This window comes from Cornus florida, unplaced genomic scaffold, assembly GCF_030987335.1.
Source record: "Cornus florida cultivar Cherokee Brave unplaced genomic scaffold, ASM3098733v1 CherokeeBrave_3.0.0_Hap2_Chr08, whole genome shotgun sequence".
NCBI lineage: Eukaryota > Viridiplantae > Streptophyta > Magnoliopsida > Cornales > Cornaceae > Cornus > Cornus florida.
This window is the reverse complement of record NW_026775578.1, coordinates 12,102,881-12,163,828: the sequence shown is the minus strand read 5'-3', so window position 1 is coordinate 12,163,828 and position 60,948 is coordinate 12,102,881. Positions and strand designations below refer to the sequence as shown.

General features: G+C 36.7%; 2 protein-coding genes, 1 long non-coding RNA gene and 1 pseudogene across 4 annotated transcripts; 3 read left to right on the top strand and 1 right to left on the bottom strand.

Annotated features, from left to right (window-relative positions):
* The first annotated feature begins 10,287 nt into the window (after positions 1-10,287).
* On the top strand, positions 10,288-12,114 carry LOC132268403 (probable protein phosphatase 2C 24; annotated as a pseudogene).
* Positions 12,115-18,482: 6,368 nt separating this feature from the next.
* LOC132269397 (methylsterol monooxygenase 2-2-like) lies at positions 18,483-40,402 on the bottom strand. 2 transcript variants are annotated; one of them, XM_059770578.1, is made up of 7 exons: positions 40,154-40,402; positions 38,327-38,464; positions 21,161-21,306; positions 20,846-20,965; positions 20,531-20,743; positions 20,349-20,429; positions 18,483-18,901 (listed from the first exon to the last, which is right to left on the bottom strand). In XM_059770578.1, exons 1-7 carry the CDS (start codon positions 40,181-40,183, stop codon positions 18,820-18,822), a joined length of 810 nt encoding a protein of 269 aa, XP_059626561.1. In that variant the 5' UTR covers positions 40,184-40,402; the 3' UTR covers positions 18,483-18,819. The 2 variants fall into 2 exon arrangements, with proteins under 2 accessions (XP_059626561.1, XP_059626562.1); XM_059770579.1 differs by having other exon boundaries at positions 38,327-38,382; positions 40,154-40,397.
* Positions 40,403-53,656: 13,254 nt separating this feature from the next.
* On the top strand, positions 53,657-55,919 carry LOC132269728 (protein ALP1-like). Its single transcript, XM_059770983.1, has 4 exons — positions 53,657-53,955; positions 54,269-55,002; positions 55,076-55,522; positions 55,888-55,919. Exons 1-4 carry the CDS (start codon positions 53,657-53,659, stop codon positions 55,917-55,919), a joined length of 1,512 nt encoding a protein of 503 aa, XP_059626966.1.
* Positions 55,920-56,851: 932 nt separating this feature from the next.
* On the top strand, positions 56,852-57,751 carry LOC132268402 (uncharacterized). The gene is made up of 2 exons (XR_009469293.1): positions 56,852-57,026; positions 57,421-57,751. It is a non-coding gene; the product is annotated as an uncharacterized LOC132268402 (long non-coding RNA).
* Positions 57,752-60,948: the final 3,197 nt, after the last annotated feature.

Genomic DNA, 60,948 nt, shown 5'->3' with positions numbered 1-60,948 from the left:
ATCACGCACTCTCAAATTGCATCACATGTTTCCCCTGATTAATTATACATTGAATGTCTAGAATGGTGATGGTCAAAATCGGAAGCACTAAATTAGTGTTTACATTGCGATGAACAACCCTTAGAAAATAAATAAATAATAATTAAAAGACACACTAACTAACCTAACTCTTAAAATGACCTTTTTAACTAGTAATTTTATTTTTCAAACTTGTAATATTTTTTTATCAAACATATTTTTTTGTTTTTACTTTCAAATATCTTGCAACAAATATAACTTTACCAAATATGCTTTTAATTATTATTGAACTCATTTTAATGTTACTTCTGTTTCGAATCAAAATAAAAACATGAAACAAAAACAGTTGTCAAATAGAGCTTTACTAAAATTATGTTTGATTTTGGTTCCTCTTTGCCTTGTTCTCCTATCCAAATTGTGAAAACCTTGCACTCTTTGCAACAACTATCACTATGAAATAGAATTGGGGAACACATGTTTTATACACAAGTGACAATTTGTGCTCGCGGCTCATTTTTGTATTATGTCAGAATATGAGTATCATTATATAAATTTTGTAACACGATTATTACACAACTAACACAACATGTAATAAATGAGTTAAAATTTGATACAATTAATAGGAACATGATATGCTTATCTTTGAGCAGATTACAAAATATTATACATTAGTATTTCTTGTTAATTAAATATAAACCTGTGACTCCACCCTAACAAATTGTATATTTTAGGGTTAAGTGCACTAAACCCTGTACTATGTCCCAATTACCGTTTAGCCCTTACCCTTGTTGAATGATTTTCCACCGGTTCGCGCGCCCGCCGCTCGCGCGCGCGGGGGGTGGGCGCGGGGGCGGAGGAGGCAGTTCTTCGTTCAACTATTCTTCCAACTCTTCAATCACAAACCCTAATTTCATTAATTAACAACACCATCCCATACGCTAATCTCTCGGATGTATCACAACTCTCGCACCATTCATTTTAATTCCATTGGGGTTTCCATCAGTTTGCAGTTCAACTATTCTTCCAACTCTTCAATCACAAACCCTAATTTCATTAATTAACAACACCATCCCAGCCGCAAAGCTCTCGGATGTATCACAACTCTTACACCATTCATCTTAATTCCATCAAGTGTATTTGGGTTTGCACCAAGCATAAATTTGATTGTTACTTCGAGTCTTCAACTTTGTCTCTATTCGATCAAATTTGAAGGAATTACAGAGGAGGTTTCGTGGATCAGGTAAAAAATATGGAAGTTATAGGGGTGGGACAACTGCGGTTGAGGGCGGCAACGGAACTGAGTTTGGCGGTGGACATTCGGGAGAAGGTGGGGGGATTGGGTGTGGCGGTCTGGTCTTTTGTTGCTGGTGCCTGCAATTTCGTCACACACCGCACGTTCAATTCGCCTTTCGTTAAGAGCGACAGCCATGACCATCAAAATACCAAAATGGGTTCCAATTTGAACAGGTTGTATATTGGGGTTGATTGGATTTGGTACGTAATGGGTCTCTCTCCATTGACTGTGATAATGGGAATCAACATCATCTCTCTCCATTGATGGCATCATATGCTGATAACAGATCCAAATATTGCAAGCCAGAATTGGTCTTTAAGTTTGGCAAAGAAAGTAATGTTGGGGTTGATTGGAATCAAGATGTGGTTTTGTTGTTAAAGAAGATGATGATGGAAGGAACGGAATTGCAGGCAGGTATGGTGGATTTTATTTTTATTTTTATTTTTTTCTATTCATTTACATGAATTGGGTGAAGTTATTTTTACATGGTATGGTTTTAAAACCCTAGGCGTTGCCACACTTTCACAATGGATTGGAGGTCGACGGATTTCATCAACAATAGAAAATCTCAGGATTTTCTCTTTTTTCAAAGTTCTTATCGTCGCCGGAGTTGGAGGCCAAAGAAAAGAAGAGAGAGGAGGAGGTGGATTGGAGAGAGAGGGTGGGTGGCGGCGGCCATGGATGGTGATGGTGGAGGTGGTTGTGACGGAAGAATTTTCTTTGTGGCGGTGGCGTGGCGGTGGCGGTGTCGTGGCGGCCATAGATAGGCGGTGGAGGTGTTGGCCATGGATGGATGGTAAAGGTGGTTGGAGAGAGAGAAAAGAGGGATGTGTGTGTGTGTGTATATATATATATATATATTTGTCATAAGGTTATTTTTATCATTTTATGTTTTTTCCTAGTAACGTGTGTGATGTGCTCTCCTTGGCAGTTTAAACTAACATTAACAAATAGTAGAGTTCAGGGGGTTTCTTGGGGGAGGGGAAAAAATTCAGGGGGTTTAGCGCATTTAATCCTATATTTTATGAGCCGACGCGTGCTTTTGTAATTGTGAGAATTCGAGCGTGTTTGTATTTTGTTGGAAATTGTGCATTTGGAATTTGATCAGTGTCTGCGGATTGTCGAACTTCTGTTGCGCTATGATTTGGTTGTAATTTGTGTTTCTTTTCATCAGTTGTGTACTAGTTTCACGGGATTTCATTTTCGCTCACATAGGCAGTGGTTTCATTATTATTGGTACGTTTGCCGTGAGCACGCATTGGTTTCATTATTATTGTCGTGTCTAATTAGTGTAGATTGGGCACACATGTTAAGAAAAAGGGTATTGGGCACGTAGTTTAAGGCAATTGATGAAAACATTGATATAAGATTGAATTTAGTTCATTACTTTGATCCATCAAATTGGTTCAGAATAATTTATCTACTAATTTATTTTGATTAATGTACGTAATCCAATTTGCTTGGATGATTTAAGCTCACTAAAATGGTTGGATGGTTCAAGGGTTGATACAAAATTGTAGTTTAAGATGACCAAGAACAGTGTGATTTAATGGGAGGATTTGTGGTTAGGAAAGAGCTTATTTATAGGCATTATTAAAAAAATTTAAAAAAATTATAGAAATTAGTGGAATAAATATATAAAAATCCTTAGCAATAATTTTCTATAGAACTCTTGATTCATGATTCACAACTATGCAATTCATCAAAAGTGCATTTTGGACAAATAAACACCTAAGCAAAATAATTATATCTAGGCACATCTCAAGAACCTGTTTGGATACAGCTCTTATGATCTTATCAGTGGATTGTTAGAGTGTGTGTGTGTGTATATAGAAGAATTTGCCTCCTAATAAAAAATAAAAAAAACCTTCAAAACTTACTAAGAAAATGAGTTAAAATTTGATACGATATCTTTGAGCAGATGACAAAACGATCTTACCAAGATGTATATTTTAATGTGTGCTTTTGTAATTGTGAGAGCCGAGTGACATTGCATTTTGTTGTGAATTGTGCATCTGTTGAAACACGAGCGTTTGCGGATTGTTGCAATTCTGTTCTACATATTTTCAGAGATTACGTTGTGTTGTAACTTGTGTTTCTGTTAGGACCTTTATCAGATGTATACTAGTTCCACCTGATTTCATTATCGCTGGTGGAGAGATAGATGTGGATAGGCAGTGTTTCATTATTATTGGTGCGTCTGGCGATTGAGATAGGGCACACTTTTTTAGAAAAGGTGTATTGTGCACGTAGTTTAAGGATTGCCGAAAGAAACGGTATAGGATTGAATTTAGTTCATCACTTTGATCTATCAAATTGGTTCAGAATAATTTATCTACTAATTTCTTTTGATTAATGCGCGTCATCAAATTTGCTTGGATGATTTAAGGTCACTAAAATGGTTGGATGGTTTAAGGTTGATACAAAATTGTAGTTTAAGATGACGAAGAACAGTGTGATTTAATGGGAGGGTTTTTGGTTAGGAATGAGTTTATTTAAAAATTTTAAGAAAATTATAGAAACTAGTAGAATAAATATATAAAAATCCCTAGCAATAGTATATTATAGAACTCTTGATTGATTCACAACTATGCAACTCATGGAAAGTACATTTTGGACAAATAAACACCTAAGCAAAATAATTAATATTTAGGCACATCTCCAGAACCTGTTTTCAAATAATTTATATTTCTATCTAATAAAATAAGTGTACTTTTCATCAAAGTCAATATAAAATAAAAGCTAAAATGTTCCTAAATAGTTAGAAATTTGGTAATGCTGAAGAATATTTTTGAAATTTCAATCCCTTGAAACTTTTAATTTGAAATAAAAGTAGAATCATCATCTTAATTGGAAAAGAAAATTTAAAATACCTGCGTGCGAAATGGGCGTGAATTTGTGAAAGGGAAGTCACATGAACTCCATGGAGGGAGACAAATATAATTGAAGGCAAGTTTGATAAAAATGTCTTGAGCTTTGGTGATTTCATTGGGACCATATAAAGATAATTTTGCAGTTAACAAAATATGCTGCAATTAGAATGTCAAGTTTTGATCAGTAATTTGGAGTCCCACAGCGATTATGTGTATATAACAGGGTCCAATTACCATTTACATTGTGGATTACACTATATCAAGTCCTTTTAAAATCAAGAAAATAGTGATAGTATTAGGGATGGTAACAGGGTGGGTTTGACTAAACCCTATTTCGCTCCTTTAAAAAATTTGTCATATTAATTTCACTCTTACTTCGGGATGGATTTGTAATTGGTATATTATTTGTAATTGGTATATTATTTCCGCTTCTACGTAATTGGTATTCTATTTCCGTTCTTACTCAGACAAAGTACCGACTTCATCCCGCTGTTTAATTACGAAACGGGTTATGCTACTTTTATTACTTAATAAAATAAAACTAGTCTAATGTACTCAAATTGAGTTAATAAATAAGTTAGCCCAACTTTTAAATTACTAAGTAGTGGATATTTAATCTATTAACGGATACTTTCAGCAAAGTAACAAAATCTTAAAAATATTAAATATATATTTTATATATTTATAAAAAATTTAAAGGTACATATATAATCGGGATGTATCCGCCCCCGCCTCAAACCTGCTTTGAATTTTCAATTATTTTATCATATCTGTCCCAAACCCATTTAAGAGTTACCAAATTCTCCCCATTAAAGATAGAACGGAACGAAAACTTGACGAGTTGAAAGAAATTATCCCTAATAGTGATTCGTGGGTCTTGCAAAGGAGTGAGAGATCAACTTTCTCTTTAGATATTGCAATAGCCTATTTTTATCAATTTGTCACTATTTTCATAATAATTTTAGATCATGCTTAACAAAATTAATCTAAGTAGATAATTAAAGAATAAAGATGTCTTTTTATTGTATTTTTTCAATAGTTATTGCTATTGGTAGTTTTAAAAATAAGAGCACATACTTTATTAATGGGTGTGTTTTAATTAGGTGACTATTTAGGCACTTGGTTTACCTTGTGCACCTGTCTATTTAGGGAGAGCAATACTCAATGGATTCAGTGTATCGTGTACTGAGTTATTAAAATCACCTAATTTTTATTTTATATTATTACACTATGTAATTGTGCAAAGACTGTTGAAATGTGTCCGGTACATACCGAATACTTTCTCTTACTTAGAGGTGCCCGTGATTGGAAGGGCAGCTTACCACTACCGGAACCGCCATCACTGTTCTATAAATGGGTCCTTCGCGCGGATCAATCCCTTTCATGTCTACCCCCCTCATTTTTCCACTTCCAAGTTTCAGCACTAAAATTTTGTATCTTGTCAAAAACAACTAGCCTTTCAGAGTGTTTAAAAAATAATTTGAGACCTTAAGTTTTTCTTTTTTTTTGGGAGAACCTAGAAAGAATAGTGGAACAAACGGTTTGGTTTTGGTTGTAGAGATTTGTGATGGAACATATCAAATACGGTATTCTGAACCAATTTGATTGGTGCAAAAAAAAAAAAAAAAAAAAAAAAGCACCAATTTGATTGATATGTTTATCTGAGTATTTATTGTTAATTAAATATAAACTTGTGACGCCACCACGCAATCCTACCAAACTGTGTATTATATGAGTTGACGTGTGCTTTTATAATTGTGAGAATTCAAGTGACACTGCATTTTATTGTGAATTGTCCATTTTTTTTGGAATTTCATCCGCGTCTACAAATTGTCGGAGTTCTATTTTATTAGAGATTGTGCTATAATTTTGTTGTAGCGACCTTCATCAACTGTTGTGTACTAATTTCATGTGATTTTATTTTCACTATAGAAGAGATAGACGTGAATAGACAGTGTTTCATTATTATTGCTGCGTCTAACTACTGATAATGGGCATGCATTTTAAAGAAAGTTGTACTGTGCACGTAGTTTAAGGATTGACGAAAGCACTTGTACATGATTGAATTTAGTTCGTCACTTTGATCTATCAAATTGGATATGTTTATCTGAGTATTTATTGTTAATTAAATATAAACTTGTGACGCCACCACGCAATCCTACCAAACTGTGTATTATATGAGTTGACGTGTGCTTTTATAATTGTGAGAATTCAAGTGACACTGCATTTTATTGTGAATTGTCCATTTTTTTTGGAATTTCATCAGCGTCTACAAATTGTCGGAGTTCTATTTTATTAGAGATTGTGCTATAATTTTGTTGTAGCGACCTTCATCAACTGTTGTGTACTAATTTCATGTGATTTTATTTTCACTATAGAAGAGATAGACGTGAATAGACAGTGTTTCATTATTATTGCTGCGTTTAACTACTGATAATGGACATGCATTTTAAAGAAAGTTGTACTGTGCACGTAGTTTAAGGATTGACGAAAGCACTTGTACATGATTGAATTTAGTTCGTCACTTTGATCTATCAAATTGGTTCATAATAATTTATCTACTAATTTCTTTTGATTAATGCACGTAATCCAATTTGCTTGGATGATTTAAGCTCACTAAAATGGTTGGATGATTCAGGTTGATACAAAATTGTAGTTTAAGATGACTGAAGAACAGTGTGATTTAATAGTGGTTCGTGGGTCTTGCAAAGGAGTGAGATATCAACTTTCTGTTTAGATATTGCAATAGCCTATTTTTATCATTTTTTCAATATTTTCATAATAATTTTAATTTTTAGATCATGCTTAACAAAATAATCTAAAGTAGATAATTAAAGAAGGGTAATTTACACAGACCTCCCCTGTGATTTGCCATAATTACAGGCGGCACCCTTCCTGTTCCGAAAATTACGCGGATCTCCCTTACTTTTTAAAATATCCTACACGGACCTCCCTTATCTGTGATGGATCGTTAAATCCACTAACGGAGCTGTTGAAATTACTGAAATACCCTTACATTGTTACCTTAAATTACTAAAATATTCTGTTCCAGTTAGAAATCATCTTCTTCTTTCAAGATCTTCACCTGTCCGATGACCATATTTTTGGCCGGAAAATTGTTCGTCTGATCATGGCCGTTCTCTTGAAACCTCACAGGACGACTTCGTTTTCGCCAGCGGATACGCATCGAGCTAGGGTTGGAGTTACAGTTAGGGTAAGGTTTGAGGCTCGGCTGTCTAATAAGACCAATTGTGATTATAATCGCCACCGTTGATGGTGTACTGGACTTTCACTCTACAAATCCACCCTTCAATTTGCAACCTCTGTAAATCCTGGATCTGATTCAGAGCATCCACAAACAGGAAGTCCATATGGTTCGGTGGCGCCACCGTGGACTGCAACGTTGACGATTGTACTGGAACGGAATTTATAGCATCCACAAACTGTTCCCTATCTGAATTCCCCTAATTCGATGATTTCAGGCGATGAGATGATAGAGAGGTGAGGTTGTGCTTTTTTATGAAGCTATTAGCTATGCTGGTGGATTCGGAAGGGTTCTGAGTCAACTCACGAATAAAAGAAAGGAAGCTGCGTTGGTGTTGTTTAATCGGTGATCGGAGGGGATTTTTCAGTCAGTTGTTCCGACAAAGGAATGGTTTTTGTTTGAGATTTAGAGCGAGGAAGTTGTCTTCTTGATGCTGTAGAGAGAGAAAGTAGAAGTTGGAAGGAGATTGGTTGGTACAACCACCATGTATGGTAATGGAACGACATATATATATATATATATATATATATATATATATATATATATATATATATATTTACCGTTCAATTTTTACAATATATATATATATGTACGCATATTTTTGGCCGAAAAATTCAAAGACGTTGTTTGATCAAGGCGTTACACATAGGTGGCGTACATATATATATCAATTGGTTGGGCTAAGGGTATTTTCGGCATTTTATGAAAAATAGTAACTGACGTTATCATTTTCCGTTGTTGACTGCTGTTGACAGTAACGGAAGGGAGGTCTGTGTAGGATATTTTCAAAAGTAGGGGAGGTCCGCGTAATTTCCGGAACAGGAGGGGTGCCGCCTATAATTATGGTAAACCATAGGGGAGGTTTGTGTAAATTACCAATTAAAGAATAAAGATGTCATTTTATTATATTCTTTCAATAGTTATTGCTATTGTTAGTTTTAAAAATAAGATCACATAGCTTTTTTGATAGGTGTATTTTAATTAGGTGACCATTTAGTAGAGGTGGCAAATTAGGATGCGATCTGCTAACACGACTCGAATACGACACGATATAAACGAGTTTGGGTCATAAATAGTTTGACACGATTAATTCGTTTACTTAATCATTCAGATTATGATTGAGGGTTCAACCCGTGCAACCTGTTGAACTCAACATGTTATCATAATAAATATGACTTATGTAATATGTTACATATTTAAACCCAATTACCATGGACAGTTAAGTCATTTTAACATAAATCTCGACTACTCCATATAATTTTTCTTCTTATTTTTAATACTTAGGTTAATTATTAAACGGATTAACACATTAACCCGTTTAATAAATAGGTCGGGTTAATATCGAAAGTTCTTAACACGATTATTAAAGGGATCAAATTTAAATTTACCTATTTAATATAATACCTTTATATCGGCACGATACGATTATGATTTACGTATACGAATTGACACCCAACAATTTTTAGGGACTTGGTTTACCTTGTGCACCCCTATCTATTTAGGGAGGGTAAGGCCCTATTTGGTGGTTGTTCTGTGCTGTGCTGTTTTGTTCCCAATAGTGCTACAGTAGCACTATTGAGTACTATTGAGGCCCAAAACATGTTTGGCATAGGCTGTGCTGTTCTGAACAGTATCAGAACACTTTGTACTATTTAGGCCAAATGTTGGAACAAAAAAAACTTGTTCCAAGTGTTCCACAAATCATTTCAGCCTCCCAATCGCCTCCATCTCTATTCTCATTCTCAACTCTGAACTTGCCCTAGTCTCTCTCTCTCTCTTTTCTCTCTCTCTGCAACTGCAAAGTACAAAATCTACAAGGATCAGAAGTCCCACCTCCATCTCTATTCTCATTCTCAACTCTGAACGGCCCTAGTCTCTCTCTCTCTCTGTAACCGCAAAGTACAAAATCTACAAGGATCAGAAGTCCCACCTCCATTTCTATTCTCGTTCTCAACTCTGAACTTGCCCTAGTCTCTCTCTCTACAACTGCAAAACTGTATGGGTTTTGTTTTTTATTTTTATTTTATTTATTTTAGGGCAAATCATTTCAACCTCCCAAACGCCTCCATCTCTATTCTCGATCTCTGTCTCTGCAACTGCAAACTTGTGGGCTTTGTTTTAATTGTTTTTTTAGGGCAAATCATTTCAGCCTCCTAAACGCCTCCATCTCTATTCTCGATCTCTGTCTCTGCAACTGCAAACTTGTGACTTGTGGGTCTTGTTTTAATTGTTTTTTTAGGGCAAATCATTTTAGCCTCCCAAACGCCTCCCTCTCTATTCTCGATCTTTCTTTGAATGGACCCATTTGAGAATAATTGGATGATGACAAAATTATCAAAGATTGACATTCTTTATTTCTATTCAACAACGTATGGATAGTTCATTGATTTCAGTTAAGGGATTGTTGAATCTTTGCCTTGGAATAAATGGAAGAAAACGGATTGATATTGTCTCTCTAACTATAAACTTGTGGGTTTTGTTTTAATTTTTTTTAATTTAAAATAATTATAAAAAAATAATAATAATAATTTCTATTCCAAAATGTTCAGAACAAAATTTTCAACCCAAACATGTTTTGTTCTCTTTTTAAAACACGACATCACAAAACATTTATTTTGTTCTAAATTAGAACAATACATTACATCACACTAATACTCGGTGGACTCGGTGCATTGGAGCATTGCGCAGCGAGTCATCAAAACCGTCTATTTTTATTTATATTATACACGCGTGCTTAATTGTGCAAAGACCGCGTGCTTAATTGTGCAAAGACAGTTTTGATATGTCCGTTGAACACCGAATACCTTCTCTTACTTAGAGGTGCCCGTGATTGGAAGGGCAGCTGACCGCTACCCAAACCGCCATCATTGTTCTATAAATGGGTCCTTCGCGGCGATCAATCCCTTTCATGTCTATCCCTTTCATTTTTCCACTTCAAGTTTCAGCACTAAAATTTTGTATCTTGTCAAAAATAACTAGCCTTTCAGAGTGTTTAAAAGAGAATTTGAGACCTTGAATTTTTTTTTTTTTGGACAAACTAGAAAGAATAGTTGAACTAACGGTTTGGTTTTGGTGGTAAAGATTTGTGATGGAACATATCAAATACGGTATGGCCAGTGAGAGCACGAAGTCGTCACCGTGCGAAGCGAGGCAGCGAGCGGCGAGGCGTCGTCGGAGACTGGAAATTCACCGTTTCAAGAACGTCGCCGGTGTAGCCACGCCCGAGAACAAAAACGAACAGAAGCTAGAACGCTCTCCGTCTCGGGCGTCCCTGTCACGTGACTCCGGGAACTCCTTTCAGAACTGTGCTTCGGACCGGGAACAAAGTCGTTTGGAAACGGGAAACTCGAAGACAAATGTGATTTATCCAAAGTTCGGTTTTACCTCGGTGTGCGGGAAGAGGAGGGAAATGGAGGACGCGGTGGCGGTTCATCCCTCTCTTAGCCAGAGAGAAGATGGATTACACTATTTCGGTGTTTACGACAGCCATGGATGTTCTCACGTAAGTATATAGTTCAAAATCATTCTGTGGTGTATATTAACAGTCTAAATTTGAAATTAAAAAAAAATTACATTAAAATTTTGTAATTTTTATACTAAGAGATATTTATGTGTGTGTTTTATTTTTTTTAATCTTTGTAGGTGGCGATGAAGTGTATGGATCGATTACACGAGCTGGTGAAGGAAGAGTTGGAAAGCCGCAAAGGATTAACAGACTAGGGGAGCGCGATGGAGCGAAGCTTCTTTCGCATGGATAGAGAGGTGGCTGTGCGGGACGGCGATGGAAACTGCCGGTGCGTGCTTCAAATGCAGGAGTACGAATCCGCTGGATCTACGGCTGTGGTTTCAATGGTGACGCCTGATAAGATCGTCGTCGCAAACTGCGGCGACTCCAGAGCTGTCCTCTGCCGCAATGGCAAAGCTGTCCCTCTCTCCGTGGATCATAAGGTTTGCTCTTCATATATATATATATATATATATATATATATATATATTTTAGTATTTTGAAATTGAAATTGGTAAAAATTTAATTAAAATTATTGATTTTAATTTGGGAGTAGGGAATAATAATTTCTCAATTGTTATGCAATACAGCCGGAACGTCCGGATCAGCTGAGCCGGATCCTTGTGCGGGCGGACAAGTTATCACCTTTTATTGTCCGCGTGTTTTAGGAATGCTCAACATGTCCAGAGCTATAGGTAAGAATGAAATATTGCCATCATATACTGATATTATATATATATGTGTGTGTGCAGGCGATGACTATCTGAAGCCGTATGTTATCTGTGAACCGGAAGTCATGGTAATAGATCGGACGACGGATGACGACTTTTTGATACTGGCGAGCGATGGCCTCTCGACGTGACATGAGCGTGAAAGGGGTTCAAGAATCAGTTGTAACAAACCAGATGGCCTGCCACGTTGCTCTTAAGTGCCTCCATGGAAGGACAGCAGCAACTAGGGTGGCTAACAATATTTTATGGCCGGAGATTGCCGGCAGGGAAAGTTCCGACGAAGCGTGTGCAAAAGCATCGTCGCGGCTTACCGAGCCCGCATTGTCCAACCATAGTTCAGATAATGTCAGCGTGGTAGTAATAAATTTAAGGAGGGACACCTAGAGAGCGCCTTTTCTGTTTTCGAGTATCATTTTATTAGTCCTTTCTTTTTCTTTTTATCTGATAAAAGAGTTGAGTTTCTTGTTTTCAATGGGAAATTTAATCAAAGAACGGTTTTTGTTTTTGTGATTATAGTTTGAAACTATGATCCCGAACTCCTTTTTGGATACAGCTCTTGCGATCTTATCAGTGAATTGGATGAAGTTATAATATATGATATAGTATCAAAAAAATGAATTATCCATCAAAACAGAGAGAGTGGAAAGATTTTTCTTTTTTAATTTATTTTGGTAGGCCAAGAAAGAAATCTATCAATGAAAGCAAAGAAAGAAAAATTGAAGAAGTATTTTCAATGGAAAATGTTGTTTTTGACGACAAGTATTTACCGATAAAAAACGGACTTGCACTTGACAACAGATTATCTGCGTACATCACTCTATCTCTCACTCTTCTGCAAAACCCTCCCCTCTTTTTTCACGTGTTTTTTGACGATGGGCGAACGGCCGTTCTACGACAAAGTAGACTCTGGTAGTGGACTGAAACGACACTAATGAACTATGACGACGGACTGAACTTTGAGGAAGGAGTCAGTAGCGGCAAGGAAGAATTGCACCTGCGACGTAATGATTCCGTCAATCTCTTCTGTTTCCGGCGATCACCAATTGCTTTGGTGGAAAATAATATAAACCGGTGGAAAAATAAAATAAAATAATTCCATTCTAGTCCTATTTTTTTCCCGTGAAGCAAAATATAAGTTTGCAAACAAAATCAAAAGCAAAGCAGAGCACGAAATTCTTCTGAGAGGATGCACAAAACAAAGGAATTGTTTCAAATCTCTCACACTAATTTTACATCATCATATACATACATGCTATTCCTCTTAAATTAATGCTCAGATCCATAGTACCTCTTTCATTCCTTTCAATCACCGATCATCCTTCTTCTTCGCCGGCGACCATGACGTCCGTTGATTCCCGCGGCGATCTACCATGTGTTTGTGGAGGAACGAATCGACTGCGTAGGCAGGGTAGGAGGATTGGGTTTGGAAACAATTGCAGATCGATCATCTTCATGGGCGAATCAATCTGCAGTAACGGTAATGACCGGCGGCAGTTAGAGTTGTGTAGGAGTTTTCAGCGGTGGCATTTGTCGTGGCACTCTATAATTTTGTGCTGTAGTTTCCGGCAGCCGAATTGGTCTTGGCACAATGCAATTTGTCGGGTGTTTATTAGTCGCGCGCGCCCCGGGGGGTGGGGGATTTATCTAAAATAAGTACTTGTCAAAATTACAAGACAAGTTGTTTGATCAGATTCTTATACAATCAAACTTGAGTATACAAACAGTATACAGCTTTGACTTCACTAATCAAATAATCAATCACTTGTTAAGAAAATGCTCTTTGTTTTAGGACAGCCATTTTCTTGAAAGCAAGTCCTTTTTTCTGGTGTTCTCAAATCCAAATTGTGAAAACCTTGCACTTTGACAACTATTGGCTAGTGAAGAGATACACGTAGATAGGCTGTGATTTCACTGTTATTGGTGCTTCTGCCTTTAAAAAGTGTATTGGGCACGTAGTTTTAGGTGATTGACGAAAGCAGTGATATAGGATTGAATTTAGTTCACCACTTTGATCTATCAAATTGGTTCAGAATAATTTATCTACTAATTTCTTTTGATTAATGCACGGATGATTTAAGCTCGCTAAAATGGTTGGATGGTTTAAGGTGGATACAAAATTGTAGTTTAAGATGACGAAAAACAGTGTGATTTAATGGCAGGGTTTGTGGTTAGGAAAGAGCTTATATTTATAGGCATTATTTAAAATTTTTAAGAAAATTATCATCGTTATTTTAATGAATATCGAGTGTGTTTTAACAAAGTAATTTTGTGAATAATTGAAGAGTTAAAGTGATATTTCATATTTATAAAGTATAATTTTCTCCCTTCTTTTAACCAAACCAAATGAAGAATAAAACATTTTAAATTTATTTAACATAATAATATAAATGATATTATTAACTCCACACCAGATCCATCCCACTTGGTATAAACCGTTCTGATTGAGACACTATTTAATATATATATATATATATATATATATATATATATATATATATATATTTTGGAAGAATTTGCCTCCTAATTAAGTTTGATTTTGGTTCCTCTTTGCCTTGTTCTGTTCTCATATCCAAATTGTGAAAACCTTGCATTCTTTGTGACAGCAACCGTCACATGAAATAAAATTGGGGAACACATATTTTATATACAAGTGACAATTTGTGTTGGCCACTCATATTTGTATCGTGTCAGAATATCTATTATATAAAGTTTGTAACACAATTATTATACAAGTAACATGGTATGCAATAAATGAGTTAAAATTTGATCCGATTGACACGAACATATCTTTGAACAGATGATAAAAAATCATACATTAGTATATTTTGTTAATTAAATATAAACTTCATGCGATCCTACCAAAATGTATATTTTATGAGCTAACGTATGCTTTCGTAGTTGTGAGAATCCGAGTGACACTGCATTTTGTTGTGAATGGTGCATTAATTAGCGTTGCGCATTGTCGGACTTTTGTTGTAGATTTTATCAGAGATTGCGTTATAATTTTGTTGTAGCTTGTGCATCTTCATCACCTATCAGCTGTTGTATACTGGTTTAACTTGATTTCATTATAGCGGGTGGAGAGATAGATGTGGATAGGAGGTGGTTACGCTCTTATTGATGCATCTGGTGATTATATATTGGGCACGCATTTTAAGGAAAGGTGTATTGGGCACATAGTTTAAGGTGATTGACGAAATCACTGATATAAAATTGAATTTAGTTCATCACTCTGATCTATCAAATTGGTTCACAATAATTTATCTACTAATTTCTTTTGATTAATGGGCGTCATCCAATTTGCTTGGATGATTTAAGCTCACTAAAATGGTTGGATGGTTTATGGTTGATTAAAAATTGTAGTTTAAGATGAGGAAGAATAGTGTGATTTAATGGAAGGGTTTGAGATGAGGAAGAACAGTGTGATTTAATGGGAGGGTTTGTGATTAGGAAAGAGCTTATTTATAGGCATTATTTAAATTTTTTTTTAAATATATCATCATTATTTTAATTAATATCGAGTGTGTTTTAACAAGGTAATTTTGTGAATAATTGAAGAGTAAAAATGATATTTCGTATTTATAAAGTAAAATTTTCTCCCTTCTTTTAACCAAATCAAACGAAATATGAAACATTTTAAATTTATTTAACATAATAATATAAATGATATTATTAACTCCACACCAGATCTATCCCACTTGGTTTAAACCGTTCTGATTGAGACACTATTTGGTGTTTTATATACAAGTGACAATTTGTGTTGGCTAATTTATATAACATAATTATTATACAAATAACATGATATGCAATAAATGAGTTAAAATTTGATACAATTGCTGCGGACATGTTTATCTTTCAGCAGATGATAAAATATTATACATTAATATTTCTTTTTAATTAAATATAAACTTGTGACCCCACTATACGATCTCACCAAGCTGTATATTTTATCAGCTGTGCTTTGGTAATTGTGAGAATCCAAGTGACACTGCGTTTTGTTGTGAAATGTGCATCTATTGAAATTTCAATAGTGGCTGCGAATTATCGAAGTTCTGTTGTAGATTTTTATCAGAGATTGCGCTATAATTTTATCACAGCTTGTGTTGTTTCTCTGTTAGGACCTCATCAACTATTGTGTCATTATCACTGGCGGAGAGATATCCGTGGATACGCAGTGTTTCATGCGTCTGGCAACTAGCATTGGGCATGCATTTTAAAGAAAGGTATATTGGGCACGTAGTTTAAGGTTTGACGAAAGCACTGATATAGGATTGAATTATCAGCACGGTGTTTAATTATTATTGGTGCGTTTGACAACTAAGATTGGGCACGCATTTAAAAAAAAAGGTGTATTGGGCACGCAGTTTAAGATTTGATGAAAGAACTGGTATAGGATTGAATTTAGTTTATCACTTTGATCTATCAAATTGGTTCAAAATAATTTATCTACTAATTTCTTTTGATTAATGGACATCTTTAAACTCAGTAAAATGGTTTGATGGTTTAAGGTTGATTGAAAATTGTAGTTTAAGATGTCGGAGAACAGTGTGATTTAATGGGAGGGTTTGTGGTTAGGAAACAGCTTCTTTATAGGTATTATTTAAAAATTTTAAGAAAATTATAGAAACTAGTAGAATAAATATATAAAAATCCCTAGCAATAATATTCTACAGAACTCTTGATTCATGATTCCCAACTATGCAATTCATCAAAAGTGCATTTTGGACAAATAAACACCTAAGCAAAATAATTTATATCTAGGCACATCTCAAGAACCTGTTTGGATACAGCTCTTATGATCTTATCAGTGGATTGTTAGAGAGTGTGTGTGTGTGTGTATATATAGAAGAATTTGCCTCCTAATTGTTGTTTAAATTTAACTTGTATTAAAAATAAAAAAAAATAAAAAAAAAACCTTCAAAACTTATTAAGAAAATGAGTTAAAATTTGATAATATTATACATTAATATATCTTGTTAATTAAATATAAACTTGTGACCCCACCATGCGATCCTACCAAGATGTATATTTTATGAGCTGACCTTTCGTGAATGTAGAATTCGACTGACACTGCATTTTGTTGTGAATTGTGCATCTGTTGGAATTTTATCAGCGTCTGCGGATTGTTGGAGCTCTGTTGTAGATGTTGTAGATTTTATCAGAGACTGTGCTTGTATACTAGTTTCACGTGATTTTATTATCGTTGGTGGAGAAATAGACGTGGATAGGCGGTGTTTCATTATTATTGGTGCTTCTTTGTAGCAGATGTTGTAGATTTTATCAGAGATTGCGCTATAATTGTGTTGTAACTTGTGCTTCTGTTAGGACTTTCATTAGTTGTTGTATACTGGTTTCACGTGATTTTATTATCGTTGGTGGAGAGATAGATGTGGATAGGCTGTGTTTCATTATTATTGGTGCTGGTCTGTTGCAGATGTTGTAGATTTTATCGGAGATTGCGCTATAATTGTGTTGTAACTTGTGCTTCCGTTAGGACTTTCATCAGTTGTTGTATACTAGTTTCACGTTATTTTACTATTGTTGGTGGAGAAATAGACGTGGATAGGCGGTGTTTCATTATTATTGGTGCGTCTGGCGACTGAGATTGGGTATGCATTTTAAAGAAAGGTGTATCGTGCACGTAGTTTAAAGATTGATGAAAGCACTGGTATATGATTGAATTTAGTTCATCACTTCGATCTATCCAATTTGCTTGGATGATTTAAGCTCACTAAAATGGTTGGATAGTTTAAGGTTGATACAAAATTGTAGTTTAAGATGACGAAGAACAGTGTGATTTAATGGGAGGGTTTGCGGTTAGGAAAGAGCTTATTTATAGGTATTATCTAAATTTTTTAAGAAAATTAAAAAAAATTAGTAGAATAAATTTATAAAAATCCCTAGCAATAATATTCTATAGAACTCTTGATTCATGATTTCCAGCTATGCAATTTATCAAAAGCGCATTTTGGACAAATAAATACCTAAGCAAAATAATTTATATCTAGGCACATCTCAAGAAGCTGTTTGGATACAGCTCTTATGATCTTATCAGTGAATTGTTAGTGTTTATGTGTGTGTGTGTGTATAGAAGAATTTGCCTCCTAATTGTTGTTTAAATTTAACTTGTATTAAGAAAAAAAAAAAAACCTTCAAAACTTATTAAGAAAATGATATTCATTGGAAGATCAATTGCGTTACATTGATTAATTTTAGAATGTATTTTACGCTATCAGTTTTTGACTGAAATGAAAAATATTTAACGTAAGTACTGGTTCGTACCGTTTCGTTGCGTGTTAAGAGGCGGTGCCATCTGATTTTGGTCTGAAAATTTTTATTGGGGGCAATAGAAGTTGGGAGCTATACCTAGTTCTTCTGTTTGGGAGTCTTCTATGATTTGGGCAGTAAAAGTTTGTGTTTGGTTCATTGTCAAGTGAGATTTAGGCCTTTTTTTTTTTTTTTTCATTGATTAACCTAATGTCGGAGCATTTTACCCATAATTTTATAAATGTAGAAAATGTACTTGATAAATTATGTGTATAAATTTTACTTCATAAATTTTTCCTTGGTTACCTATGGTCACTTTTGTCACTTGAAATAGACATCACTTACCTCTTTTGTTTTGTTAATCCAAGGAAAGAAAGAGAAACGAGTCCTCATTTTGTTTGGTTGAATGGAAGGAAACCGGTATAGGTAGGCACTTCCGCCCTTTTTTTGGTAGCCTTGGCATATTTTTACATTTGATACTATTTCAAATTATTTCAACACTATGACCGTAATAATTTTAGATTTAGGCTTAACAAAGTAATCTAAGTAGATAATCAAACGGTAAAATGTTATTTTATATAATATGGAATGGGCTATTGCTTCTTTCCCTCCCCTCTTTCACCTATTTTTGAAAGGATGAAAGGAGGTGGGCCCAGAGGGTTGCTGGAATCCCCCTTCTTCCTCTCCCATCCCTTCTTCCAACCAAACAACGGAATCACTTCCTTTCTCTCATCCTCCATTCAATCCAAACAAACCGCATTTCCATATTAGAGAGACAAGATCAACAAATAAACACACACTACATGATGATAAGGGCCTGTGATGTTAAAGAAATCAAAAGGATTCCTTCTTCAATTGTACCGTTTTCATTGTCGCTTGTTCACATCTTCATTCCCGCTGCTCTTTAGCACCTTCAATTTTCTGTAGCCTTTATCAGTACCGAATATCCTGACAAAGTAGTGGTCAGTAAACAGATGTTGAATATTTTATGCTACCTTTTGAGCATGCTTGTTAACCATTAGACATTTTAGATTATGAATTGGATTCAACAGCCAAACAACTCTAAGAAAGTTAAAACTATATACAACCACCCGAATCTGGATATGGGGAAATATCGACAAAAAATTGCACATCTATTGTATGATAGGATCAAGCTTCGGTTGAAAAATCTTGAACCAAAATATTTAAGTTGGTCTCAGGTTGAGGCTTCGAGCAACCGAGACCCAAGCTAGTATCTTCTTACAGTACATGTATATATAAACCCATTAGTATTAACCATAAAATCATGTGGACATTTAGGCATATGTTATAAATCATACAGTTAAAATTACAAATAAAATAAGGTCTCAAAAAGAATATTTGGTGACCAATTTATGAGTTTGAAGTTGTTTTGGATATATCTTATAATGATAATTTATTCAGTAAAGCATACTCTACAGTACATTGACCTATAGACATTTATAGAAGACGGTGCTGTACACAACCAAAAGATCATAGCTAGCTTGTTTAAATGCTTGGGTTGGATTTTGGTTGGCTTTCAACTGACCAACTTGCCTAACCAACCAAACCAAAATTCATCCTAACCACAACTCAAATATACAAATCTCTCAAGGAACATATCCCTAAGTTTGATTAACAAACCTGGATCCTATCCCAACATGAGTATGATGAGGTACCCTATTAATCTTTTGCAGTGGAAATGTCGAGAAAATAGGTAAGTTTACAAATGGCAGGTGTAAAAAAAGGATGATAGAACCCTTCAAACAGTAATGCCAAACCCAACCATCAAGGGCACGGTAAAGTTGGCTGTATTACCCAATTAGCCTGCTTTATTGCCATTCCTATCATGTTAGTACTGGTGGCTTATACTTTGCCCACAGCAATGCTCAGTTCAACTTCAACAAGAAAAGGTGAATTTCAACTTCATGCAAAGAAAATCCTGCGACTAAGGTACTACTGATATGACAATCCATATCTAAATTCCAAAAACTAAGTTCCTCTTGTAATTTCTCATAGATATCTCTCACTCTCTATATGTGTGTGTGCATATATATCTCTTTTCCTTCTCCGGTAGGGAATGGGGTAACACCCCCCCACCCCCCCCAAGAACCTTTAGTTGGGTAAGAGTCACATATTTTCATTCACGTAAGCAAATTGATTAGACGGAACAGTTTTTTTAATGGAATCTTCTGTTAGTCCCAAAATTATAATTGTAATTTTCTTTCTGGTAAATGCCATCCTCACCGAAGTCAAAAGAAGTTACAGAAAAAGACAAATGATACAAATGTGCATGCGTATTCATTAGCATGACTCGGAAATATCATAGAACCCGTTCTAATTTATATTCCAAAGCCAGAATGTTAACTCTTTAAAGCAGCATTTACCAAAATCTTACCAGTCCATGTGGACAAAAGTTGATGAGTAGTTGCCAGACTTTGTATAGAGCAGTCGATGATGATAGTCATGAAAATCAGCACTACAAAATTAATGAAGCAAATTTTAGACAAACAGGTAAAATGGACATATATGACAAAACAGGTTGCTAAGAAACGAGAGAGAAGATATGTATATGCTCACCCCCCATATAAAGGCAAGTAATTTGAGAGGCTCCATGGGAAATGATAACCACAATGTGCCTCAACCGTCTCCAGAACTCTAAGAACCATCCACACCCACAAGGTTATCAAATGAGGCCCGGTGATGGCAGGACCAATAATTGTAGCAAAACCAAGGAACAGTATTTCAGCCGGGTGAGCATATTCAGACGTAAGTCCAAATGGTGTTGCATACCTGTAGATATGATAAACACATTGAAATGAACACAAAGGCAAGGAAAAATAACATATTCTAAAAAATGCGTAAATTTTATAAGCAAATGATGTTCTCACTTACTCATGATGGACACTGTGAACATGTTTGTACAGCCATTTTGTATGTAAAAGCCTGTGTCCCCAGTAGAATACAAAATCCTCCAGGATGAAGTAGAATAAAATCTGAGTTGAAGCTACTCTCCTGCTCAACCAATAGGTTCTCAAAATCACTCCAAAAACAGGATGTATGCTTTGTAAAACATGAAAAAGGTAATACTGTACAACAATTTAATGGAATTAAAGAGTAATTTTATGTAGTTAAAAAATAATAAAAAAATATCATTCATATTAATGTCAGGAAAAATACGCTTCAGTACATAAAGAACCTGAAAAGTACCAGGATGGCAACGGGAGACTACTTCGCATGCCCATGTATCTGAACACGGGATAAGAAACAATCATAACCGGCAAGTTGACACCAAAATGATACAGCAGCAGGCGAGTGATACATTTCTCCTGAGCTGTATAGGTGTTATTTTTCGTCTGCGTTAAACCAAAAATCAATAAGAACATTAACTATTATACATTCCGCAAGATAAGATCAAAATTAGCATTCTTGAATGCATCTGAGAGAATGAAAATGTCCATTGGCACAAATAAGAAACCATGAAACTTTTTGGCTTTAAATTATTAGCCAAAGACAAGGGGTGGAGCTGTTAGGATATGTGTGCCCTAGCATAGCAAATTCTAATTTTGGATTGTAAAAGTCATGATTCCTTATCTGAATATTATTATTAAAGCATTATACAATTGCTGAATGAAATGTATTATTTTTCGATTCATTATGGAATTGATTGTGTCCACTTGATTACAAGATATATTTATATATGTATGTAATGGCAATTAATACTATGTTATAAATTAGTAATCATAAATGGTTCAAAGTCGGTAATTATGGATGGACATTTAATTAATTAAGAATTGAACCGAGTCCACGATAGATTGAGATATATTGCGAGAGCTGTCGTATGCAATTGCTCTCTATCACAGTCATGGCTTTTGACTCTCAAGCATGAGAGAAGTATAGACTCTTTTATTAATTAATAATTACTTTGATTTGTTCGGCGGATACCTCGGGATCCTTAGATCGACACTTTGGGTAGTTATGTAATTAATAGTTAGAGGTCTATATTCTCAATATTTGCATCAGTGCTATTTGTATTTATTTTGTTTTGATTATGGTTGATCACAAATTAAATTCGAAGGCCTTCGTATGTTTTAGACAAATGTTTTCTATATATATTTATTTAATAAATTATTATTTTTGTCAAATAAATATTTTATTGTGATTGAGCCGGAAATAATCAAAGGTAACAAAATAATTATATTAATTATGTTGTCAGATTGATGGCTTTAATTATCCGATAAATAATTAAGCATAGAGGGGTCAAAGTGCAACGTTGACTTAGAGGTTATTTACTATTTAATTGGAGTGCAATTAATTTCTTTTAGTGGAGTAGAAATTAATTTATGAATTAATTGAATTGGGTCTATGGTTTAATGGACCGGACCAACTATTAATTTATAGGAGCCAAGAAAATAGTAAGCCCAAAAGGATTCTCACCAATAGCCCAAGTTGATATTGGAGTTCTGTTAAAATTGAGAAAGTTGATTTAGAGATGGAGAATGATTTATTGTTTCCTTATTCTTATTTTTATTTTGCCTATATATACATGGGTCCATGTATATTTTAGGGACGACTTTTAGAACAAGAAAAATGAATACACTTTCTCTCTCTAGATTTTAGGGTTTGTTTTCTCTTCTAAAGGAGGTTACCACAAGTCTAGATTCCAAAGTCATTCATCAAGGCATATTGGTGATTCCTAAAGGGAAGATTATAATCAAGAAGAAGGAGAAAGGATCTTGCTAAAGGTATCTACAATAAGTGAGAACGTTCACTTTAGAGGAAAGATTAAAAGGTTTAGACCTTTGATGTAAGTATTCAATCTGTTTATTGAATCATACATCATCTTTTATTTGTTTTTGCATAAAACTTGTCTCTATATGATGAATCAAGATCCATGATTGCAAATCCCTCAAAAGTTTTTAAAAACTTACACGTTTTCCAACAGTGGTATCAGAGCATGGTTTGATTCATTACTAGAGATCATGTGTTTTTCAAAATCATCTTCATGGATCCAAATTATATATACATATATATATTTATTGATGTATGTTGATGTATGATTTATTATATTGATATATATTGATACATGATAATGTATGTATAATTATGAATGGATGATGATGTGTGTTTGGGCCATGGATGAAGCTTATAGGTATATTGAATGTAATTTTATCTTTAGATGAATGTAATTAAGGCTTTGATTTAGCCGTTTGAAAATTCAATGATGTAATTTAATTTTTTCCATTGTATTTCAAATTGTAAGTATTTATTAAAGCTATGTAATCTTCATCAAATGATGCTATGAAGCTTCAAGAGAGTCCGAAAAGGTTAAATAATGCTTCAGTAATTTTCTGGAATTTTTTCGAATTTTTCAGAATTTTCTGGAATTTTTTTGAGGATTAATTTAATTTTCTAGGAATTTTTCTGATTTTTCTGGAATTTCTCGGCGTTTTTCCGGTGGCCGGAGCATCGCCAGCGGCGAGAAAAGGCGTCGGAGGAGGCTGGAATCACATGTGATGCAGGTAAGGTGAGCCTGGCGCATGTTCCTCACGCGCCAGGAAGTGACATACTAAAGACTTGCTAGCGCGTGGATCTCACGCGCCAGCCAAGCATGTTTTCTTCTCCACGCGCGTGGAGGCGCGTCCCACGCGCCCCAGGCACGTGCCTTGACTTGCCAGCTTCCCAAGGCGCGTGCCAGCGCATATGGGGTCCTCGGGGCTCGTTCCAGGCAGCGTTTTGTTTCTCCTAACGCGTACAAGCTTCCTATGGGTGTTTACAAACTGTTGAAGGACGCCAATACAGCAAGAATAGTGTTTAAATGTTAAAAGCTGTATCTATTGGCCATTTATATTGCTTCTGTCTGTTATTTAATTATTTATGTAATGCATGGACTAATTTAATGCTGATTATAATTGTTCATGCATTGGATCCATGATTTTTTATCTAAATGGCTTGATTTATATTAATTAAATTATGAAAATAAATTGGATTAGATTGCTAATTAATTTGAGGGCATTCATTGGGAAACGGAAAATTATTTTTGTAAATTATTTTTTTGCCTCAAATTAAATATTAGTGAATCATTTAAAATCCATATATTTTCTAAATTTAATTGGATTAAAATCAAGGCGTTTTGCATGCATTAAATCATGAATTGAAAATCCTAGTTATATATGATTAAAAATTGAATGGGAGCGGAAATTTTTATACATTACCCCATGGCCTTCGTAATTATAACCATTGTGATTAGATCTTTAAAAATAAGGCTCCACGCATGATTTAAAGAGTCTAGATTACAAGAATGGTTGTCTCACGAAAATATATTTATTAAATGACCATTATAGTTAGATCTTTAAAAATAAGGCCCTACGCATGATTTAAAGAGTCTAAGTTATTAATGGCAATATATTTAATATTTGATTTTTCGTTGGAGCATTAATTACGTTATACACTCAATCTAAAATCAATAGTATTAGCTCCCCAACGGAGTGGTCTATACTAGGTGATTTTAGAAAGGCTAAATCTAATCGGGAATTATTTCATATATAGATAAGGCATTGTCTAAAGAGATATGGAAATAATGAGTTGTTCTCGTTAATAAGTAATAATGAATTCCGCCAACCGGATAAGTTATTGGCATATTGATTGTCCAATTTTTCATGCAATGTGGTTAAGGGACCCACAATTAATTAATTATTTTATTCTTGCATGATTATTTTTATTCACTTTATTTATTGTATGAATGCTTTTATTTTTAGATTTATCATGACTAGTCTATTCAGTCCACTTGCAAACATACTAAAAGAAAATCGATTAACTGGACCTAATTATATCGATTAGAAAAGGTAACTAGATACTGTACTCACATATGAGGGGTTGAATTATGTGCTTACTATTCCCAGAGCTTCTCCACCTTTGCCTGAGGATCCTCCTGAGGAGCATGAAGGTTTTAAGAAATGGAATAAAGCAGATGAGATGACTAGGTGCTACATTCTTGCTTCACTCTCGAATGTACTCCAAAGTCAACATCTTCAATATCTCACTTCTGCAGATATCATGCTTAACCTCAAGGAAATGTTTGGGCAAATTGGTAAGAGTGCACGCCAAAATGCTATGACAAACTTGATGACCATCAAGATGGTCCAAGGTACTTCAGTTCGGGAACATGCTTTAAAAATGATTGGTTTTCTAAATGAACTGAAGATCCTTGGATGCAACTTGGATGGTGAATTTCAGGTTGACATGATTATCGCTTCATTGCCAGACTCATTTAACTCTTTTAGGGTTAATTATTCTATGAATAAGCTTAAGTACACACTCGCTGAACTTTTGAATGAGTTGGTAACCTTTGAAGGGATAATCAAAAGTAAGGGTGCATCTATCAATTACACTCAGTCTGCTGGACCATCCACTTCTAGGCCCAAGAGAAGGGGCAAGAAACAGAAGAAGGATGGTGCCAAAACTGTGGTTGTGCGAAACAAAGTAATCCAAAAGGATAAGGGAAAGAAGAAAGTGCGGGTTGAAGGCGAAGGAAACTGCTTCCATTGCGGTCAACCGGGTCACTGGAAACCTAACTACCCAACACTTCGCACGCAAGGCAAAGGAAAATGTATATTCATTGTTGAGGCATGTAATGTGGTTGAATCTATAGATTCCTGGTGCATAGATTCTGGAGCCACTAATAATGTTTGCAATTCATTGCAGGGATTCCAGGAGTCCAGAAGCCTCAATGAAGGAGAGATATACTTGCATATGGGATCTAATGCTAAGATGGAAGCTAAAGCAGTGGGAGTGGTTCATATGCAGTTTGATAGTGGGAGGAGTCTTATTTTAGAAGATTGTCTTTATGCGCCAAATGTTAGGCGCAATTTAATTTCAGTTTCTTCGTTGGTTTGCAAAAACTATATTTTTACTTTTGGAAAAAATGTTTTAATTAAATTAAATGGTTGTGTTATAACTTCTGGTGCATTGAAAGATAATCTATATGTTTTAACTCCTAGCTCATATCAAATGCAAAATTATGAATTAAATGCAACTTCATCTAGATTGAATGTTAAAAGAAAAGCAGTTTCTCTAAACTCATTGTATCATTGGCATCTACGATTGGGTCACATCAATCAAAATAAGATTCAAAGGTTGGTTAAAGAAGGTTTATTACCTTGTGAGGCAGAGGAGCCTATTGTCACGGACTTGAACCTTTTCAAGCTCCCGTGCGGCCTTAGACACTTTTAAGCCCCCTTGAAGCGCTAAGTCAGCCTACCCGAGTGTGCTAGCTTAGTGAAGACTAAGGCTAGACAAGTGTTTTGCTTACTTGGGTGTGTAGGAAGAGGTTAGGCAAGTGAGCAAGAGAGTTTGGAAATGTATAGAACTTGTATTACTTGAGAGGAGAGAATACAACTTGGTTGCTTGGTGAGGAGCAAATGAACTCCCACCTCCTATTTATAGGCCTTTGGCCTTACAAGAACATTCTAGATGTGTACAAATGTGTGGCCTAGATTTAGTATCTAGAATCCTCCAGAAATATCTACACAACTCTAGAACTATCTACTATGTACAAGACAAGTCTAGAGAATTCTAGAGAATTCTATATAACTCTAGACAAGTCTAGAAAAGGCTAGACAACTCCACACTAATCTAGAGAATTCCGGAAAGTTCCATACTTGTGTAGAGAAGTCTAGAAAGCTCCAATCCATGCAGGCTCCATGTCATCGTCTGCTGGGCGTCTGCGTGGCGCCTGCGTGGCATAGCCTCTTGGTAGCGGGGTGTGACATTCTCCCCCACCTAAGCTCGCGACGCCCTCGTCGCGTCTTCTTGCTTGAACCGCTGGATATGCTCTGCGAACTGCCATAGTGTATCCTCATGCTCCCAGCTCGCCTCGCTATCTGGCAGGTTCTTCCACTTCACTAAATACTCTGTATATTTGGGCACACCTCTCCTGCTCATCACACGATCTGCAAGGATGCAATCAACTTCCTTGTCAAAGGATGTGACAACGGCCGTGGGTGCCCTATGCGATATGCCCCGAGTAAGGTCTTCCGTGTCTTCATGATAAGGCTTGAGCATGCTGACATGGAAGACTGGATGTATCTTCAACTTGGGTGGAAGCTCCACCATGTAGGAGACCTTGCCCACCCGCTTGACGATGGGGAACGGGCCCTCGTACCTCCTTACTAGCCCCTTATGCACGCTCCGGAAGGACTTGAATTGTTGGGGTAGTAGCTTAACCATCACTTGGTCTCCCACTATGTACTCCACCCGCCTTCGCTTGGTGTCGGCCCACTTCTTCATCTTCTTTGCCGCCTTGTCAAGGTACGCCCTAGCCAAGTCGGACTGCTCATGCCACCTCTTGGCAAATTTGTAGGCCGCCGGACTCTTACCATCGCAAGTTGAAGCAATGGCGTTGGGTGTCATAGGCTGCCGTCCGGTGACAACCTCAAATGGACTGTGATTGGTAGCCTCACTCCGCTGCAAGTTGTAAGAAAACTGTGCCACCCCAAGGAGTTTGGCCCAATCTCGCTGATTAGCACTCACATAGTGCCTCAAATAAAGCTCCAGGAGAGCGTTGATGCGCTCTGTCTGCCCATCTGATTGGGGGTGGAAACTCGTAGAGAAGTTAAGATCCGTCCCCATCTTCTTGAAGAGTCCCGTCCAAAATCTACCCGTGAAACGCGGGTCTCTATCACTGACAATATTCTGCGGAACTCCCCAAAGCTTGACCACATGGTCAACAAATAACTCTGCTGCCCTCTCTGCTGTGCAGTCTGCAGGTGCGGGTATGAAGGTGGCATACTTGCTGAATCGATCTACCACCACTATAATGCTCCCGCAACCCTCTGACTTGGGTAAGCAAGTGATGAAATCCATAGAGACGCTCTCCCATGGTCTCTCTGGAATAGGCAGTGGCTCTAGTAGGCCTGCAGGATGCTGTTGCTCAATCTTATCTTGTTGGCACACAAGACAAGTCCTCACATATGTCTCCACGTCATCTCGCATCCGAGGCCAATAGTAAGAATCTTCAAGGAGTGCTAGTGTGCGCCGCATACCTGGGTGACCAGCCCATTTGGTGTCGTGGCACTCCCGTATTAGCTCCTTCCGCAAGTTGCCCCACCTGGGCACAAAGAGTCGGTCCCCCGTAGTGAGAAGTAAATCATCCCTTAGCCAAAAGCGCCGAGTCTTCCCTTCCTTAGCTAGCTGAATAAGGCTTTTGGCTAGAGGGTCATGCTGCAACCCTTCTTTGATTCGCTCCACAAGAGAGTATTGGGGCCGACTAATAGCTGCGAGCTCGGCCTTGCGACTAAGTGCGTCCGCCACAACATTGGCTTTGCCCGGCTTATATTCGAAATGGTAAGTGAACTCCGCTAGGAAGTCCTGCCAACGAGCTTGCTTGGGGCTAAGCTTCTTCTGTGTCTGGAAGTAGCTGGTGGCAACATTATCCGTCTTGATCACAAATTGTGCCCCGAGCAAGTAGTGCCTCCAAGTACGTAGGCAATGGATGACCGCCGTCATTTCTTTCTCTTGCACAGTATAGCGCCGCTCAGTGTCATTAAGCTTGCGGCTCTCGTAAGCTATAGGGTGTTCTTCCTGCATCAACACACCCCCAATAGCGAAGTCTGATGCATCCGTGTGCACCTCATATGGCTTGGAGTGGTCGGGCAAGCTAAGTACCGGCTCCTCCGTAACTGTCCTCTTCAAGTCATCAAATGCCCCCTGGCACGACTCTGTCCATCTCCAAGCACGCGCCTTCTTGAGAAGGTCTGTCAATGGGGCTGCTCTCGCCGAGTAACCCTTGATAAAGCGGCGGTAGTAGTTGACAAGCCCAAGGAATGAGCGTAGCTCTGTCACTTTAGTGGGCGGCTCCCACTCTTGAATGGCCCTCACCTTTGCCTCATCCATCATCAGCTTGCCATCCCGTATCTTATGCCCTAGGAACAACACCTCCTCTTGGGCAAATGAGCATTTCTCCATCTTCACATATAGGTCGTTCTCCCGTAGGACTTGGAAGACCGCCCTCAAGTGCTGCACGTGCTCCTCTAGAGTGGTGCTATACACAACAATATCATCCAAGTACACCACCACAAAGCGATCCAAGTAGGGATGGAAGAGCTTGTTCATCAAAGTACAAAAAGTAGCAGGTGCATTGGTGAGGCCAAACGGCATAACAAGAAACTCATAGGAGCCATACCTCGTTACACACGTAGTCTTAGGCTCATCCCCGTCCGCTATCCGCACCTGGTAGTACCCCGAGCGCAAGTCAAGCTTAGTGAAGTAGCGTGCTCCACCAAGCTGATCAAAGAGATCGGTAATGAGAGGAATGGGGTACTTGTTTTTGATAGTCACCTTGTTGAGCGCCCGGTAGTCGATGCACATGCGCAAGGACCCGTCCTTCTTCCTCTGGAACAACACCGGTGCGCCATATGGGGCCTTTGATGGTCGAATATAGCCCGCATCTAACAGTTCCTTAAGTTGCCTCCGCAACTCCTCCAACTCTGGGGGTGCCATCCGGTAGGGCACCAAAGCAGGGGGTTTAGAACCCGGTTCCAGCTCAATCTTATGATCCACCTCCCTCCTAGGTGGAAGCTTCTTGGGCAGCTCTTTAGGCATCACGTCCGTGTACTCGTCTAGCACGGCTCGTATCTCCTTAGGCACCTCTTCTTGTGGGGAAGGGACTAGCTCATCTTCGGGTGTCTCCAGTAACGTAGCAAGGTAGCTAGTCTCTCCCTTCTTGAAGCCCTTCTTGAACTGCATAGCTGACAAAGCTTGGGCTTCCAACTTGGCGCCTCGCTCCACCGGCACCATGCATGCTGTGTTGCCTTCCATAATACACATAGTGTTAGCAAAAGGAATGGGGAAGGCTCTCACCTTGTCTAAGAACTCCAACCCAAGGACTAGTTTGAAGTCGTCCATGGGTACCACCGATAGATCTATGTGGCCACCCCACTCGCCAATGCATGCTTGGACGCCGTGTGCCATGCCATGTATAGCCTTTGCCGCCGAGTTAACTGCCTTCATGGAGCCCCCTTCTTTGCTATACTTGAGGCCCAACCTCTTGGCCTCATCAAGGCTCACAAAGTTGTGGGATGCACCCGTGTCTACCAAAGCACGTGTGGGTGTCCCATTGATGCTCGCCTCCACGAACATTAGCCCTTTAGCCGCCGCCTTAGGGACTTCAGTTTTAGCCTTGATGGCATTAAGGATTTGCAGTGAACCCATCTGCGCCTCCTCCTGTTGTTGTTCTTCATAGCGGCTCGTCATGGCATTGAGGGTCTTCCGCTTTGGGCAATCTCGTACCCAATGTGGTCCATCACATATGAAGCAAGAACCCTTAGGCTTGGGTGCTCCTTCCTTGTTCTCCCTTCCCTCTTTGCCTCCATGGCCACCACCTGGCTTACGGGACCAATCCTTGTGGGGTGCAGCACCCTTGTCTCCCCCACCTTTGCCTGCATACCTCCCCTTGTCTTTGTCTTTGTCTTTTGGCTTGGACGAGGGTTCCTTCTTGGAGCTGAAATCAATAAAGGACTCCGCCTCTGCAATAGCTGTGGCAAGGTCTTGCACGTTGCGCCGCCTCAACTCCGTCTTAGCCCACAACTGCAATCCATCCATGAAGAAGAAAAGAGAGTCCTTGTCGGATAGATCCGGGATCTCAAGAGTCAAGTTAGTGAATTCCTTCACATAGTCCCGAATCGACCCAACCTGTTTTAGCCTTCGGAGTCTGCCCCTAGCTTCATCCTCGGCATTCTCAGGATAGAAATGCTTCTTAATTTCCCTAGTGAAATCAGCCCAAGTATCAATAGAGACCGTACCTTTGCCTATGTCACCATACTTTTTCCTCCACCATAGCATGGCATGGTCGGTGAGGTAGTGGGTCGCCGTGCGTATCTTGATGGTCTCATCGGTCATGCCCGTAGCCTCAAAGTATTGCTCCATGCTGAAGAGGAAGTTCTCCAACTCCCTCGCTACCCGGTTCCCACCATAGCACTTAGGCTTGGGAATATCAACCCGGGGTGCTACTACCCCCGTAGTAGCTGTGCCGGACGCCACCGCCCGTTTGCACAACGTCCAGTCCGCTCGCATTTCCTCCACTTGCTCGCGGAAAGTGCCAAGCTCCTGATCAACATAGCCACGTAGGGTGGCAAACTCCCCCAACATAAGTTCTCGAAGTGCTTGGAGCTCCTGCCGAAAGTCACCACTTAGGGCATTGAGTGACCCTTTGACAGCATTCTGGACCTCAACGTCCTCCGACTCCAGCCCATCCATGCGCTGGTGAGCATCCTCAAGCTGCTCCAACACGTTGGCTATGGACCCCTCCATCATTGCCACACGTGCCTCTAAGCCCGCCATGATGTCCTTCGACCTAGCCCTCGTCCTCACTCCGCCTGGAGGGGGATTTGTTTCCCTTCCACGTAGAGTCTCCTCTTGGGTGCCAGTCACGTCTGATAGCTCCGCCATAGCTTCCTCCACACAAGGTGTGACGCCTCACGACCTTAGCTCTGATACCAACTGTCACGGACTTGAACCTTTTCAAGCTCCCGTGCGGCCTTAGACACTTTTAAGCCCCCTTGAAGCGCTAAGTCAGCCTACCCGAGTGTGCTAGCTTAGTGAAGACTAAGGCTAGACAAGTGTTTTGCTTACTTGGGTGTGTAGGAAGAGGTTAGGCAAGTGAGCAAGAGAGTTTGGAAATGTATAGAACTTGTATTACTTGAGAAGAGAGATTACAACTTGGTTGCTTGGTGAGGAGCAAATGAACTCCCACCTCCTATTTATAGGCCTTTGGCCTTACAAGAACATTCTAGATGTGTACAAATGTGTGGCCTAGATTTAGTATCTAGAATCCTCCAGAAATATCTACACAACTCTAGAACTATCTACTGTGTACAAGACAAGTCTAGAGAATTCTAGAGAATTCTATATAACTCTAGACAAGTTTAGAAAAGGCTAGACAACTCCACACTAATCTAGAGAATTCCGGAAAGTTCCATACTTGTGTAGAGAAGTCTAGAAAGCTCCAATCCATGCAGGCTCCATGTCATCGTCTGCTGGGCGTCTGCGTGGCGCCTGCGGGGCATAGCCTCTTGGTAGCGGGGTGTGACACTATGCTAACTTGTGAATCCTGTATTGAAGGAAAGATGACTCGAAGGGCTTACTCAGCCAAAGGATATAGAGCCAAAGAACAATTAGAGTTGGTGCACACAAACGTGTGTTGTCCCATGAACACCCAAGCGAGAGGAGGGTTTGAGTACTTCATCACTTTCATTGATGATTATTCACGTTTTGGATATATTTACCTAATGCGACACAAGTCAGAAGCTTATGGAAAATTCCATGAGTTTAGGCGGAAGTGGAGCGTAGATTAGGTAAACTTATCAAAACACTTCGATCTGATCGAGGATGTGAATACCTCTTGGGGGAGTTCAAGGATCATATGGTCAATGAGGGTATTGTGCGCCAGTTATCCGCACCTGACTGCCCTCAATAGAATGGAGTGGCAGAAAGGAGAAACAGAACTTTGCTTAACATGGTTAGATCTATGATGAGTTTTGTTACATTACCTTTATCATTTTGGGGATTAGCCTTAGAATCAGCGATGTACATTTTGAACTGTGTTCCATCCAAGTCTGTTTCAGGAACACCATATGAGCTGTGGTTTGGACATAAACCTAGTTTAAATCACATGCATACATGGGGGTGTCCAGCACACGTGCGTAAGAAACAGGCAGACAAGTTGGAAGCAAGATCAGATGCATGCTTATTTGTTGGCTATCCTAAGGGCACTAGAGGTGGATTATTTTATGATCTCAGGGACAATAAGGTTATTGTCAGCACTCATGTTGTTTACTTGGAGGAGGATTATATTATGAACCACAGACCTAGTAGCCAGATAGTGTTAGAGGAGATGGTTGGCACATCAGATATACCCCCTGTGGACACATCTAATATAAATACTGAGAATGATGAGACACAAGAAATCCCTGTTGAATTACCATCATCTAGTACATCGATTCCTGCACCGGTCCTTCGGCGTAGTGGGAGGACTATTATCCAACCCGAAAAACTCACGCTTTTGGGTGAGGTCTATGAGGCCGTCCCCGATAAGCATGAGTCGGACCCAGTAAGCTATGCAGAAGCGTTGACCGATATAGATGCGAATCGTTGGAAAGATGCCATGAAATCAGAGTTGGAATCTATGTATTCTAACAAAGTCTAGGATATTGTAGAACTTCCTAATGGGGTTCAGCCCATTGGTTGTAAGTGGATCTACAAACAAAAGAGAGGAATGGATGGGAATGTTGAGACATTCAAAGCTAGACTGGTTGCCAAAGGCTTCACTCAACGTGAAGGTATTGATTATGAGGATACATTCTCACCAGTTGCAATACTTAAATCTATTCGCATTCTTTTGGCCGTTAGTGCTTATTATAACTATGAAATATGGCAGATGGATGTTAAGACGGCATTTTTAAATGGCCATCTTGATCAAGACATTTACATGAGGCAACCAGACGGTTTCGTGGTTAAAGGTCGTGAGGACTGTGTATGTAAGTTGAATAGGTCTATTTATGGACTTAAACAAGCTTCACGCACATGGAACATTTGTTTTGATCAGGCAGTCAAATTATTTGGCTTTGAACAAAACGTGTTTGCACCTTGTGTTTACAAGAAAAAACAGGGTAATGTCATCATGATTCTCGTTTTATATGTCGATGACATCTTACTCATTGGTAATGATGTAGAGGCTTTGTCATCAGTTAAAAGGTGGTTATTCAATAAATTTGAGATGAAAGATCTTGGAGAAGCAAGCTATATTCTTGGGATCAAGCTTATGCGAGATCGGGTTAAAAAGAAAATAGGCTTGTCTCAAGAGTCTTACATTGACAAAGTTCTGATCAGGTTTGGAATGGATAACTCTAAGAAAGGGTTTTTGCCATTTAGACATGGATTGACTCTTTCTAATGACCAGTCTCCCAAGACTGATAAGGAAATTGAGCAAATGAGGCGAGTACCATATTCTTCAGCAGTTGGTAGTCTCATATATGCCATGGTCTGTACCAGACCAGACATCTGCTACTCTGTAGGGATTGTCAGTAGATATCAGTCCAATCCTGAACTTGATCATTGGTCAGCTGTGAAGAATATCTTCAAATACCTTAGAAGAACTAAGAGTCTCATGCTCGTTTATGGAGGTGATGATCTGATTCCAGTCGGATATACGGATTCTGATTTTCAATCAGATCCAGATGCCAGGAGATCTACATCTGGATATGTGTTCAAGTTCAATGGAGGGGCAGTTAGTTGGAAGAGTGTCAAGCAGGGTTGTACTGCTGACTCAACCATGGAAGCAGAATACATTGCAGCCTCTGAGGCAGCAAAAGAAGCTGTTTGGTAACTTTCTAATTGAACTAGAGGTTGTGGAGCATATAGATCGGCCTACGACGCTTCATTGCGACAATAGTGCAGCTATAGCCCAAACCAAGGATCCAAAATTTCATAAAGGAACAAGACACATTCAGAGGAAACATCATGTGGTTCATGATATAGTAAAGCGAGGAGATATACTTGTGGCCAAGATTGTATCGGAATATAACCTTGCTGATCCATTCACAAAGGCTTTACCGATCAAGATGTTTGATCGTCATATGGAGAACATGGGAGTTAGATGTGATTCGAATTGGCTATAAGTGCAAGTAGGAGCTGTTAGGATATGCGTGCCCTAGTATAGCAAATTCTAATTTTGGATTGTAAAAGTCATGGTTCCTTATCTGAATATTATTATTAAAGCATTATACAATTGGTGAATGGAATGTATTATTTTTCAATTCATTATGGAATTGATTGTGTCCACTTAATTAAAAGATATATTTATATATGTATGTAATGGCAATTAATACTATGTTATAAATTAGTAATCATAAATGGTTCAAAGTTGGTAATTATGGATGGACATTTAATTAGTTAAGACTTGAACCGAGTCCACAATAGATTGAGATATATTGCGAGAGCTGTCGTATGCAATTGCTCTCTATCACAGTTATGGCTTTTGACTCTCAAGCATGAGAGAAGTATAGACTCTTTTATATATTAATAAGAACTTTGATTTGTTTGGCAGATAACTCGAGATCCTTAGATCGACTTTTTGGGTTGTTATGTAATTAATAGTTAGAGGTCTATATTCTCAATATTTGCATCAGTGCTATTTGTATTTATTTTGTTTTGATTATGGTTTATCACAAATTAAATTCGAAGGCCTTCGTATGTTTTAGACAAATGTTTTCTATATATATTTATTTAGTAAATTATTATTTTTGTCAAATAAATATTTTATTGTGATCGAGCCGGAAATAATCAAAGGTAACAAAATAATTATATTAATTATGTTGTCGGATTGATGACTTTTATTATCCGATAAATAATTAAGCATAGAGGGATCAAAGTGCAACATTGACTTAGAGGTTATTTACTATTTAATTGGAGTGCAATTAATTTCTTTTAGTGGAGTAGAAATTAATTTATGAATTAATTGAATTGGGTCTATGGTTTAATAGACCGGACCAATTATTAATTTATAAGAGCCAAGAAAATAGTAAGCCCAAAAGGATTCTCACCAATAGCCCAAGTTGATATTGGAGTTCTGTTAAAATTGAGAAAGTTGATTAGAGATGGAAAATGATTTATTATTTCTTTATTCTTATTTTTATTTTGCCTATATATACATGGGTCCATGTATATTTTAGGGACGACTTTTAGAACAAAAAAAGGAATACACTTTCTCTCTCTAGATTTTAGAGTTTGTTTTCTCTTCTAAAGGAGGCTATCACAAGCCTAGATTCCAAGGTCATTCATCAAGACATATTAGTGATTCCTAAAGGGAAGATTATAATCAAGAAGAAGGAGAAAGGATCTTGCTAAAGGGATCTACAATAAGTGAGAACATTCACTTTAGAGGAAAGATTAAAAGGTTTACTCAGACCTTTGATGTAAGTATTCAATCTGTTTATTGAATCATACATCATCTTTTATTTGTTTTTGCATAAAACTTGTCTCTATGTGATGAATCAAGATCCATGATTGCAAATCCCTTAAAAGTTTTTAAAAACTTGCACGTTTCCCAACAGGAGCTTGGGCGATTGGAGGGGTCGAGGGGTCAACCCGAGGTATATTGAAGCATGGTGAAACCAAGCTCCAACTTGATAAACTTAACTTGAACTTATTTTTCTATGGTCGGGTTAAGCTCATGGAAAACATATATTTTTCTGTGGTCGGGTTCTATGTATATGTTTTTATCCAATTGAAACTAATGCCACTTTTTCTAAAGTAAAAACAGGTAATTGTAAAATTCTGATGGAGTATCACCTATAACAGATTCAGCCAGTTACCAAATAATCTGCAGTGAGGTAACTGTTATGACCAAAAAGAAAAAAAGAAAGAAAGAAAATGAGAGAGAAATTAAGTGAGACGAGGTGCACATACATAACGCGTGCATAGGCATGGAATAAGTGACCAACATACGTGGCTGCACACGCAGCTAATAAGAGCAAGTTTTCTAATTCAAGTTTCCAACATAATTGTCCATTAAACTCAATCATCTTCCTCTAAACACTCTTTGTTCTTTAAAAATAACATTAACAAAGTAGATATACTATAATTTTAAACTATAGAAAAATTTATTCATGTCCAGTGTCCCTGGATTTTGGAATTTTGAGAAATTTGTTACTTAGACACATGCAACTTATGCATGCATCCAATTTACATACAGCTTGTGGTTCTGAGGAAGAATATAAGCTTTCTAACAATTAATGAAATCCATTTCAGTAATTACAATTAATGCATCCTTACTATTTTCTAATATTTTCTATCTGTAATTTGTGTTGAAGGGTAAGCAATGTCAAAGTATTAATTATACAGAACATACAAAAGACCTAATGAGACATCACAGATGAGGAATATGAAGACAACTATAATAAGGATGATGTGCTACTGACTGATGAGAGATGCAGTAGAAGTCATGAAGATCAAGGTAACAAGCTGATGAAGATTTGTGGAAAGGATTAAGATAGGTGTAACGGGTGGGCGCTTGCCCATTTACCCAAAGGCTCGAACTGTTAGGTAAGACTGCATACCCACCCATTTATACCCAATCTCTTTCCCATCCGATTCCGATGTGGGACAAAATGACCCTTGTTACATTCTCCCCCACCCAAACTCGCAACGCCCTCGTTGCGGTTGGGCCACCCTGCCTACCCAGGTGGACTCACCCGGACGCCTTCCGGGCCGGGCGCTTGGCGTGGCATCGGATCAAGGACTGGATTTGGCTCTGATACCAATTGTAACGGGTGGGCGCTTGCCCATTTACCCAAAAGCTCGAACTGTTAGGTAACGCTGCATACCCACCCATTTATACCCAATCTCTTTCCCATCCGATTCCGATGTGGGACAAAATGACCCTTGTTACAATAGGCCATTTAAAAATGATAACCTTAGTTAATGCTTTGGAAAAAAGACAGTGGCAGTGTGGCGCTACCAAAGAAGAGTTTGGGTTGGAGCAGCAGCGTTGAGGTTTACTCTCAATCAAGGCTGCTGCATAAGACTTTCTGCATCCATGCTTGGAAATCAATACGTATCAATGTCTTATCAAGTTTCATAATGCAGGTGTCAATCAATGCCATGGTTGACATTTAACAATCCTAGACATAAAGACATTGGCAATTAAAAATATTTAAAATGAAATTAAGATTAAGCATATACATATTGGCCTCACGCTTTTGTTTATTTTGACAATGAGATCAGTACTAGAAAAAGCTATTCAAGAGAAAAGGACCTCAAGAGAAGATATATGCAAATAGTTCGACTCTCAGAAGCCACTGATTTGTTACTAACACAAAGTTAAATTAATTGAAAAAGGGACGAGGAATTAAGCTAAGCAGTTATTTTTATAAGCTAACTTCTAAATCACCAACTAGATACATTTGTAAAATTAAGCAGCATCATAGAAAAATAGTGCATGGTTTATATCCTAAAAGACCAAAAATGAATAAGGTGCTAACTGAAAACATTACGGTTGCAAATAAAATTCTTGCCATTGTTGGAGCATTAGTTTCACGAGAGACTGTAGTCCTTTTTGTTATAAGAAGCAAGCATCAAATTGACATAGACAGAAGAAAAATACTCTCACATAAATAATAATTGGTGCCAAAGACTAAATAACTGAATGCCCAAAAAGTAAAAAAGGAAGTAAAAGAATAAAAACTCATGTTTGCACATTCTATTTCCAAGTCAATAAAATTGAACAATAAACACAGTGAAACCAGTTAATAGTTGAACTTTAATATCTCATAACATGAAGAAATTCATTATTCTAATTGAATAATGGTAGGAAGAGTATACCTGAATCTTGTACTTGCCCAGCCATCCCGCCCTTTCAAAATATATAAATGGTAGTCCTGATAAGAAAAATACACTTTCATGAAGAAAGAAACTCCCGAGACATGCCAGTTGAAAGTCACTGAAGTGACAGATTAGATACTGCATAATAACCAAATAAAAATTTAACAATATTACAACTACATTTCATAACTCATAATAATCAAGACTATATAGAGCAGGAAAACAACAGTAGAAGTAGAACATTTAAATTATGTCATCGTATCATAATCCCAAACCACAGGATAATCAACATTGCATTGAGAAACATTTCTTGCTTCCATCTAATATGCAAATGAATTATGTTCCAATGTGGATATCCCGAATAAGATTCAATGCAGGAATTTACATATTCGGAACTGTTACAAGAAGCAATTTTTTTTTCTTTTTTCTTTATTTTTAGGTGTCACCTGTGTTATATCAAAAGTATTTACAACAAAGATAAAACGGTAAACTTACACAACCAGAATTGTGCCACATCATCCATAATTCCTTCTATTCACAAAATCATCTACGAGAATAACAGGAGGAAAGAGGGAGAGATTATATGGTGACACGGAGATGGAATGGAGTATAGACACATAGCGCATGCCATTCCCCTAATACTATATGAAGGAAAGTATCCAAAAATAAATAAATTGTCTTTGAAACACAAACCCAAACAAAGAAAAGAGAAGGGGCTAGGAACAAGTACAATGATTGTTAGAGATTTTATTGTGTCTGATCTCGGAACTAATTCAACTGGCCCATGGGTCCAAAGAACTAGAGCAACACTTTTGGTACATTTACTGTGGCCTAAGGTTTTGATGCCTAAGGTTTTGATGATAAATAAGCCATCCTTATAGCCTTTTGAGTAATGCTATCAAGAGATCTTTCTCATGGCAAGGGCATGAGCACTCTATTGACTAACTACTGGATTGAGACAACTTTTGAGATATGTGAAAAGTCAAACATATCTTGTAATAAATCTCTCAATTCAATGGTCAATAAAAAGAGCTCATGACAAGAGTCATGAGTGGAATTTTTTTATGGCATTACTCTTAACCTTTTTATGCAATTTATGAGATCATTTCCACTGCCTAACCATCTAATAACAAGGTATTGTTGCAACCAATACATACTCACACAATTTTCTTATAATGGTTTAGACGTTTAGTACTCATATTTTAATCTTTTTTCTTTTAAACAAACAACAACCCCGCGCCACCGACCCCCCACCCCCCACTTCTTTTTTTTACCAATTTCAACCTGCCAATTAGTTATAGATGGAGTAGAACATTAGGAGCTATTAGTACCCAAAAAACATCTAGCAATTATGTTTCATATTAAAGCATCGTATTACTATACTGTTTAAACCCAAAAATAAAATAAAAAATAAAAACTAAACTATAATAATGAGTCCATACCCAATTTTGAAAAAGGAAAGAGAAAGTCAAGAAGTAGCTTATTCTGAATCGACTAAAGATCAATTCTAAACTGACAAGATACAACAACAATCTAACTTCACTTATAATTTCATAATTATACACCTCCAAAACTTCAAAATAAATCCAACAAAAAAGAAAATTCAATTCTGAAAACGGTGAATCAGAGAAACCTCCATATGAGTTACACACAAAGATAAATATGTATATAAATGAATGCATATACATATATTATATAGATCCAAAAGTAGCAATGATCAAATGTGGTGACAACAATTCTAGAAAAGAGAACACCAAATTTAGGGCAAGTAACTATGTATGCCAAGAAAAGGGAAATTTGAATAGTGAAGTAGCAGATTAACAATACCAGCCAGCAAGATTCAACAATCGAAGCCATTGATGTTTAAAATCAGCGACAATGAAGTTGATGGTCTTCGTCTTCGGTGGTCACTGGTCACAAAAATATGTAGAGAGAGAGAGAGAGAGAGAGAGAAGTAGTAGTAGTAGTAGTAGTAGTTACTAGAGAGAAAGCCAAGTGTTGTGAACAATATGAAGGGATGAACAGGTGCATGAGATGAGTGAGACACAGGTTCATGGGCCCTTCTATACAGAGGTGTATGCACACCGCGGCTGAGCTTACAAGGAATGCAACACGCACGTGTTACCCGAAACAATGAATCATCACACGACTTTATGGGTTTGGATCATCATCAGCTATCAAGGGGAGAAAAAGGGTTTAGAAGTTTTGTTTTTTTATTTCCTTTGGAGGGCATCGGAACTCACCTGACAGAGCCCTTCGGGACTTACCCAGGCTATAAATCGTGAATATTGTTGATGATTTCACACCTCAGCAACAAATTTAGTCGAGGGTTATAATGACAATGAACGAATTTAAACTTGTAACATGAGCGTTCTAAGGTCGTTATCTTTTCAACTCGGTCAACCCCCAGGGGCAAGGGTCTAGAAGTTATTACACGATTTTGGATTAAGTTTTGGGTCAATTACTAGTTAATACATGGAAGCAAGAAATTAAATAAAATTAATATATATTTGTATGTCAGTCAAAATGAAGGATCAAAAAATTTCCTTATCTTTACTCTCTTTCTTCAAGAAACTCCTTATTTTTACAGTAATCTCTCTAAATTATTTATTTTTTACAAAATACATCCGGTGTTAACATCGGTTTGATTTTTTTTTTTAGTTAAATAGACCCTTGAAACTAACAATATTATCCTTATTATTTTTAAAATATTAAGAGTAAAGTACAAAAAAGAATATATAGATATACTATATTAATGTTCTTATTATTATTATTATTATTATTTAGCATGTGTGATCTCATAAGTCATAACTCGTAAATAATTCTGAGGATAAACATCACATTTTCTAAATATTTTAAGTTCTCAATCTTAATAAGCAGGATAACATTATGAAATGGGTGGAGATGGAACCAAAAGCCAAGTTAAGGCCAAGTTATGGTGGAATTTTTTTGTTTTTTATATATATATTTTTTCTGAAAAGGAGGATTACCTCCAAAACAGAAGGAGAAGTAATGGAAAAATCATATCCAAACAAGTACAAAACCAAAACAAAGCAACACCAATGAACAACCGGCAGGTCTTGAAGATGAACTTCCAAACTATCGGTAACTTCCCAAGTGTTATTCCTAACCGATTGAACAGCATTGATCAGAGCTTCAATATTGGGCTTGTACTGTTGTTCTATTGTGGTTCCAAATTGGGCTTGCCCCAAAACCTCCTCTCTTTTTTTTTTTGGTTACTTTTGGAGAAAAAATCAAGGGTTAATTACACTCACACCCTTTGAGATATATTATAATGACAGTTATATACAAGTTTGTCTCTTTTTAAATAATAACATCCCCTCATATTTGATAAAATGATCAAAGACACCCAGACACCTTTGACGCAAGCTAAAAAGACCTTATTATCCTTTGACTTTTGAATTAAACTATTTAAATTATAACATTACATATTTAACCTTTTTAGTAATTATAACGGACCAATTTAGCCCTTATACCCACTAACCATACCATGACAACCACCTCTTCCTCTATCTGTTTCTTTTCTCTTTATATATATATATCATGGTGGTAAGAAGTGGTAAGTGTGGGTGTGAGCGGCGGTGGAAACTAATAGACTTGGTAGTTGTGTGTGTGTGTGTGTGTGTATATATATAAGCACATACACGTATATCCAATTGCAATATATTGTCCAAACTAAGACAAATGATTCTCTGGATTGTTTTGATTTTCACGTTGCTGGGTTTGGATTCGGCGGGAATGGCTCAATATGGGAAAGGCTGTTTCGATTTTAGGCTCTTAGCAAAATTTCACAGCCAATTGTTGCGTACACGGTCGCAGCCCAGCGATCAACCAGCTACAATTTCTCCTCCAAGGACACCTTCGATACAAGATCCCCGTTGGCAATGCCTTCACCTTCTTCTCTACCCGCAATACCTACAATAAACATACATATATATATATATATATATATATATATATATATATATATACATATATATTATATAATATAGTATGAAGACCCCAATTGTTGACATCACACACACACACATGTGTATATATATATATATAACCCTAGTTGTCGTTAGGGCTGCAAATGAGCCGAGTCGAGCCGAGCTTTGGCGTGTTCGGGCTCAGCTCGCCAAGTTCAGAAGGCTGCTCGGGCTCGGCTCGGGCTCAGGCGAGCTTAACTTAGCCAAGCTCGACTCAAGCTCGCATTCCAGAAATAAACCTCTCAATTTCTCAATAATCGGCAAATCCTCAGATCTTCGATTATCTACTCCTCTTTGTTATGTATAAATCTTTAATAATTGTTTTTATTGTTTTAAGCTGTAGACAAATGAAAAAAATGATGCATTGCCATTAACTGTTAGAAAGAGAAGGAAAAGAGAGGTCGAAGAAAAGTTACAGAATTTGAAAGCAAAGAAACATAATTTAGTACAAGTGCTAAAACAGGTCAGCTTCTTTCCAATCCTTTGTATAAACCTCTCAAATTCTCAATAATCGAAATCTCCACAAATCCTCAGATCTTTGATCTCTTTCTTTTATAATAACAAGGGTCAGTTCAACCCTTTTCTCTAATCTCATTCTGGTCCAAGAATCTATATTTTTCATCCTTTCATAACTCAAACAAAAGAAGAAGAAAAAAAAAATGGCCGGCGAGAGAGAGTGAAAACATGGTTTTTTCGAAAATGGAGTGAAAACATGGTTGAGAGACTGAGAGTAATAACCTTGTAGTAGTCGTTGTTGGGTAAGATTGTCGCATGAGTCGCCGGTAGAGTAGCTGCCGACTTGAATATGTGATGGATGGATTGAGAGGTCTGATGGCCGTCGACTTGAATATGTGATTGATGGATTAAGAGGTCTGATGGCTGCCGACATGAATATGTGCGGGTTGGCCAGGCCTACGCCTGATTACCCGAGAATATCAAACCAATTAGCAATAAATGAATACAGAATACAATTAAGAAAACAGAAATAAATATATTGCTAAAAATAAACTAGAATGATAAACCAAAACTGAAAACCTCATAATAAATTTTTTATAAATAAAGTATTAATCTGATACATCCAACTTCTCCAATTCTAATACAACTCGGGAATCCATCTGGTGGACCCCTAATAAAACCAACACTGAGGAATGAACCACCGGAAAGGAAACCAATGCTAAATCATACAAGAACCGCCTACGTCGTCGGTAGAGTGAGTAGTCGTCTCTGCTCAGCACGAATAAGCTCTAAGACCTGATACCGTCCGTTACCTGAAAAATAATAGTTAGTCAGGCCCACGAACAAGTTCTATCCTAATTACAATCCAAACAGAGACCCGATACGCAGATACATCCTAGATGTCTCAACCATATCTATATATTCCGTAAATAGATATATACATATAACCACACTACTATGCTGAGGGTCTCAACCTGAATAGAAGGCAACATGCAAAAACGCACCTGAGTGGGCATGACTATCTAAGCCTAACAGGGTATACCTCAACCAACATAGCTAGTTACGCATCCTACTGCATATACGCTCCCTAACTGTCGACTATAAGACTCAAACTCAGATCGCGGTACCATAATTTATATATATAAATTCCCATCCAAACCAATGTAGCGCCGCTCAACAATTCGTTGCCATGACACGACATAAAATTAGGATTTAAATATTTTAATTAAATCCCTATCCATTCTACAAACATAAAATATAAACAACTATCTAATATGTCGTTCAACTGTTTTAGTTGACAGGACATGAAACCATGTAGGATTTAACTGTTTTAGTTAATCCATTCCGTATGTATGAACGGGTTGGAATTAGCGTTTTGATCTAATCCGTCGCTCCGTATACCATCGTCCCATACCGGTGCATACCATGCATATGATCCGTAAATGATGCAATAACTCAATCAGTACATCAAATAAATCCACATAAATCCAAATAGTTGATAAAACATACTTGAAACAATACATCAATTATAATCCCAAAATACCATCCATGTAGTTGCTAAAATAGTTTAATAGTCCAGCAATAAAAATCCCAATTCATAATCCAAGTAATTGCATAAACAATTTAATAATCCAGCAAATAGAATCCAAACATTTTATCCAAGTAATTGCATAAACAGTTTAATATTCCAGCAATTAGAATCCAAACATTTAATCTAAGTAATTGCATAGACAGTTTAATAATCTAGCAATTAAAATCCCAAATCCATAGTCCAAGTAACTGCAGAAAAGAATATAGTAATTTAACCATTAACATCTAAGATATGCATAGATCAAACTTGTTAATTAAATGATCCTAGCATGCAACCAAAATAAGATTTATAAACATACTAGATCCTGCTAGATTGCCAAAATTAAGCTTAGGCAATTTAAGTGTTCTTCCATCCATTAACCGTATAAAGAAATGCATAACTTTTATACAGTTTGTTCTGTTAATTTAGGGCTAAACTTTAATCAATTAAAGTCCTATTAACACCTAAAATTAACTTCTTAATCATTCTGTGCAATCCTAGAATTTTTCCAGAATAGTTCAGTTCCACCCGTCCGTTAACAGTATGTTAAATTGTATAGTTTAATACTGTTTCATCCACTAGTCTATGGGTATAATCTTTGCCATGTGAGACTTTAATAATTCATGAAATTATATTTAAAACCCACAGTGCACTTCAAAAACCAATTCAGAACACCCAACAAGTCCCCAAACAGTGCCCAAAAGTCCAGATTTCACGAAAACAAGGGAGTCTGCTCTTAAACTCGTAGAGCAGGTTCCAAACAAACATTGAGCAAGCTCAATTAAAAGAAAAAAGAGCCGGCTCCAAACACTTTGAGCAGGCTCCATTTAAAAAAGGAGTCGGCTCCAAACACATTGAGCAGGCTAAAATAAAATAAAAAAAAAAGAGCAGGCTCAATCTTAAAAAAAAAACCTGAACCTCCTCCGGCCTTCTTCTTCGTCTCCGACCACTCTTAACCTGTCTATTTGGTTTTACAACAGTTCCTAAGAGTCCTAACTATGTCCAGTATAATCCCCATGGTGTGTTTACAGCTAGTTAAAATCAAATACAGAAATTACAAGTTCTACAGACTTTTTATGCTTTAAGAAACACACTGATATCAAATACGCACGAACTGTAATTAATCAGATTTTAACCCATACAAATCATCAATATAGCATCTATTATACATGTGAAACTCAGTTAATGATTAATTAAACCCTAGAGACTATCTAAATGCACAGAACACAAGCCAAAGGGAAAGAGGAAGGAAAGAACTTACCTGTGATTTCAGTAATGAAATCCCGGCGTCGTGTCCACTGTTCCTGCAACACTGAGTTACTGTCTAGCCTCCTCTTACTTCTGCTCTTCCTTTCTCCTAGGTCTGACCTTGAAGCCCCAGCCGGAAACCTCACAAACTTGTTCTGTTTCTCTCAAAACCTCACTCTGTAACACACTGTGTTTTGAGACGTGAATATTTCCAACCCTTCTTTCAGGCTATAAACATATATTTATAGGCACAGATAAAACCCTAATTTTAATGGTAATCTGAGATAGAAACCCTAACCTAAATAAAACCCTAATTGGCCCATAGGTTGTAATGACTATATTAACATAATTTAAATACGCATTTAACTTAATTAAATAAATAAGGCAAACTAAAAAAACAAACAATAAATTAAACCATTACCACCAATCAATTAAATAAAGAAATGCAATTAAAATAAATAACTACCAATTCAATCATATAAGTAAATTAAATCAAGGAATGCAATTAAATTAAATAATCAAACAACAAACACAATTTTAAAAAACAAAAAAAACAATTCATTTAAATAAAACAACTAATTAAACAATTTGACACCTAAGCACATAGAATCAAATTTAAATTTCAATTTTATCCTTTTGAAAATTAGGGGTATTACAATATGTTAGGGTTTCTTGTGATGTTTCCAATTTTTTTCATTTTTCATTTTTCTGGAATTTTGTTGGTGCAAGGGCATTTTCGTCTTTTCACGTTTTGTGTACGGGATCTTAGTTGGGTCCATTTTCATTTGATGCATTTTATTTTAATTGAATTGTGTAGAAATTGTGTGGTGGTGCATTATATATTTAATTGTGGTGTAGAATTGTAAATAAAAGAAAAAGTGGAAAAGTCAAATGGTGGCGGGACCCACCACTCATATTTTTAGTGGTCTAGAGACCACACTTGGCCCTTGTTTTTCTCTCTCCCCGCTGGTTCTTCCTTTCTCTTATTTCTCTTCCATTTTTCTTCTCTTTTTGGAAGCAACCTTTGAAGCTTGATTCTATCTTCATTACTTGGTGATTTTGAGTGCCGTTTGAGGCAAAACGGAGAGCACAACGAGCTCTACGCCTGAGTAGCAACAATTTTAGATTTGGTGCTCCCTTTGGATTTCGAAATTTGTGACCCATTTTAAGGGTTTTGCATCAATTTGAGGTAGGGGTCCTTAATCCATGAAGTTTTTGTGCTTTTGTGAGTTAACTCCTCATAAATGGTTGTTTAGCATGCTTAATTTTGGTAGTATCTAGCTAATTGTTTAGTTGATGTGTGTATTTGATAATTGTGTAAGTGTGGGTATTAAATGTTTTATGTGAAGAGCATGCCTATGTGTTGATTCTTTATATGCTTATCAAGCTAGACTTTTATTGTATGAAAGCATGTTATAATTTCCTTGCAAATTCTTGTGAGTTATACTTTGCTAGTTAATTTTGAGCTAGATGTGGAATTGTGCATGTGAACATGACATTGATGCTTCCATGCATTAGCATTGGGCATGAAAATGGGGAGAATTGTTTTGAAATGAAAATGGGGAATTTCGGGAAAGTGTTTTGATGAAATGGTTTTATGAAAACCCGGTCACCGCGGGGGTACCAAAGGGCCGGAGTGTTAATATAGCCTAGAGGGAACTAGGGAGATTGCCCTAGCGTGGTTGAGCTAGTTGGGCCCCATAATGACGCCGCGGGGGTACCAAGGGTCAGGGACACTAGCCAATCCTTCTCTCATGTCGCTACGGGGTCACCAAATGGCGGATTATATTAACAGTTTTAAAGTGATGGTTTTGAATAATGAAAATGGGGAGAGACATTGTCATGCATTGCATTTCATAGCATCATCTTGTTTATACTTGAATGTTGGTTATTATGATATATTATCCCGACATAGTATGATCCCCAATCCCATTGCTCTATTCTTTGTATGGATTCACGGGGACATAAGAAGCGTGTCTTAAGTGCTACCTACTGAGCGATTCGCTCATCCCGTATACTTAACATTTTCAGGTCATGGTAAAGAAACGGCGGATGAAAATCCACCACTGAATTGAAGGAACTTGGAAGGCATTTTGGATATAATTTTGTAGAGCTTGATCTTGTTTTGTGTAGTACATGTAATAAGATGTATTAAGTTTATTGGGCATGTAAATGATGATGTAATTGAAACCTTGAATCCATTTTGTTGTAAATAAAGACTGTTGAAATGACTATGTACGGGACTATGTAATTTGAATCACGTATCATTATGATATGTTCATGAATTGGTACTCCTGTTTATAATTATAGAGCAATTCATTTGTGTGATGTTAGAGCAAGTCTATCATAAGAACTAAGTCCTTGTTTTAGTTCATCTTCGTCTCCAAATTATAGTACCCCAGTAACAGGTTCTCGCCTCAGGAGAGTCATTTCGGTCGACCGAAATGGCACTTCGGTTGACCGAACCACTCGCACCCTCTTAATATCTCCATTTCGGTCGACCGAAATGGGGTTCGGTCGACCGACCCATCTTCACACTCTCAGCATCTTTCATTTCGGTCGACCGAAGGGTTATTCCGGTCGACCGGTTATTGTTGGGTCTACTTCGGCCGACCGAAGTGCATTTGCTTTGGGTTCCTTGCTCTTCCTCCTTGGTACTCTATTCTTAATTCTTGGAATTCGTTTTAGGGACCTTGTGAGAGCCTTATGTTGATCCTCAGGACCATGTTTTGACGCTTGAAGACGTAGATGACCTTGGGTTCGAGTAAAGACCCAGCTAACGGTTCGGACCTTTTGGTCCGGGTCGCCACATTTATATTATTTTGTTCTAGTTATAACATGTATAACATAAGTGTAAGTAATCCAACGGTTGTGATAAATGCATAGGTTATTGGGCTTGTTAGCTTGTGGGCTTCAGGAATGGATATAGTTTTAAGTTTATAAAACCAAACAACTACATAGACCTATATAAACTCAAGTGTGTGGGCTAAACATTAGTAGCAAATTTTGAAATATAGGCCTGATAACTAAACGAGCCTGTTCACAAGCTTGGCGAGCCGAGCTCACCATTGTTCAAGCTCGGCTCATTTATTAAACGAGCCTGAAATTGAGCTCGGGCTCGGCTCGGCTCGTTTATTAAATAAGTGAGCCCGAGCTGAGCTTTTAACAAGCCGAACTCGAGTTGTTCGTGAACAGCTTGGTTCATTTGCAGCCCTAGTTGTCATAGACATCGTAATCGCATCACCGCTGTATCGTTGTTGGATCTTAATATAATCTCCCTGGTCGTAGAGAGACTTATAAAATTTCCAAACGAACCAATCTTCTCTTACTCCGATCGATCTCATCCACTGTGAGTGTTTTCATTGAATTCTTCAAGCCAAAGGTTGTGAGTGTTGTGGGTGTCTCAACAGCCAACTTTTTTGCTGCCACCGGTGGCATAGGAGGCGAAAATTCTTAAATTGGGTTGGGGTTTTGGAAGTTTTTAGATTGGGGGTTTTTGGACGCGTGTTTGGTCCAGAAAAAGAAGCGTTTGATGTGGAAGTGGAAAGAAGTGGAGAGAAAGAGAAAAGAGGTGCGGTGGTGATGGTGATGGTGGGTGGTTCGATGGGTTTTTATTTTTATTTTTTTGGGAAGGTAAGTTCTGTGATTTTAGGTAGACAGGAATGAGGAAGAAAACTAAATGGGCGGTGACGACAGCGGCAATGGTGGGTGGTGGTGCCAACTAAATGGGCGGTGACGACGGCGACAATGGTGGGTGGTGGTGCCAATATATGTGGCCATTCATCCTCACATTAAAGGGCCATTTAGTCTTTTAAAATTTTTGATTTTCTACCTTTGAATTTCTGACAAGGGATGTCTTTGTTCAAAAAAGGCCTAAGTTATATTTGGTTGTCATTATAGTAAACATTGTAATTAACCCAAAAATCAAATAACCCCCTTTTACTATCATTTTCGTTTAAAAAATTCCCACTAAAATGAAATGTTATCAAGTTATCACATACAGTGACCGACCAGTTTATTAGGTTGTGAAATGACAAAATTAACCTTGTAATTTAATATTAAATTAAAACTAATATTTATTATTGTGAAAATATAAAAATATCCTTTGTAATATTCATCGTCATCGTCAACGTCCACCCACCTTACCATAGGTTCTGGCCATGGCGGAACATACCAAAAATCCCACATCGCAAAACAAACCCAAAATCCAACATCGTAAACCCACGATATCTGGTCATAGTGGAGGTCGTTGTCCATGGCGCCGTAGTCGGTGACGGAGATGGAGGTAGTTGATTGGGGATCGGTACTCTGATCACCACCGAATCATTGCTCCCACTCACAAAACCACAACCAAATCAATAGCGATCATAGGCGAGCCATAGTTGTTACCATGGAGAAATTCGTGATTCAGATCATTAGGAACAAAGCCTAACCCTAGATTTCAATTGCGATTTGGAAGCAATATGGTGGTGGTTGGCGGCGGCGGGGGCGGTGATGGTGGCGCCCCCACCCTCCTGCCCCGCCCCGTCAATTGCTTCAAAACCGACCCCTTATGCGGCGTCACCTATTGGTGCGGGTGCGGCGACGCCATTTGCGTCGGCATTTAGTTTTTTTTTTTTTTTTTTTTTTTTTTTTTTTTTTTGGAGATATTGAAGATCAAGATGATGGTGGTGGTGTTGATATACTATGCGATGATGTGTCCTTTTTTAATTTTTTGAGTAATGATAGGGGGATCGAAAAGGAATCCTCGAATAAGTCACGAATTTGACGTAGTTGGCTATACTGTGTTAAACAATTATTTTTTGGAAACTATTTAACTAGACGAGGTGGACAAAAACACGTCAGATTTGGGGCTTATTCGAGAACATTATTCGGTGATCCTATCATTTTTTAATGTTTTAAAGAGAAATTGGAGATGGTGATTATGGTGGTGGTGGTGGTAATCTGTGAAGACGTGTCTATATTTTTTTTAGAGAAATTAAAGATGATGATGATGGTGGTGCTGGTGGTGATGTGTCCCAAGTTTGTGTGTATATATAAATGAAGATCAACTTATAAAGGGTATTTTTGCAATTTCACAATAATAAATATCAATTTTAAATTTAATATTAAATCATAAGGTTAATTTTGTCATTTCACAACCTAATAAACAGGTCGGTCACGAGTATATGGTAACTTGATAGTATTTTTTTAGTTCAGGGGAATTTTTAATTTTAGTGGAAGGTTTTTGAACGAAAATAATAGTATAAGGGGGTTATGTGATTTTTTCCCTTACCCTATTTTTTACATCTTGCTTATAATCCTAAATGATTACGTTCAAATTCTCATGTTCTTAATATACTATGAACAAGAGTGTAATAACAAGAGTGTACCAATTATGTATCTTTTCCAAATATAAATAAGCATTCAAATGTGGTAGAGAATATGTCTTTATTGGGTGAGAAAGCTTTAGGGCCTGTTTGGAGGCCCATATCTGTTATTATTTTCATGTTTTGGTTTCATTTTTGGGCCAATATCATGTTTGGAGTGGGTTGATGTGGTATTGAATAGTGTAAAAACATTATGAAATTTGGGCCAAAACCCATATCAAAGAATTGGTGATATTGGGTGATATGGTTTACTGTAGCGGCCATACCAACCCAAACCAAAACCATATCAATCCTCATTTAACTGTAACGGTGATATCAAGTATAAAAAATCGCATATCAGAACCGAACCATTTTTCATCGTCATTTTCTCTCTCATCACGCAGCTCCTTTGGAGACAATTTCATGGGCGATTGTTCTTCATTTTCGTTACACCTTCGTTCCTAGGCTACAGATCAATCAATCCTCCCATACTTGGTTTTCAGCTCAATCGTCTCTCTGTTATGTATTTGTGTAACCCCGAACCTGAAACCCTAGATTGTTCTTCATCATCATTTTCTCTCTCATCGCGCAACTCCTTTGGAGGCGATTTCTGAAGCCGATTGTTCTTCGTTTTCGTTACACCTTCGTTGCTAGGCTACAGATCGATCAATCCTCTCGTACTTGGTTTTCAGCTCAATCGTCTCTCTGTTAAATGGAGTGTGACCCGAATCTGAAACCCTAGAGTTTTTCGCAACCACAGATCGACGCTTCTTCTCTGGAAATTTCTGTTGTTTGCTACTGAGAAAGCGAACGCGCTAAGGTTCAAGACTTTTAGCCGAGCGTTAGTAAAGCGGAACAAAGCGTCGGTAGGTCATACATTCTGTGTATCGATTTCGTCAAGGGCGATTCTTTCAGGTGCTCTTTCTCTCTCTCTCTATATATATATATACACTAACAAAATTCCAGATTTAGTTCCATAACTATAGTTCCACAATTCCATATTCTTTCAGTAGCAAATACAGTAGCATAATCCAGATTTAGATATAGTTTTATTCTCTGCAAAGTGATGAATAATTCTGTGTATATAGAAATGGGAGTGTATAATTTCATAACTCAATTTTAATTTTATAGCTAAAAAGTAAAGCCTATTTCAGCAACTTATGAAAATTTATAAAGTATCATTCAAACCAATTATTTGGAAATTTAGCCTTCATTAGTAACTGAGATCATATGAGATGTTTAGAAATATAAATTGTCTAATTCAATTAAATTAATAAATTAGAAATAAGCATGAGATTAAAAATAAAATACCTAACTTTATGTCATACAATCCCTATCTGGCCTTATTATATTGTAATTAGATGTGAGATTTTTGTATCCTCATATTTTATGCAATTACCAGGCACAATAAAATGTGAGATTATAAGTTGCATTACCTTGAATAAGTTGCATTACCTTGAATCTGATACGTTGAGAGAGTTTTAAGATTTGAAATCATATACTTTGACAGATATGGGCCTTCGAGATCACTGCTCTTCTCAACCTTTAGGAGAACATCAACTAGAGAAATGGAAACTTATCCAATTTGAATCACCTAGCTTATATAGAAATTGCCGTTGAAATTGAGGAAGGAGACTGATTTTTAAGAAAATCATGTGGTTGATTTAATTGATTTTGACAAATAGAATTTGAACTGAAGAAAATGAAGAAAATGGTGAGAATTTGAACTGAAGAAAATGGAAGGAGACTAATTTTTATCACATTTTTACTTCATTTTTTCTTCTTTTTTACCCCTTATTGAAGTGTTTTATAGACAATACCTTTTTTACTTATCATTGACGTGTTGAATTATGAGTCAAAACACAATTCAATGTACTAAACTGTTCAATTACTTAATAATAATCAGATGGACATGAACAATGACAATGTTGAGCAATACCCATCAAGAGACATTCATTCTCATTCTCTTGATGGTGACAATGGTGAGGATGTTATAGTTGTTGAACAGGCTGATGCCACTGTTTGGTGTGATGCCCATCAAGAGAAATTCATGCTCTTGATGAAGGAAGAGGTTGGAAAAGGAAATCGTACAGGCACGACTTTTAATCCAAATGGGTGGACACATATTGTGGACGCAATGTTATTGGAAACTGGAAAGAAGTACACGAAGGACCAATGTAGACAAAAATTCAATAATATAAGAGCATTGTACAAAGATTGCAAACAAATATTATCTGAGACTGGTGTAGGGCACAACAGTGAAACTGGAATGATTGAGTTGGAAGCTGAAAGATGGGTTCGATTGTGCAAGGGTAGTATTTCAATATGTGTCTATTTACCATACATATAGTAGGTAATTAGTGATTTAGTATTAAAAGGGTTTGATGAACAATAATTGTAAGCTGATAACGTGTAGGTTCTCAAGCATGGAAAAAAAATAAAAAAACAGGGGTGTAAGAATTATGAGCAGATGGTAAGGATTTTTGGGAATACACATGCTACTGGCAAGCATGTTCATCCTTCTACAAAGCCACCCAGACCTCACCAAGTGCTAACAATGCCTCAAGTGGCAACACATGAAGCTCAAATTCATAACACTGAGGGCAATGTGGGCATGACTGATGTAGAACGACCTAATGTAGAAGGACCTATTGACCTCAGTCCTACTCCCAAACCTGTAGCTAAGAAATAGAAGAAAGAAACTTTTTCCGAAACAATGTCTTTAGTGATGGAATGTTTGACTAATATTGGGAACGCGAAAGCTGATAAAATTGCAAAAGCCATAGCAGAATCATCTTCTAATTGTCAACCATCTCGATTTACCGAAATGCTTGAAGTGACATCTCCCAGTAAAAAAGAAAAAGAAATGGATCCCCAGCTTAAAGAGTGCGTTAAGATCGTCAACACATTAGTGGGGATTGATGATACCCATTATGCTAAAATCATAAGGATGTTTGGTGAGGACAAGGTGTGGAGGGACATATTTCTTCGCATTCCTGATGAAAGGAAGGTTGGGTGGGTGATGAATCAGCCTCTATGATTTCTTCGGTATCTTACTTTTATATGCTTTTAGATGACTGTTTTACAACTGTTTTTACATTACTGTTGGATGACTGTAATGAATTTTTCTTATCTACTGCTTTTACATTATTGTTGGAAGACTGTATTTAATTCATATATCTACTGCTTTTAAATTAATACTGGAAAACTATTTATGTTCTACATTTATTACTTTTACATTGTTGCTGGATAATTGTATGATTTGGTATGTCTTTTCCATTTTGCTTAATTTTTGTTACAATAACTGCTTCTGTTTATTCTTAAATAGGATAGTAGCTATGGATATAAGGACAATATTAACCATTTATGATGATGATGAGGAGGAGGAAATTATTGTATTGATCGCAGCCGTATATGAGTACTATTATAAACATTTTGATAAACAACGTTGTAAGGATTCCATGTTACAAGGGGAAGATTACATATTCGAGGTCTTAAATGGACATGAAGATAGGTGTTATGAAAATTTTCGGATGTACCCCAACACCTTTAGGGCATTGTGTCGTGAGTTGAAATTGTTAGGATTGAAAGATTCAAAATTTCTAACGGTAGAAGAACAAGTTGCAATTTTCTTACTTACCGTGTCTCACAATGAAAGGAATCGTGTCGTTGCTGAAAGATTCCAACACTCTACATCCACAATTTCGTATCACTTTTATACTGTATTAAAGTTAATTTGTGAGTTAGGGACTAAGATTATTGTTCCCCCGGATTTGAATGAAATTCCTAAAGAAATAAAGAACAATCCAAAGTTTTACCCATACTTTAAGAATTGTGTAGGAGCCATAGATGGTACTCATATCCATGCTGTAGTGCCAGTTGACCAACAAATACCCTTTCGTGGTAGAAAGGGTGATACGACCCAAAATGTCATGGCCGTGTGTTCGTTTGATATGAATTTCACATACATTCTAGCTGGGTGGGAAGGGTCTGCTAGTGATTCGAAGATTTTAAATGAGTGCATTCAGAATGAGGATTTCAATTTTCCATCACCACCCGAAGGTAAAAATATTAAGTTTCCATATTTGTGCATTTAACATTACAAATACGTTAATTTTAATACTTAACATGACAGGTAAGTTTTATTTAGTCGACTCTGGGTACGCCAATCAACCGGGGTTTTTGCCCCCTTACCGAGGTCAACGTTACCATATGCAGGAATATCATAGACATACTAGAGGACCACGTGGTAGAGAAGAGGTGTACAATTTTAGGCACTCGTCATTGAGGAATATCATAGAGCGATGTTTTGGGTTGGTAAAGTTGAGATTCGCTATATTGAAACAAATGCCCCCTTATCACTTTGACACTCAAGTTCTTATTGTCATTGCCTGTTGTACATTGCATAATTTCATAAGATCCCAAGGTGAATCTGATGAAAATTTTGATTCTGAAACCCTTAAATCTTCACAAAATGAACCTGATGTGGATGACGATGTTCAGGTGGTCAGTGCTACTAATACACAGATACGACAGATGAATATTTATCGTTATGGTATTGCCAACCTAATTTGGGAGCACTGTAATCACTAATTATAAAACTATCTAATAGTGTGTAGAATTAAAATATGGATGACTGTAATAACTAATTATATTACGTAAATTAAACTCAGATGCTCCTTATTTATGGATAACTGTAATAACTAATTATATTAGGATATCAAATATTAAATGCTTTAGTACTTGTAGGCGCACTTATGTATAGGCTTGAAGGTGAGCGACCACAATGTGCATGTGGTAGAGGTCCTATGCATCTGTATAGGGCTCGAACTCCAAAAAATGATGGTCGACAATTCTATAGGTGTCCAGCTCGGGAGGTATGGTCAATTACTTTTAGGTGCTATTTCTGTTACTGTTTCCTAATTGTATAATTTATATTTCTTGCAGTCACATATGAATGCATTTATGTGGGTGGATGAGTTGCACTAAGGTGCACAAGTTGAAGAACAGGTTCAATCTGACTTGGACAGAGTCATTGCAATGATTCAAAATGAACAATGTAGACAGAAGTACATGCTCTTCCTAGGTTGTGGATGTCTTGCTATCACAATCATGTTTATTGTCTTTGTCCTCTTGTTGCTCATTATCGTTGTTATTGAAAGATGAAGTTAGATAAACTTCCATCTTTTGTAATATATGACATGTAATACGTATTTAGTTAATTTCCTGTGTTTCATTTGGTATGTAATATATACTTAAATGGTATATTTTGAACTGCGTATTAGTTGCTGTTGTGTTATCTTCTCTGTTATTTTGGGAGTGAGCTTTAGGGTATTTGTAAAATTTGCTACTGAGGTCATTTACACTCTATTTGCAACATTAGAGAAAAAAAAAAGGTTAGATATATCTTGTTTACTACTTCTAATTATTTCATTCCTACCGTATGTTATTTTGTTTTTCTCTAATGTTGTTTATGTCTTTTGTTTTGCATGAGGTCATTTACACTTTAAATTTACAATTAAGCTTGAAAAAAGGTTAGATATATCTTATTTACTACTTCTAATTATTTCATTCCTACCGTGTGTTATTTTGTTTTTCTCTAATGTTGTTCATGTCTTTTGTTTTGCATGAGGTCATTTACACTTTAAATTTACAACTAAGCCTGAAAAAAGGTTAGATATATCTTGTTTACTACTTCTAATTATTTCATTCCTACCGTGTGTTATTTTGTTTTTCTCTAATGTTATTCATGTGTTTGGTTTTGCATGAGGTCATTTACACTTTAAATTTACAACTAAGCCTGAAAAAATGTTAGATATATCTTGTTTACTACTTCTAATTATTTCATTCCTACCGTGTGTTATTTTGTTTTTATCTAATGTTGTTCATGTGTTTTGTTTTGTATGAGGTCATTTACACTCCAAATTTGCAGCTTAGCCTGAAAAAAGGTTAGATATATCTTGTTTACTATTTCTAATTATTTCATTCCTACCGTGTGTTATTTTGTTTTTCTCTAATGTTCTTCATGTGTTTTGTTTTGCATGAGGTCATTTACACTCCAAATTTGTAGCTTAGCCTGAAAGAAGGTTAGATATATCTTGCTTGAATTAAATTTGTGAACGGTGTCCCTTGTTAATTGAATTTTGTGGGCGGTGTCCCTTGTTGAAATAATTTTGTGGGCGGTGTTCCTTGTTAAATGAATTTTATGGGCGGTGTCCCTTATTGAAATAATTTTGTGGGTGGTGTCCCTTGTTAAATGAATTTTGTGGGCGGTGTCCCTTATTGAATTAATTTTGTGGGCGGTGTCCCTTGGGTTTATTGTGTTTTGAAATTTTGGAAATGTCCATTTTTAAGGGGAAGTCATGCCGGATTTTTTTAAAAAAAAATAATAAAAATTGAATTTAACTCTGCTTTATATTTTGCTACTATAGGTAATGTCTTGTTTTACATTCAAATTCATTTTTTGCTACTACATTGAAGGACATGGCAGTAAGTTGTAGGCAGTGGCACCAGTGGGATTGATATGAAACATTCTCCAGTTGCTGCAACTCCAGAAAGCTAGTGATCTCTAAGTTAATCAAATGGAGGCCTATGCAAGTATAAAAAAGTGGGTGTACATTTTATGGAATGAATATTAGTGATCTTCAGTTATGTGTACATTTTATGTAAGTGTAATGAAGTGTGTGTGTACACACATACTATTTTAAAGGAATGTCTAACTCCTTATATATGGAAGTATATATGTGAATGGTGCAACACTCAAGTTCTTAAGATTGTGATGTATAAAGCAAAACTATACAATTATTATATATGTGAATGTTGTTCAGTCTTGTAAGAAGGATCTTCCTTGATTGCTTGCTTTTAATCTTTATTCATATTTATCAATTTTGCTTATGGTTGGATATTGTATGAAATATTCACAAGTCCGTTATCAAAATAAATACTCAACAAAAGGGGAAATGGTCTTATGACTAAACAAAAAAAAAATATTACCAATTTGAAGGACCTCCACTACAAAATTTCAAACTAATCTAAGTAAAGTAAAACTATTCACAAGCTTCAATGTTCACCAAATTTCAACTCTGACCAATTCAAGACGATTAACGTTTTGGCTTTATTTCTTATTTGTTTCAACTACAAGGATCTCTCTCTCTCTCACATTCATCATGAATATATATATATATATATGAAACAAAACAAAGTTAAATCGAATGCAAGGCAAAAGAAAAAGATAAATGGAGTGCAAAGATCTATTCTCATTGAAAGATTATTACAAAGTTAGATTTGTAATTTGGTTGCCATTAATCATGTTTATGCAGATTTATTCATTATTACAAAGTAGTTTGGTTGCCATTATACATGTAAATTTAACAAAAAAAAAATTTCCCAACTCTAATGCAGAATTTTTTTTTTTTTTTTTCCACAAATTATCTCAAATCATAAAGAAAAATGAACTATTTTTCATATAAACTTATAATTGTATTCATATATATAATTTTTCAAAACAAAACAAAACAGTCTTTACCAAACAGCTATTTTGTTATTGATTCAGAATTTTCAATAACAAAACACTATTCCCAAACGTGTTTTGTTTTCGCATTCCTTAAAACGCATGACAATACCAAACGCGTTATCATGTTTCTGATATACAATTATCAAAAACAAAACAATCGTTACCAAATATGAATCCGATTTTTACTAAAAACATACCAATACCAAAACAGTTGTTTTCATATCATACCAAACCATAACATATAACGTTATCGCCATCCAAACGGACCCTTAATTGTTGAATCTACATTTATGAAAAATTTCAAGCTCAGCCATCAAAATGTTCTTTTATCTTGCTTTACTTTCAATCTGTTTTTCTTGATGTCTTTTGGGTTGAAAATGATCAAAGGCATAGGTTGGTTTCTTGTAGACTCATTTAGGATTAGAGTAATAATTCTGCCGTAGCCAAATTACTTGACATAGGGAGGAAGGAGGCAAGAGTGAGTATCAACCTCAACCCTAAAATGTAAGTTTCTCCTGTAAAGAATGTTATATCCATGTCTTATGGTAATGAGTTTGAATTTGATTTCCTGGGTGAAAGAATCGGTATAAAATAAGAAAAAATATTCAATATCACGGGAGTAACGTTATGTAATGAAACAACAAATTAGTGATGAGGTACTATATTATTACCCGGATATTGTTACTATTGTGTATACTTTGTCCAAAATTCATGACAGACCTATTTATAAAATAAATATTCAAATGATCAAATCTACAAAACTACTGTATCTCAATTGGTAAAAGTAATTAACATGTGAGAAATGAGAATTCTTATTCTTTTTCTTTGTTTCGATTTAAAATTATATTTAGGGTTAATTTAATTAACACTCCTTAAATTTGGTCAAATATCATATTAAAATATTTTTAAAAATTATAATTAGTCACATTACAAACATTCAGTCCGTTTTCACTCACACTTTAAAAGTTAATTTTGAGTGATGTCAGAACATTTTTTTTCATGTAAAATGATATTATTATCCTTTTAACTTCACATTAACTTATAAAATGATTAATTCATGTATAAAATAACTTAACTATCATCAAAATATCAATTACTCTAGCAAAACTATCCACTACTCTTCTCCCCTCTCCCTTTCCCCACGGCCAGCATCATCAACTCCATTGTATTGATGAAATTTGAATAAAAAATAAAAAATAAAGTTTTAATATGATTCTCATTATCTTGCCATTTTACACAACAAAAATGGATCCCTTTCAACAACCAAAATAATGCACCGTCACCGTCATGGCGACACCATTTCACACACACACACAATCACAATCGCGCGCGTGCACACGTATATATATAGTTTGTTTCAGACAACTGAAGTACACAAATACATATATAGAATATAAAATTTGAATAAGTATGCACAATTTTAAAAAAAAAGATATAGATTTCAGAGGAGCCAAATAGATATGCAGAATCATATTACATAGTTCTATGTGGGCCAATTCTGACCAGGCCTGGCCGAAACAGATGAGAAATATTTTTTCTTAAAAGTTAAATGACATCAAATAAGAACCAAGCAAAGTCTAAAACAAATATACAAAAGGTATTAGACATCCAAGAACAATATAAAATAAAATAAAATAAAAAAGACATCAAAGAACAATACTAAAATAAATACTTACATAACATGATGAAATCCTTTCTCAATAAAATCAACCAATAATACAAGCTATCAAAATGAAAACCAAACCCATAAATCTATCAGGCCAACAGTTGAATGTTGAATCACCACTTCACAAATTATTTGAGGCACAGAACCGCCTCTGGCTTCTCTCACCCCTTTGTCACACCATCAATTAGGTTGAGGTTGATCACTCAGCTTTACCATTCTATATATATATATATATCAAGCACCAAACAAAATACTCGAGAGAAAAGGGAAACATAAAAAAAAATACAAAACATGTGGAAATTAAAAAAGCAGAAGTAAGAATTCTTTATCTGTCACAAAAAGCAACCATCAAGGCATCAACCAACAACATCTACCATCAGCCACCATCACCACCACCACCACCACCACCACCATGAGCGCTACCGTCGCCACCACCACCATGAGCACTACCACCTTCGCTGGCACTCATAGCAGATAATTGGGCCACGCTCACCGTTACAGCAGCGGCGCCACCAGCATCGATGCCACCGGTATTGGTTGGTCCGCTATGGTTGGCTCCAACACCAGCATCAGCATCTGCAGCGACATTTCTATTCCTGCCACTTCCGCGAGATTTTGAATGAGAAGATCTTTGTGTGGAGGACTCATCTGACTCATCCTTAGATTTTTGCCTCTTACGGCATGGGATGCAAAAACACAAGTTTTTGCTCTTCATCACTCAAAAACTCTCTATAAAAATAACTTCTTAGTTTTGCTCTTCATCACTCAAAAACTCACTATAAAAATATATAACTTCTTAGTTCTTGCACTGCAATTAACTTTTTATAAT

Coding starts and splice junctions, on each gene's coding strand:
- LOC132269397 (XM_059770578.1), bottom strand. CDS start 40,183: ATGGCTTCGATTGTTGAATCTTGCTGGCTG. Junction 38,465..40,153: donor TTGTTGAATCTTGCTGGCTG/GTATTGTTAATC, acceptor GTTATTATGCAG/TATCTAATCTGTCACTTCAG. Junction 18,902..20,348: donor ACTTTTGTCCACATGGACTG/GTAAGATTTTGG, acceptor CTACTTTGTCAG/GATATTCGGTACTGATAAAG.
- LOC132269728 (XM_059770983.1), top strand. CDS start 53,657: ATGTCTTTAGTGATGGAATGTTTGACTAATATTGGGAACGCGAAAGCT. Junction 53,956..54,268: donor CCTGATGAAAGGAAGGTTGG/GTGGGTGATGAA, acceptor ATTCTTAAATAG/GATAGTAGCTATGGATATAA. Junction 55,003..55,075: donor TTTTCCATCACCACCCGAAG/GTAAAAATATTA, acceptor TTAACATGACAG/GTAAGTTTTATTTAGTCGAC.